Below are 72,089 nucleotides of genomic sequence, written 5' to 3' on the forward strand. Positions count from 1 at the left end.
CAGAGAAACGTTCTGAGCAACTGCTTTGTGATGTGTGTATTCATCTCATAGAGTCAAACCATTCTTTGGATTGAGCAGCTTGAAATCACTTTGTTTGTGTAATCTGAGGAAAGACATTCGGAAATGATCCTTAGATTATGGAGAAAGAAATATCCTCAGGAAAAATCCATTAAGAAGCTTTCTGTGAAACTGCTCTGTGTCATCTTAATTCCTCTCGTTCAGTTAAGCCTGTTTTCATTGAGCAGTTTTCTAACCCTGTGTGTGTTTAGTGTGTGATGGGATATTAGGGAGCACTTTGAGGCTTATGGTGAAAAAGGAAATATGTTCACAGCGAAACTGGAGAGAAGCTTTTGGAGGAACTGCTTTGTGACATGTGCATTCCAGTCACCATGTTATACCTCTCTTCTCATACAGTGTCGGCGAAACCCTTTGGGATAAACAGGTACCAAGTGATATTCGGGAGCATGTTGATGCTGAAGGTGGAAAGGGAAATACCCTCAGACAAAAACTGGAAGGATGCTTTCTAGGAAATTACACTGTGATCTCTGTAATCATCACGCATAGATAAAGCTTTCTTTGTATTACGCAGCTTGGAAATTCTCATGGACGCATCCACGAAGGTACCTTAGGGAGCACATTCAGGACAATTGGAAAAAGGAAATATCTTCAGATAAAAACTGGAAAGAAGCTTTCTGTGAATCTCCTTTTTGCTATGTTTATTCATCTCCGATAGATGAAGCTTTCTTTACATTGCAAAGCTTGGAAACTCCCTCGTGGATTGGTCCGCGAAGGGATATTTGGGATCACCTTTGGGCCTATGGTGAAATAGGTAACATAGCCAGATAAAAACTGGAAAGTAGCTTTCTGAGAAACTGCTTGGTGATGTGTACATTCCACTCAGGGAGTTATAACTTTCTTCTCATAAGGCACAGTTTAAGCACTGTTCCTGTAAAACCAAAACAGTGATATTCAGAGCACATTGAAAACTATGGCAAAAAGTGAAATGTCCAATAAAAAACAGAAGGAAGCACTCGAAGAAACTGCTCTCTGACATGTCCGTTCTTTTCACAGGGTTAAATCTTACTCTATATTTCCGAGTTTGAATGTCGAACGTTCAGGTTTCTGCGAAGGGATAGTAACTGGCAACCAGAGGCCTGTGTGAGGCAAGGAAATCTCTTAAATAGAAAATCGGAGGGAAGCTTTCTGCACAACTCTTTTGTGATGTTTGTATTCATCTCATGGAGTTAAAACATTCTTTAGATTGAGAAGTTTGAAATCACTGTTTCTGTGGAATCTAAGAAAGGACATTTGGAAAGGCTCTTTAGAATATCCTGAAAAAAAATAACCTCACGGAGAAACCAGAGGAAGCTTTCTGTGAAACTGCTCTGTGTCACGTGAATTCTGCTCACACAGTTAAGCTTCTCTTTTCATTGAGCTGTATCATAACACTGTTTTTGTTTAATCTATGAAGGGATACTCTGGAGGGTTTGAGGCTTACAGTGAGAAAGGAAACATCTTCACATAGAAAGTGGAGAGAAGCTTTCTGAGGAGCTATTTTGTTACGTGTGCATTCCACTCACAGAAATTACCTCTCTTTTCCTAGAGGATTAGGGAATTCCCTTTGGAGAAAAAGCTACCAAGAGATATTCGTGAGTATAGCGAAGACTATGGTGAAAAAGGAAATATCCTCAGCCAAAAACTGGAAAGATTTATGTGAAACTGCTTTGTGTTAGATATATTTATTAGTCTCGCATAGTTAAAACTTTAATTATATTATGCAGTTTGGAAACTCTATCATGCACAGATCCACGAAGGGACTTACTTGAGCACATTCAGGTTATGGTGAAAGAGGAGATATATTCAGATAAAAACTGGATGGAAGGTTTCTGAGAATGTACTTTGTGATGTATGAATTCCACTCAGGATGTTATACCTCTTTTCTCACAAGGCAGTGTTTGAACACTGTTCCTGTTAAACCGAAAATGTGATATTTTGGAATGCTTTGAGGACTATGGCGAGTAGTGAAATATACTGAAATGAAGTCGAGGAAGATGCGTTCCAAGAATCTGCTGTCTGATATGTGCGTTCACTTCACAGAGTTAATGCTTACTCTATCTTGCCCAGTTTCGAAACTCTGTCTTTGAGGAAAGTGTGAAGCGATATTTAGTGATGCTCGGAGACTTTTGATGAGCGAGTAATCTTCTTCTGATGAAACCTGCAGAGAAATGTTCTGAGCAATTGCTATGCGATGTGTGTATTTGTCGCCTAGAGTTAAACCATTCTTTGGATTGAGTAGCTTGAAATCACTGTTTTTGTGGAATCAGAGGAAGGACCTTTGGGAACAATCCTTAGATTACAGAGAAAGAAATATCCTCAGGAAAAATCCAGAAGGAAGCTTTCTGTGAAACCGCTTTGTGTCATCTTAATTCCTCTCACTCAGATAAGCCTCTCTTTTCATTGAGGCATTTACTAGCCCTGAGTATGTTTAGCATGTGATGGGATATTTCGGAGCACTTTGAGGCTTATGGTGAAAAAGGAAATATGTTCAGACCGAAACTGGAGAGAAGCTTTCGCAGGAACTGCTTTGTGACGTGTGCATTCCAGTCACAGTGTTATACATCTCTTCTCATACAGCATCGGGGAAACCCTTTTGGAGAAACAGGTACCAAGTGATATTTGGGAACATGTTGATGCCGAAGGTGAAAAGGGAAATAGCCGCAGCAAAAACTGGAAGGATGCTTTCTAGGAAACTACTCTGTGATATGTGTAATCACCTCACATAGATAAAGCTTTCTTTACATTACGCAGCTTGGAAATTCTCATGGATGAATCAACGAAGGGACCTTCGGGAGCACTTTCTGGAATAGAGTGAAAAAGGAAATATCTTCAGATAAAAACTAGAAAGAAGCTTTCTGTGAATCTGCTTTCTGCTATGTTTATTCATCTCACATAGATGAAGCTTTCTTTACATTACGCAGCTTGGAACCTCCCTCGTGGATGGATCCGCGAAGGGATATTTGGGATCACATTCGGGCCTATGGTGAAATAGGAAATGGAGTCATATAAAACTGGAGAGAAGCTTTCTGAGAAACAGCTGGATGAAGTGTGCATTCCACTCAGGGCGTTATAACTTTCTTCCCATAAGGCACAGTTTGAACACTGTTCTTGTAAAACCAAAAAAGTGATATTCGGAGCACATTGAAAACTATGGCAAAAAGTGAAATGTCATCCAATAAAAAACAGAAAGAAGCACTCGAAGAAAATGCTCTCTGACATGTCCATTCTCTTCACAGGGTTAATTTTTTTTTTTTTTTTTTGATACGGAGTCTCGCTCTGTTGCCCAGGCTGGAGTGCAGTGGCCGGATTTCAGCTCAATGCAAGCTCCACCTCCCATGTTAACGACATTCTCCTGCCTCAGCCTCACGAGTAGCTGGGACTACAGGCGCCCGCCACCTCGCCCGGCTAGTTTTTTGTATTTTTAGTAGAGACGGGTTTCACCATTTTAGCCAGGATGGTCTCAATCTCCTGACATCGTGATCCGCCCGTCTCGGCCTCCCAAAGTGCTGGGATTACAGGCTTGAGCCACCGCACCCGGCCTTCACAGGGTTAAAACTTACTCTACATTTCCCAGTTTGAAAGTCGGTCTTAGACGATTCTGTGAAGGTATAGTAACTGGAGACTGGAGGCCTGTGTGAGGCAAGGAAATGTCTTCCATCGAAAATCGGAGAGAAGCTTTCTGCGCAACTCTTTTGTGATGTTTGTATTCATCTCATAGAGTTAAATCTTTCTTTGTATTGAGCAGTTTGAAATCACTGTTCCAGAGGGGGCGGAGCAAGATGGCCGAATAGGAACAACTCCAGTCTCCAACTCCCAGCGCGAGCGACACAGAAGACCGGTGATTTCTGCATTTTCAACTGAGGTACTGGGGTCATCTCACTAGGGAGTGCCGGACAATCGGTGCTGGTCAGCTGCTGCAGCCTGACCAGCGAGAGCTGAAGCAGGGCGAGGCATCGCCTCACCTGGAAGCGCAAGGGGGAAGGGGATCCGTTTTCCTAGCCAGGGGAACTGAGACACACAACACCTGGAAAATCGGGTAACTCCCACCCCAATACTGCGCTGTAAGCATACAGGCATTCCAGGAGAATATATCCCACACCTGGCCGGGAGGGTCCCACGCCCACGAAGCCTCCCTCACTGCTAACACAGCAGTCTGCCGCGATCTATCCGCAAGGCAGCAGCGAGGCTGGGGGAGGGGCGCCCGCCATTGCTGAGGCTTAAGTAGGTAAACAAAGCCGCTGGGAAGCTCGAACTGGGTGGAGCTCACAGCAGCTCAAGGAAGCCTGCCTGTCTCTGTAGTCTCCACCTCTGGGGACAGCGCACAGCTGAAGACCAACAGGGGAAGTAGCGGGAGCCGGTGCAGACGCGAACGACTCTGTCTGACAGCTTTGGGGAGAGCCGCGGATCTCCCAACGCGGAGGTTGAGATCTGAGAACGGACAGACTGCCTGCTCAGGTGTGTCCCTGACCCCTGAGTAGCCTAGCTGGGAGAAATCCCCCACTAGGGGCAGTCTGACACCCCACACCTCACAGGGTGGAGTACACCCCTGAGAGGACACTTCCAAAGGAAGAATCAGACAGGTACACTCGCTGTTCAGCAATATTCTATCTTCGGCAACCTCTGCTGCTGATACCCAGGCAAACAGGGTCTGGAGTGGACCTCAAGCAATCTCCAACAGACCAACAGAGAGTCCTTCTGACTGTCAGAAGGAAAACTATCAAACAGGAAGGACACCTATACCAAAACCCCATCAGTTCGTCACCACCATCAAAGACCAGAGACAGATAAAACCACAAAGATGGGGAAGAAGCAGGGCAGAAAAGCTGGAAATTCAAAAAATAAGAGCGCATCTCCCCCTGCAAAGGAGCGCAGCCCATCACCAGCAACGGATCAAAGCTGGTCAGAGAATGACTTGGACGAGAGGAGAGAAGAAGGCTTCAGTCCATCAAACTTATCAGAGCTAAAGGAGGAATTACGTACCCAGCGCAAAGAAACTAAAAATCTTGAAAAAAGAGTGGAAGAATTGACAGCTAGACTCATTAATGCAGAGAAGATCATAAACGAAATGACAGAGATGAAAACCATGACACGAGAAATACGTGACAAATGCACAAGCTTCAGTAACCGACTCGATCAACTGGAAGAAAGAGTATCAGCGATTGAAGATCAAATGAATGAAATGAAGCGAGAAGAGAAACCAAAAGAAAAAAGAAGAAAAAGAAATGAGCAAAGCCTGCAAGAAGTATGGGATTACGTAAAAAGACCAAATCTACGTCTGATTGGGGTGCCTGAAAGTGAGGGGGAAAATGGAACCAAGTTGGAAAACACTCTTCAGGATATCATCCAGGAGAACTTCCCCAACCTAGTAGGGCAGGCCAACATTCAAATTCAGGAAATACAGAGAACGCCACAAAGATACTCCTCCAGAAGAGCAACTCCAAGACACATAATTGCCAGATTCACCAAAGTTGAAATGAAGGAAAAAATCTTAAGGGCAGCCAGAGAGAAAGGTCGGGTCACCCACAAAGGGAAGCCCATCAGGCTAACAGCAGATCTCTCGGCAGAAACTCTACAAGCCAGAAGAGAGTGGGGGCCAATATTCAACGTTCTTAAAGAAAAGAATTTTAAACCCAGAATTTCATATCCAGCCAAACTAAGTTTCATAAGTGAAGGAGAAATAAAATCCTTTACAGATAAGCAAATGCTTAGAGATTTTGTCACCACCAGGCCTGCCTTACAAGAGACCCTGAAGGAAGCCCTAAACATGGAAAGGAACAACCGGTACCAGCCATCGCAAAAACTTGGCAAAATGTAAAGACCATCGAGGCTAGGAAGAAACTGCATCAACTAACGAGCAAAATAACCAGTTAATATCATAATGGCAGGATCAAGTTCACACATAACAATATTAACCTTAAATGTTAATGGACTAAATGCTCCAATTAAAAGACACAGACTGGCAAACTGGATAAAGAGTCAAGACCCATCAGTCTGCTGTATTCAGGAGACCCATCTCACATGCAGAGACATACATAGGCTCAAAATAAAGGGATGGAGGAAGATCTACCAAGCAAATGGAGAACAAAAAAAAGCAGGGGTTGCAATCCTAGTCTCTGATAAAACAGACTTTAAACCATCAAAGATCAAAAGAGACAAAGAAGGCCATTACATAATGGTAAAGGGATCAATTCAACAGGAAGAGCTAACTCTCCTAAATATATATGCACCCAATACAGGAGCACCCAGATTCATAAAGCAAGTCCTTAGAGACTTACAAAGAGACTTAGACTCCCATACAATAATAATGGGGGACTTCAACACTCCGCTGTCAACATTAGACAGATCAACGAGACAGAAAGTTAACAAGGATATCCAGGAATTGAACTCATCTCTGCACCAAGCGGACCTAATAGACATCTATAGAACTCTCCACCCCAAATCAACAGAATATACATTCTTCTCAGCACCACATCGCACTTATTCCAAAATTGACCACATAATTGGAAGTAAAGTACTCCTCAGCAAATGTAAAAGAACAGAAATTATAACAAACTGTCTCTCAGACCACAGTGCAATCAAACTAGAACTCAGGACTAAGAAACTCAATCAAAACCGCTCTACTACATGGAAACTGAACAACCTGCTCCTGAATGACTACTGGGTACATAACGAAATGAAAGCGGAAATAAAGATGTTCTTTGAAACCAATGAGAACAAAGATACAACATACCAGAATCTCTGGGACACATTTAAAGCAGTGTGTAGAGGGAAATTTATAGCACTAAATGCCCACAAGAGAAAGCAGGAAAGATCTAAAATTGACACTCTAACATCACAATTAAAAGAACTAGAGAGGCAAGAGCAATCACATTCAAAAGCTAGCAGAAGGCAAGAAATAACTAAGATCAGAGCAGAACTGAAGGAGATAGAGACACAAAAAACCCTCCAAAAAATCAATGAATCCAGGAGTTGGTTTTTTGAAAAGATCAACAAAATTGACAGACCGCTAGCAAGGCTAATAAAGAAAAAAAGAGAGAGGAATCAAATAGATGCAATAAAAAATGATAAAGGGGATATCACCACTGACCCCACAGAAATACAAACTACCATCAGAGAATACTATAAACGCCTCTACGCAAATCAACTAGAAAATCTAGAAGAAATGGATAATTTCCTGGACACTTACACTCTCCCAAGGCTAAACCAGGAAGAAGTTGAATCCCTGAATAGACCAATAGCAGGCTCTGAAATTGAGGCAACAATTAATAGCCTACCCACCAAAAAAAGTCCAGGACCAGATGGATTCACAGCTGAATTCTACCAGAGGTACAAGGAGGAGCTGGTACCATTCCTTCTGAAACTATTCCAATCAATAGAAAAAGAGGGAATCCTCCCTAACTCATTTTATGAGGCCAACATCATCCTGATACCAAAGCCTGGCAGAGACACAACAAAAAAAGAGAATTTTAGACCAATATCCCTGATGAACATTGATGCAAAAATCCTCAATAAAATACTGGCAAACCGGATTCAGTAGCACATCAAAAAGCTTATCCACCATGATCAAGTGGGCTTCATCCCTGGGATGCAAGGCTGGTTCAACATTCGCAAATCAATAAACGTAATCCAGCATATAAACAGAACCAAAGACAAGAACCACATGATTGTCTCAATAGATGCAGAAAAGGCTTTTGACAAAATTCAACAGCCCTTCATGCTAAAAACGCTCAATAAATTCGGTATTGATGGAACGTACCTCAAAATAATAAGAGCTATTTATGACAAACCCACAGCCAATATCATACTGAATGGGCAAAAACTGGAAAAATTCCCTTTGAAAACTGGCACAAGACAGGGATGCCCTCTCTCACCACTCCTATTCAACATAGTGTTGGAAGTTCTGGCTAGGGCAATCAGGCAAGAGAAAGAAATCAAGGGTATCCAGTTAGGAAAAGAAGAAGTCAAATTGTCCCTGTTTGCAGATGACATGATTGTATATTTAGAAAACCCCATCGTCTCAGCCCAAAATCTCCTTAAGCTGATAAGCAACTTCAGCAAAGTCTCAGGACACAAAATTAATGTGCAAAAATCACAAGCATTCTTATACACCAGCAACAGACAAGCAGAGAGCCAAATCAGGAATGAACTTCCATTCACAATTGCTTCAAAGAGAATAAAATACCTAGGAATCCAGCTTACAAGGGATGTAAAGGACCTCTTCAAGGAGAACTACAAACCACTGCTCAGTGAAATCAAAGAGGACACAAACAAATGGAAGAACATACCATGCTCATGGATAGGAAGAATCAATATCGTGAAAATGGCCATACTCCCCAAGGTTATTTATAGATTCAATGCCATCCCCATCAAGCTACCAATGACTTTCTTCACGGAATTGGAAAAAACTGCTTTAAAGTTCATATGGAACCAAAAAAGAGCCCGCATTGCCAAGACAATCCTAAGTCAAAAGGACAAAGCTGGAGGCGTCACGCTACCTGACTTCAAACTATACTACAAGGCTACAGTAACCAAAACAGCATGGTACTGGTACCAAAACAGAGATATAGACCAATGGAACAGAACAGAGTCCTCAGAAATAATACCGCACATCTACAGCCATCTGATCTTTGACAAACCTGAGAGAAACAAGAAATGGGGAAAGGATTCCCTATTTAATAAATGGTGCTGGGAAAATTGGCTAGCCATAAGTAGAAAGCTGAAACTGGATCCTTTCCTTACCCCTTATACGAAGATTAATTCAAGATGGATTAGAGACTTAAATGTTAGACCTAATACCATAAAAACCCTAGAAGAAAATCTAGGTAGTACCATTCAGGACATAGGCATGGGCAAGGACTTCATGTCTAAAACACCAAAAGCAACGGCAGCAAAAGCCATAATTGACAAATGGGATCTAATTAAACTAAAGAGCTTTTGCACAGCAAAAGAAACTACCATCAGAGTGAACAGGCAACCTACAGAATGGGAGAAAATTTTTGCAACCTACTCATCTGACAAAGGGCTAATATCCAGAATCTACAAAGAACTCAAACAAATATACGAGAAAAAAACAAACAACCCCATCAAAAAGTGGGGAAAGGATATGAACAGACATTTCTCAAAAGAAGATATTCATACAGCCAACAGACACATGAAAAAATGCTCATCATCACTGGCCATCAGAGAAATGCAAATCAAAACCACAATGAGATACCATCTCACACCAGTTAGAATGGCAACCATTAAGAAGTCAGGAAACAACAGGTGTTGGAGAGGATGTGGAGAAATAGGAACACTTTTACACTGTTGGTGGGATTGTAAACTAGTTCAACCATTATGGAAAACAGTATGGCAATTCCTCAAGGATCTAGAACTAGATGTACCATATGACCCAGCCATCCCACTACTGGGTATATACCCAAAGGATTATAAATTAGTCTACTACAAAGACACATGTACACGTATGTTTATTGCGGCACTATTCACAATAGCAAAGACTTGGAATCAACCCAAATGTCCATCTGTGACAGACTGGATTAAGAAAATGTGGCACATATACACCATGGAATACTATGCAGCCATAAAAAAGGATGAGTTTGCGTCCTTTGTAGGGACATGGATGCAGCTGGAAACCATCATTCTTAGCAAACTATCACAAGAAGAGAAAACCAAACACCGCATGTTCTCACTCATAGGTGGGAACTGAACAATGAGATCACTTGGACTCGGGAAGGGGAACATCACACACTGGGGTCTATCATGGGGAGGGGGGAGGGGGGAGGAGGGAGGGATTGCATTGGGGAGTTATACATGATATAAATGATGAATTGATGGGTGCTGACGAGTTGATGGGTGCAGCACACCAACATGGCATAAGTATACATATGTAACAAACCTGCACGTTATGCACATGTACCCTAGAACTTAAAGTATAATAAAAAAAAAAAAAAAAAAAAAAAAGAAATCACTGTTCCAGTGGAATATCAGAAAGGACATTTGGAAATGCTCTATAGAATATCCTGAAAAATAAATAATCTCAGAGAAAAACCAGAAGGAAGCTGTCTGTGAAACTGTTCTGTGTCACGTGAATTCCGCTCACACAGTTAAGCTTCTCTATTCATTGAGTTGTATAATTACACTGTTCTTGTTTAGTCTGCGGAGGGATATTCTGCAGGGCTTTGAAGCCTACAGTGAGAAAGGAAACGTCTTTAGATAGAAACTGGAGAGAAGCTTTCTGAGGAGCTGCTTTGTGACGTGTGCATTCCACTCACAGAAATATACCTTTCTTCTCCTAGAGGATTCTGGAATCCCTTTTGGAGAAAAAGCTACCAAGAGATATTCGGAGCTATTGCGGCGACTATGGTGAAAAAGGAAATATCCTCACACAAAATCTGGAAAGAAGATTCCTGTGAAACTGCTTTGAGTTAGTTATATTTATTCATCTCACATAGATAGAATTTTAATTATATTACGCAGTTTGTAAACTCTGTCATGCACAGTTCCGCGAAGGGACATTCGGGAGCACATTCAGGCCTATGGTGAAAGAGGAGATATCTTCAGATAAAAACTGGATAGAAACTTTCTGAGAAACTACTTTTTGATGTATGCATTCCACTCAGGGAGTTATACCTCTTTTCTCACAAGGCACTGCTTGAACACTGATCCTCTGAAACCGAAAAAGTGATATTTCAGAACTCTTTGAGGACTATGGCGAATAGTGAAATATACTGAAATAAAATCAAGGAAGAAGCGTTCCAAGAATCTACTCTCTGATACGTGCCTTCACTTCACAGGGTTAATGCTTTCTCTATGTTGTCAGTTTAGAAACTCTGTCTTTGAAGGATCTGTGAAGGGATATTTAGTGACGCTCGGTGCCTTGTGGTGAGCGAGGAAACGTGTTCCAATGAAACCTGCAGAGAAACGTTCTGGGCAAGTGCTTTGTGATGTGTGTATTCGTCTCATAGCATTAAACCATTCTTTTTATTGAGTAGCTTGAAATCACTGTTTCTGTGGAATCTGAGGAAGGAAATTTGTGAATGATCCTTAGAATATGGAGAAAGAAATATCCTCAGGTAAAATCCAGCAGGAAGCTTTCTGTGAAACTCCTCTGTGCGGTCTTAATTCCTCTCACTCAGATAAGCCTCTCTTTTCATTGAGCAGTTTTCTAGCCCTTCGTATGTTTAGCGCGTGATGGGATATTTGGGAGCACTTTGAAGCTAACAGTGAAAAAGGAAATATGTTCAGACCAAAACTGGAGAGACACTTTCCGAGGAACTGCTTTGTGACGTGTGCATTCCAGTCACAGTGTTATACCTCTCTTCCCATACAACGTCAGGGAAACCCTTTTGGAGAAACAGGTACCAAGTGATATTTGGGAGCATGTTGATGCCGATGGTGAAAAGGGAAATAACCTCAGACAAAAACTGGAAAGAATCTCTCTAGGAAACTACTCTGTGATATGTGTAATCATCTCACATAGATAAAACTTTCTTTATATTACGCAGCTTGGAAACTGTCATGGATGGATCCATGAAGGGACCTTCGAGAGCACGTTGAGGACTATGGGGAAAATGGAAACATCCTCAGAAATAAACTGGAAAGAAGCTTTCTGTAAATCTGCTTTTGGCTATGTTCAATCATCCCACATACCTGAAGGTTTCTTTACATTGCACAGCTTGGAAACTCCCTCATGGATGTATCCGCGATCGGATATTTGGGATCACATTCGGGCCTACGTTGAACTAGGAAATATAGTCAGATAAAAACTGGAGAGAAGTTTTCTGAGAAACTGCTTGGTGATTTGTGCATTCCATTCAGGCAGCTATAACTTTCTTCTCATAAGGCACAGTTGGAACTCTATTCCTGTAAAACCAAAAGAGTGATATTCTGAGCACATTGTAGACTACGGCAAAAAGTCAAATGTCGCCCAATAAAAAAAGCTGTTCTCTGACATGTCCACTATTTTCACAGGGTTAAAGCTTCCTCTACATTCCCAGTTTGAAATACCATCTTTGAGGTTCTTACGAAGGGATAGTAAGTGGCAACCGGAATCCTGTGTTGAACAAGGAAATGTGTTCCATCGAAAATCGGAGAGAATCTTTCCGTGCAACCCTTTTGTGATGTTTGTGTTCATCTCATCGTGTTATATGATTCTTTGGATTGAGCAGTTTGAAATCACTTTTTCTGTGGAATCTCAGAAGGGACATCTGGAAACGCTCTTTAGAATATCCTGAAAAAGAAGTAACCTCAGAGAAAACCAGAAGGAAGCTTTCTGTGAAACTCCTCTGTGTCACGTGAATTCTGCTCACACAGTTAACCTTCTCTTTTTATAGAGCAGTATCATAACACTGTTTTTATTTAGACTGCAAAGGGTTATTCTGGAACACTTCGAGGCTTATGGTGAGAAAGGAAACGTCTTTAAATAGAAACTGGAGAGACGCTTTCTGAGGAACTGCTTTGTGACATGTGCGTTCCACTCACAGAAATATACCCTTCTTCTCATATAGGATTCCGGAATCCCTTTTGGAGAAAAAGCTACCAAGAGACATTCGCGAGTATAGGGAGGGCTATGGTGGAAAAGGAAATATCCTCAGAGAAAAACTGGAAAGAAAATTTCTGTGAAACCGCTTTGTGTTAGATATATTTATTCATCTTGCATAGTTAAAACTTTTCTTATGTTACACATTTTGGAAACTCCTTAAGGCACGGATCCCCGAAGGGACATTCGGGAGCACATTCAGGCCTATGGTGAAAGAGGAGATATCTTCAGATAAAAACTGGAAAGAAGCTTTCTGAGAAACTACTTTGTGATGTATGCATTCCACTGAGGGAGTGATACCTATTTTCTCACAAGGCAGTGTTTGAATGCTGTACTTGTGAAACCGAAAAAGTGATATTTCGGTTCACATTGAGGACTATGGCGAATAGTGAAATATACTGAAATAAAATCGAGGAAGAAGCATTCCAAGATTCTGCTTTATGATATGTGCTTTCACTTCACAGTGTTAATGCTTGCTCTATGATGCCGAGTTTTGAAAATCTGTCTTTGAAGAATCTGCAAAAGGATATTTAGTGACGCCCAGAAGCTTGTGGTGAGCAAAGTAACGTCTTCCGATAAAACTTGGAGAGAAACGTTATGAGCAACTGCTTTGCGATGTGTGTATTCATCTCATAGCGTTAAACCATTCTTTGGATTGAGCAGCTTGAAATCACTCTTTTTGTGGAATCTGAGGAAGGACATTTAGGAACGATCTTTAGAATATGGAGAAAGAAATATCTTCAGGTAAATCCAGAAGGAAGCTTTCTGTGAAACTGCTCTGTGTCATCTTATTTCCTCTCACTCAGATAAGCCTCTCTTTTCATTGAGCAGCTTTCTAGCCCTGTGTGTGTTAAGCGTGTGATGGGATATTTGGAAGCACTTTGAGGCTAACGATGAAAAAGGAAATATGTTCAGACGAAAACTGCAGAGAAGCTTTCTGAGGAACTGCTTTGTGACGTGTGAATTCCAGTCACAGTGTTGTACCTCTCTTCACATACAGCATTGGGGAAACCCTTTTGGAGAAACAGGTACGAAGTGATATTTGGGAGCATGTTGATGCCGATGGTGAAAAGGGAAATAGCCTCAGACAAAAAATGGAAAGAAGCTTTCTAGGAAACTACTCTGTGATATGTGTAATCATCTCTCATAGATAAAGCTTTCCTTACATTACTCAGTATGGAAACTGTCATGGACGGATCCATGAAGGGACCTTCTGGAGCACTTTCTGGACTATGGTGAGAAAGGAAATATCTTCAGATAAAAACTGAAAAGAAGCTTTCTGTGAATCGGCTATTTGCTATGTTTATTCATCTCAAATACATGAAGCTTTCTTTACATTACACAGCTTGGAAACTCCCTCATGGATGGATCCGTGAAAGGATATTTGAGAACACATTCAGGCCTATGGTGAAATAGGAAATATATTCAGATAAAAACTGGAGAGAAGTTTCTGAGAAACTGCTCCATGATGTGTGTATTCCACTCAGGGAGTTATAACTTTCTTCTCATTATGCACAGTTTGAACACTCTTCCTGTAAAACCAAAAGAGTAATATTCGGATCACCTTGAAGACTAGGGCAAAAAGTGAAATGTCGTCCATATAAAACAGAGAGAAGCACTCGAGAAAACTGCTCTCCTGCAGGTCCATACTTATCAGTGTTAAAACTTACTCTACATTTCCCAGTTTGAAAGTCGGTCTTTGAGGGTTCTGCAAAGGGATAGTAATTGGCGACCGGAGGCCTGTGTGAGGCAAGGAAATGTCTTCCATCAAAATTTGGAGAGAAGCTTTTTGCGCAACTCTCTTGTGATTTTTGTATTCATCTCATAACATTAAATCATTCTTTGGATTGAATAACCTCAGAGAGAACCAGAAGGAAGCTTTCTGTGAACCTGCTCTGTGTCACGTGAATTCCGCTCACACAGTTAAGCTTCTCTTTTCATTGAGCTGTATCATAACACTGTTTTTGCTTAGTCTGCGAAGGGATACTTGTTTGGACAAACGGAGGCAAGATGGCGCTGTTCCGGTTTCTTCACCGTCAACTTTCCTGTGCCCGGGAAAGACACGGGTCGACTGTGCAGGCGCAACCCGACCTCCGACGGGGAAGAACCGGAACCCGCCTAGCCACGCCTACCGACCCGCCCCCGACCCGCCTATGTCCCGCCCACTGACCTCCCACTCCCAGGCCCAGGACATAAAAGCCGCTCCCGGCGGGCGCACGGTGCGAACTTCCTCGGCCCCTCCTCGTGCGCGGGACCCAGGAACCTCATCCAAGAACGCCGGAGCGAACTTCCTTGGCCCCTCCTCATGTGCGGGACCCAGGAACCTAGCCTGAGAATGCCAGAGCAACTTCGTTGGCCTCCACCGCTGGAGACCTGTGAACCTCGCTCCCTCCTTCACATTGGCTTGTAAATAAAGTTTCTTTTGCCTTGCCTACTTGCCTTTTCTCTGACATTTGCTCTGGGGATCGCATTAATGCCAATCAGCTGGTGCCGAAACCCGGGAGGAGACCCCTCCTCAGGGCCCCCCAAAGTCCGAGGAGCCTCCTCCTTCCACGCCCCAGACGGACCAGGACCTGGACATCGCTTTCCCCACCTCCAAGTCTCTTAGGGGTGAGTACCTCCTGTCTCCCTCTCATATCACTTGGCCAGAAGTCCTGCGCAGGACCAAGGCTTTTTTTTTCCTGTCACCAGATGACCCAGGGAAGTTCCCAAAGGCAGAGACGTCTGCGCAAAGGAACTCCATTCCGTTCCGTGGGAGACCCGTCCAGGACGGAGACGTCTGCCTGGAGGTAATCTCCATTCCGTTCCGTGGGAGACCCTTCCAGGACAGAGACGTCCGCCTGGAGGTAATCTCCATTCCGCCTCCAGGAGCCTCTCACCGGTCTCTGGTGGCTCCAAAGGACGCTTTGTAGCCAGGTAGAGTTTGGTTTCCATTTCCGCCTATTGTCGAGAGGAAGGCAATGGGAAACCCCCAATCCAAAATACCTAGAGACTCCCCTTTAGGGTGTCTTCTAAAAAACCTCAAAACTTTGCAATTAGAACAAGATCTCAGGCGAAAGCGACTGGTGTTCCTCTCCACTGTAGCGTAGCCACAATATAATTTAGACAATCAGTCTCAATGGTCGCCTGAGGGCACTCTAGACTGTAACATTTTGACCGACCTCAGTAGTTTTTGTCAGCGCTTAGGCAAGCGGTCTGAAATTAATTATATACAAGGATTTTGGGCCTTGCGTTCTTGTCCGGACCTGTGTGGCCAGTATTCCTTGGCTCAAGTCATGTTGGCTAGGGACGCAGGCCTAACAAAGTCCGAAAAAGAGGAGTCATCTTTCCTGTCTGAGTTGCCCGAAGACCTTACTTCCCCTCCCTCCCTTCCACTCCCACCATATAGCCCACCTCCCCCTCCCGCTTCGGCCCCACCTCCTCTTTCAGCTTCACCTCCCCCTCCCGCTCTGGTGGCTGTTCCACCTCCCTCCTCAGCCCCTCCTACCATTGTTGAGGCTACACTTCCCTCCGACCCCTCGGCACTTCCGCCTGGTCATCTTAGTTCACCTATCTCTGCCCATACCCACTCTAAAGATTGCCTAACTGCCCCTGCTCCTACTCCCACCCTCTCCAACCCCCCTGCGGTCTTAGCACCCTTGCGTGAGGTGGCCGGAGCACAGGGCGTAGTTGGAGTTCATGTTCCCTTTTCATTAGCAGATCTTTCAAAGATTGAAGGACGCCTAGATTTTTCTGCCAAACCTACAATTTATACCAAAGAATTTAGATACCTTTGCCAGGCCTACGATTTAACCTGGCATGATCTCCAGGTTATTCTTACCTCTACTCTAAACCCTGAGGAGCAAGCGCGCATCCTAGTGGGCGCCAGGAAGCATGCCAACCAATTACACTTAACAGACCCTGCCTTCCCACTAGGGGAACAAGCAGTCCCCTCTGTAGATCCAGACTGGAACTATCAAGTAGGCCAGCCAGGCCACCGAAGACGAGATATGATGACTCAATGTCTTCTGGCTGGTATGCAGGCGGCCTCAAATAAGGTAGCAAATTTTAATAAACTAAAAGAAATTATTCAAGGTCCACATGAGAAGCCGGCCACATTTTTAAACAGGCTAACTGAGGCTTTAATTCAATACACTCGGTTAGACCCAGCTTCCCCAGCCAGGGCCACTATTCTAGCATCGTATTTTATTTCACAATCAGCCTCGGATATTCGGAGAAAACTCCAAAAGGCAGAGGATGGACCTCAAACTCCTATTCAATACCTAGTCAAGTCGGCCTTCAAGGTCTATAATTCAAGGGAGGAAATGGCTGAGGCCCAATGACAGGCCCCCCTAAAGCAGAAGGTACAGCTCCAGACTCAAGCCTTAGTTGCTGCTTTGCAGCCTAGCTTAACCCAAAACTGGAGAGCAAAACCCCTGGAGTCTCAAAGACAATAAAATGGGCTTGCTATAAATGTGGTAACCCAGGGCATTGGGCTAATAGATGTCCCCAGAGTCCCCAACTGCCTGAGCCAGTGCGGCCGTGCTACAAGTGCGGAGTAGCTGGACACTGGGCTAAAAAGTGTCCTAACCCTCGTCTGCCAACAACTCCTTGTCCAGCATGCCATGAAGAAGGGCACTGGAAGTCTGACTGCCCCACCCTGAAAACGGGCATGGTGCCTCAACGTGATGTCCCTTCTCAGGACCCTGGGTGCTCCTTCTAGCTCTTATATCTGGATGATGACTGAAGGTGCCGGGACTCGGGGACCCCCATCACCCTCTCCGAGCTGTGAGTAACTCTCCTGGTAGCGGGTAAGACAATTAATTTTTTAATCAACAGCGGGGTTTCCTACTCTGTTTTGCCATCTTTCGAAGGTCCTAGCCTTCCCTCCAATATTTCTGTTGTAGGAGTCAATGGCTCCCCATCCAGCCCGCGAAAAACCCCACCCCTTAATTGCTGCCTGGCCAACAACTATTTTGCACACTAGTTCCTCATTATCCCCTCATGCCCCACTCCCCTACTGGGCCGAGATGTTTTAAGTCAACTGAAAGCCTGTATCTCCATCCCTACTAGTGCCCCCCACCCTACCCGCCATCTGCTTCTAGTTTTGACTAACTCAAATGACTCCAACAATCCTACTAACCCTTTCCCCGATTTCCCCATTCCTATCGACCCCCAAGTGTGGGACACCTCCACTCCTGTCGTGGCGGACCATCATCCACCAATACTTATAAAACTTAAGAAACCATCTCAGTTTCCAACCCGCCCACAGTTCTCTCTCTCCAGAGCACTTACGAGGACTAAAACCAATCATTACTAGGTTACTCAGCCAACACATCCTCATCCCCATTCATTCTCCCTGTAAAACCCCAATCCTACCTGTAAAGAAGGCAGATGGAACTTTTCGGTTAGTGCAGGATCTTCGTCTTATCAACGAAGCTGTTTGTCCCACCCATCCTGTAGTTCCCAACCCTCTATACCCTTCTTTCTCTCATTCCACCTAATACAACACACTTTACTGTACTGGATCTAAAAGATGCATTTTTCACTATTCCCCTACACCCAGATTGTCCGTTTCTTTTTGCTTTTACATGGGAAGACCCAGACACCCATACCTCCACCCAACTGACATGGACAGTGCTTCCCCAAGGGTTCCGAGACAGCCCCCATTTCTTTTGGCAGACCCTAGCAAAAGACTTAGCCTCCTGTCCTCTTACCAATAGTAAAATTCTCCAATATGTAGATGACCTTTTACTCTGTAGTCCCATGGGACAGGACTCTCTTTTAGACACTGTGATCCTCCTTAATCATCTAGGATCCAAAGGTTACCGAATATCCAAACACAAAGCTCAACTCGCACAACAATGTGTCATATATTTAGGTATTGAGATCACTCCTATGATGCGCTCACTTATTACAAACCGCTTAACTCTAATACAAAATCTTTCTCCTCCTCAAGACGCTAAGGAAATTCAATCCTTCCTAGGCCTAGTAGGATTTTTCAGACACTGGATTCCTAATTTCGGAATCTTGGCTAAGCCTCTATATGCAGCTGTCAAGGAGACTCCCCAAGGACCTTTGTCTAACCCAAAGTTAATCTATAAACATTTCACTCACCTGAAAAACTGCCTTCTCTCACATCCTACTCTCTCACTCCCAGACTTCCAATGCCCCTTCCAGCTTTTCACAGATGAAAGACAAAAAGTTGCAGTGGGTCTTTTAGCCCAATCTATAGGCGCCACCTACCGCCCCGTGGCATATCTATCTAAATAATTAGACCCCACCGTACAAGGGTGGCAGCCCTGTCTTTGGGCCCTAGAAGCAGCAGTCTGTCTAACCCAAGAAGCAAAGAAACTCATTAGGGGTGGTAATCTAACAGTCTTCTCTACTCACTGCCTTCAAGATCTTATTGCCCACAGAAGTATTAGCCATCTAACCCCATCCAGACTCCAACTCTTTCACCTCTTATTCATAGAAGACTCCACCATTGCCCTAGGAGTCTGTTACTCTCTGAATCCAGCAACCCTACTTCCTGACCCTCTCAAGCAACCTAGTACTGAACATTCCTGTCCAGAAATTTTAGAGGCCCAACCACCTAGTCACTTACATTTACATGACCAGCCATTGGAAGGCTCACAGTTAACCCTATTTGTAGATGGCAGTTCTTTTATAAATTCTCTAGGAAACAGATAGGCAGGATACGCAGTAGTTACATCTTCTGCTCTCCTAGAAGCTAAGCCTTTAACATAAGGAACAACATCACAGCAGGCAGAACTTATCGCACTAACCAGGGCTCTCCTCCTATCCAGAGGAAAAGCGGTAAACATATACACAGACTCCAAATATGCCTTCTTGATTGCACACACGCACTCTGTCATTTGGAAAGAGAGAGGGTTCCTAACCACCAGTGGTACCCATATAGTCAACAAAAAACAGATACTCAAACTGCTAGAAGCTTTATCAGTGCCTTCCAGAGCAGCCATCATGCACTGTAAAGGTCATCAGACTCCATCTAACTCGGTGGCGGCTGGCAATAACTTTGCCGACACCACTGGCAAGTCGGAAGCCGGATTCTCCACTCCCACGCTTCCCTCTATTTGTTTTCTCTCTCCTCAATATACCCCTATTTATACCCAAGAGGAAAAGACCAAACTATTACAAGATTCAACAGCCAAACTAGCCGCAGACAATTGGATTTACCTCAGTAATAAATTAGTTATTCCTGAAACTCAACTCCACACCATTCTAAAAGACATACATAATTCCCTACACATAAGACCCAAAGCTTTATATAACCTCCTAAGCCCCCTCATTCACTGCCCCACACTCATGAAACACCTAATTATAATCAACTGACAGTGTTCCACATGTCTCAAGTCAAACCCTCAAGGCGCATTGCGCAACCCCCATCCGAGCCATCAACTCAGAGGGCACCAACCAGGCGAAGATTGGCAAATTGACTTTAACCACATGCCAAGGCATAAAAAATTCAAATATCTCTTAACCCTCGTTGATACTTTTTCGGGATGTATAGAAGCCTATCCTACTTCAGGAGAAACTGCCAATATACTTGCCTCCATACTCACTGAACACATTATTCCTAGGTTTGGCCTCCCGCTCACTCTTCAGTCTGACAACGGCCCAGCATTCATCTCCAAGGTAGTCCAACAGGTGGCAGCCCTCCTACACATCACCTGGAAACTCCACATCCCTTAAAGACCTCAGTCTTCTGGTAAAGTAGAGAAGGCCAACGGGCTCATTAAGCAGCAACTCACCAAACTCTCACTCGAGACTCAACAATCGTGGGTAACTCTCCTTCCCCTGGCCCTAACCCGGCTGCGAACAGCCCCATGGAGTCCAACAGGCCTCACTCCATTTGAATTAGTTTACGGCCGGCCCCTCACCCTCCAGCAGTTACCCACCCTTTCTTCCCCGCTGGCAACTTATCTCCCATACCTCACCCTCTTGAGACAACTCCTGAGACAACATGCAGAACTAGCACACCCCTCTCCAACAGACACCTATAGCCCACATCTCTCTCTCAGCCCAGGAGACCAAGTATACTTAAAAGATATCCAAGCCAAAGATCTTCAGCCTAGGTGGAAAGGCCCCTATACTGTCCTCCTATCCACATACACAGCAGCCTTCCCCTAGTCATCGGAGTCTCCCTGGCCGCCTCCTTAGTGGCTTCAGGGCTTGGAACTGGGGCACTTGCCCACTCGGTACAGTCTACCTGATCTCCAGCAGCTCAAATCCGAGAGGCCATAGAGGCTTCAGCTGAAAGCCTGGCCTCTCTGCAGCATCAAATTACCTCAGTGGCCCAGGTAGCAGCACAAAATAGGTGAGCATTAGATTTACTTACTGCCGAAAAAGGAGGAACATGTCTCTTCTTAGGAGAAGAATGCTGCTATTACGTAAACGAGTCAGGCCTAGTAGACATTAACATCCAAACCCTAAACTGGATTAAAGCAGAATTAAAAACCTACAATACCCCCTTCACCCCCGGACCACTGGTATGGCTGCTGCCCATAATACAGCAGATGCTCCCGTTCCTAATTCCCATACTAATCCTCTGTTTTGTCTTATGTCTCGCTCCTGTTTTAATCAAATTTCTCCAAGCCAAAGTTCAAGAGATCACGCATGTCACCTTCAACCAGATGCTTCTTCAACCGTATGTCCAAATACCAACCGTAGACCCCAACCTCAACGACGTCCCTTAACAGCAGGAAGTAGCCAGACAGACCACGGCGCCCCTTATCACTATTATCAATAAAAGGTTGGACTGTTTGGACAAACGGAGGCAAGATGGCACAGTTCCGGGTACTTCACTGTCAACTTTCCCGCGCCCGGAAAAGACACGGGTCGACTGCGCAGGCGCAACCCGACCTCAGACAGGGAAGAACCGGAACCCGCCTAGCCACGCCTACCCACCCACCCCCGACTCGCCTATGTCCCGCCCATAGCACTCCCACTCCCAGGCCCAGGACATAAAAGCCACTCCCGGCTGGCGCACGGTGTGGACTTCCTCGGCCCCTCCTCGTGCACAGGACCCAGGAACCTCGTCCGAGAATGCCGGAGCAAACTTCCTCGGCCCCTCCTCGTACGTGGGACACAGGAATCTCGTCCGAGAATGCTGGAGCGAACTTCCTTGACCCCTTCTCGTATGTGGGACCCAGGAACCTCGTCCGAGAATGCTGGAGCGAACTTCCTTGGCCCCTCCTCGTATGCCGGACCCAAGAACCTAGCCCGAGAACGCCGGAGAGACTTCGTCTGCCTCCACCGCTGGAGACCAGTGAACCTCGCTCCCTCCTTCAATTTGGCTTGTAAATAAAGTTTCTTTTGCCTTGCCTACTTGCCTTTTCTCTGACATTTGCTCTGGGGGTCGCATTAAAGCCAATCAATACTTTCGAGGGTTTTGAGGCTTATGGTGAGAAAGGAAACGTCTTCATATAGAAACTGGAGAGAAGCTATCTGAGAAGCTGCCTTGTGACATGTGCATTCGACTCACAGAAATATACCTTTCTTCTGGTGTTTTAGACATGAAGTCCTTGCCCATGCCTATGTCCTGAATGATACTACCTAGGTTTTCTTCTAGGGTATTTATGCTATTAGGTCTAACATTTAAATGTCTAATCCATCTTGAATTAATTATCGTATAAGGAGTAAAGAAAGGATCCATATTCAGCTTTCTACTTATGACTAGCCAATTTTCCCAGCACCATTTCTTAAATAGCAAATCCTCTCCCCATTTCTTGTTTCTCTCAGGTTTATCAAAGATCAGATGGCTGTAGATGTGTGGTATTATTTCTGAGGACTCTGTTCTGTCCCAATGGTCTATATCTCTGTTTTGGTACCAGTACCATGCTGTTTTGCTTACTGTAGCCTTGTAGTATAGTTTGAAGTCTGGTAGCGTGATGCATCCGGCCTTGTTCTAAATCATGCTGCTATAAAGACACATGCACACGTATGTTTATTGTGGCACTATTCACAATAGCAAAGACTTAAAATCAACCCAAATGTCCATCAGTGACAGACTGAATTAGGAAAATGTGGAACATATACATCATGGAACACTACGCAGCCATAAAAAGGATGAGTTTGCATCCTTTGTAGGGACATGGATGCAGCTGGGTACAATCATTCTTAGCAAACTATCACAAGAACAGAAAACCAAACACCGCATGTTCTCACTCATAGGTGGGAACTGAACAATGAGATCACTTGGACTCGGGAAGGGGAACATCACACATTGGGGCCTATCATGGGGAGGGGGGTGGGGGGAGGGATTGCATTGGGAGTTATACCTGATATAAATGACAAATTGATGGGTGCTGACTAGTTGATGGTTGAAACAACAACGTGGCACAGGTATACATATGTAACCAACCTGCGCATTGTGCACATGTGCCCTAGAACTTAAGGTACAATAATAATAAAAAAGAAAAAAAGAAATATACCTTTCTTCTTCTAAAGGATTCCAGAATCCCTTTTGGAGAAAAAGCTACCAAGAGATATTCGGGAGTATAGCGATGACTATGGTGAAAAAGGAAATATCTTCAGAAAAAACCTGAAAAGAAGATTTCCGTGAAACTGCTTTGTGTTAGATATATTTATTCGTCTTGCATAGTTAAAACTTTAATTATATTATGCAGTTTGGAAACTCCAACATGCACAGATCCGCAAAGGGACATTCAGGAGCACGTTCAGGCCTACGGTGAAAGAGGAAATATTTTCAGATAAAAATTGGATAGAAGCTTTCTGAGAAACTACTTTGTGATGTATGCATTCCACTCAGGGAGTTATACCTCTTTTCTCACACGGGAGTGTTTGAACTCTGTTCCTGTGAAACCGAAAAAGTGATATTTCAGAATGCATTGAGGACTATGGTGAATAGTGAAATATACTGAAATAAAATCGAGGAAGAAGCTTTCCAAGAATCTGCTCTCTGATATGTGAATTCACTTCACAGAGTTAATGTTTAGTCTATGTTGCCCACTTTCAAAACTCTGTCTTTCAAGGATCTGGGAAGGGATATTTAGTGAAGCCTGGAGGCTTGTGGTGAGCAAGGAAACCTCTTCCGATGAAACTTGCAGAGAAACGTTCTGAGCAACTGATTTGCAATGTGTGTATTCGTCTCATAGAGATAAAGCATTCTTTGGATCGAGCAGCTTGAACTCACTGTTTTTGTGGAATCTGAGGAAGGACATTTGGGAACGATCCTTAGAATATGGAGAAAGAAATATCCTGAGGTAAAATCCAGAAGGAAGCTTTCTGTGAAAATGCTCTGTTTCGTCTTAATTCCTCTCACTCAGTTAAGCCTCTGTTTTCTTTGAGCCATTTTCTAACCCTGTATATGTTTAGCATGTGATGGGATATTCGGTAGCACTTTGAGGCTTATGGTGACAAAGGAAATGTGTTCAAAGCAAAACTGGAGAGAAGCTTTCCGAGGAACTGCTTTGTGACGTGTGCATTCCAGTCACTGTGTTATATCTCTCTTCTTCTCATTCAGCGTCGGGGAAACCCTTTTGGAGAAACAGGTACCAGGTTATATTCGGGAGCATGTTGAGGCCGATGGTGAAAAGGGAAATAGCCTCAAACAAAAACTGGAAGGATGCTTTCTAGGAAACTACTCTGTGATATGTGTAATCATCTCACATAGATAAAGCTTTCTTTACGCAGCTTGGAAATTCACATGGACAGAGCCACGAAGGGACCTTTGGAGCACATTCGGGACTATGGTGAAAAAGAAAATATCTTCAGATAAATACTGGAAAGAAGCTTTCTGTGAATCTGCTTTTTGCTATGTTTATTCATCTCAGATAGATGAAGCTTTCTTTACATTACACAGCTTCGAAACTCCCTCGTAGATGGATCCATGAAGGGATATTGGTATCACATTCTGGCCCAGGGTGAAATAGGAAATATAGTCAGATAAGCACTGGAGAGAAGCTTTCTGTGAAACTGCTTGGTGATGTGAGCATTCCGCACAGGGGGTTGTACCTTTCTTCTCAGAAGGCACAGTTTAAACACAGTTCCTGTAAAACCAAAACAGTGATATTCAGAGCACATTGAAGACTATGGCAAAAAGTGAAATGTTGTCTAATGCTAAAAAGAAAGAAGCACTCGAAGAAACTGCTCTCTGACATGTCGATTCCATTCACAGGGTTAAAGCTTACTCTACATTTCCCAGTTTGAAAGTCGGTCTTTGAGGTTTCTGTGAAGGGATAGTAAGTGTCGACCGGAGGCCTGTGTGAGGCAAGGAAATGTCTTAAATCGAAAATTGGGGAGAAGCTTTCTTCGCAACTCTTTTGTGATGTTTGTATTCATCTCATAGAGTCAAAACATTGTTTGGATTGAGCAGTCTGAAATCATTATTTCCCTGGAATCTGAGAAAGGATATTTGGAAATGCTCTTTAGAATATCCTGAAAAAGAAATAACCTCAGATAGAAACCAGAAGGAAGCTTTGTGTGAAACTGCTCTGTGTCACGTGAATTCCGCTCACGCCTTTAAGCTTCTCTTTTCATTGAGCTGCATCATAAAACTGTTTTTGTTTAGTCTGCGAAGGAATATTCTGGAGGGCTTTTAAGCTTATGGTGATAAAGGAAACGTCTTCAGATAGAAACTGGAGAGAAGCTTTCTGAGGAGCTTCTTTGTGGCGTGTGCATTTCACTCACAGAAATATACCTTTCTTCTCATAGAGGATTCTGGAAACCTCTGTGTCGTCTTAATTCTTCTCCCTCAGTTATGTCTCCCTTTTCATTCAGCAGTTTTCTATCATGGACAGTTCCATGAAGGGACCTTCAGGAGCACCTTCAGGACTATGGTGAAAAAGGAAATATCTTCAGATAAACACTTGAAAGAAGCTTTCTGTGAATCTGCATTTTCCTATATTCATTCAACTCACATATTGGAAGCTTTCTTTACACTACGTGGTTTGGAAGTCCCTCGTGGATGGATCCGCGAAGGGATATTAGGGATCACATTCAGGCCTATGGTGAAACTGCATTGTGACCTGTGAATACAACTCATAGAGTTCCACTTTCCTTTTCATTGATCCGTTTGCTAACTCTCTTTTCTTGAAATCTGCATTGGCAAATTTCTTAGTGCAATGAAGCTGACGGAGACAAAGGAGATTTCCTCAAATAAAAACTAGAAAGTAGCTTTCTGAGAAACTTCTTTGTGATATGTGAATTCATCTCACCGAGTTACAACTTTGTCTTCACGAAGCAGTTTGCTAACACTGTTGTCGTGGAATCTGCAAAGTGATATTTAGGGGTGTATTGAGGCCCATGGTGAAAACGGAAGTGTTCTCAGATAAAAACTAGAAAAAATCTTTCTGAGAAATTGCTTTCTGATGTGTGAGTTAATCACAAAAATATTCACCGTTGCCTTCTTGCAGCAGTTTGTTAAAACTCTTCTTGTGGAATGTGCAAAGTGATATTTGGGAGCTCATTGAGGGCTATGGTGTAAAAGGAAATATCCACAGATAAAAACTGGAACAAAGCGTTCTGAGAAAGTGCATTGTGACATGTGGATGCAACTCACATAGTTACACTTTCCTTTTCAATGATCCGTTTGCTGACACTCTTGTCCTGAAATCTGCATTGGGATATTTCTTAGCACAATGAAGCTGATGGTGACAAAGGAAATTTCCTCAAATAAAAACTAGAAAGTAGCTTTCTGAGAAACTTCTTTGTGACCTGGGAATTCATCTCACCGAGTTACAACTTGGTCTTCACAAAGCAGTTTGCAAACACTGTTGTGTTGGAATCTGTAAAGTGATATTTGGGAGAGCACTGAGGCCCATGGTGAAAACGGAAATATCCTCAGGTGAAAACTAGAAAGAAATTTCCTGAGAAATTGCCTTCTGATATGTGAATTCATCACACGGAGATTCACCTTTCTCTTCTTGTAGCTGTGTGCTAACACTGTTTTCGTGGATTCTGTAAAGCAATATTTGGGAGCTCATTGAGGGCTATGGTGAAAAAGGAAATATCCTACGAGAAAAACCGGAATGTAGCTTTCTGAGAAACTGCTTTGTGATGTGTGAATTCATTTCAAAGTGTTACACCACTCTTTCATGGAGGAGTCTGCTAACACTGACTTTGTGGAAGCTCAGAAGTGATGTCTTGGATATCGTTGAATCCCATGGTGAATAATGAAATATCCTCAGACAAATCTGCAGAGAAGTCTTCTCAGAAACTTCTCTGTTGTGGGTGAATTCAGCTGACAGTGTTAGATGATTGTTTTCATTCAAAAGCCTCCTAACAGAGTTTTCGCAGAAACTGCAATAAGACACACAGTGGCTCTCCAAGACCACAAATAACCTCAGCTCAAACAAGAAAGAAGCTTTCTGAGAAACTGCTCTGTGATGTGTGAATTCAACTCACTGAGTTACTCCTGTGTTTCGTGGAGCCGTTGCCTAGCACTGTTTTTGGGGAATCTGAGAACAGATATTTTGGATCCCTTTGAAGACTATAGGGCCAAAGGAAATATCCTCCATTAAACACGAGAAAGAAGCTTTCTGAAACACTTCAATGTGATCTGTGTATTCACCTCACTGAGTTACACCTTTCTCCTCATGAAGCCATTCGCTGAGACTGTTCTCATGAAATTTACAAGATGATATTAGGGAGCCCAGGGAGGGTTGTGTTGAAAAAGGAAATTTCCTCAGATAAAAACGGGAACGAAGCGGTCTGAGAAACTGCATTGTGACCTGTGAATACAACTCACAGAGTTACACTTTCCTTTTCATTGATCCCTTTGCTAACACTCTTTTCTTGAAATCTGCATTGGGATATTTCTTAGCGCAATGAAGCTGATGAAGACAAAGGAAATATCCCGCCCCCCCCCAAAAAAAAACTAGAAAGTACCTTTCTGAGAAACTTCTTGGTGACATGTGAATTCATCTCACCGAGTTACAACTTTGTTCTCACGAAGCAGTTTGCTAACACTGTTGTCGTGGGATCTGCAAAGTGATATTTGGGAGCGCATGGAGGCCCATGGTGGAAACCGAAATATCTTCAGATATAATCGAGAAAGAAGATTTCTGAGAGATTGCTTTGTGATTTGTGAATTCAACACAAAGACATTCACCTTTCCATTCTTGTAGCAGTTTGCTAAGAGTGTTTTCGGGGAATCTGTAAAGTGATATTTGGGAGCGCATTGAGGCCTATGGTGAAAACGGAAATATCCTCAGATAATAACTAGAAAAAAGCTTTCTTAGACATTTCTTTGTGATGTGTCAATTCATTTCACAGAGTTACACTTACGTTTCATGGAGCAGTCGATTAACACTGTCTTTGAGGATCCTGAGAAGTGCTACCTTGGATCGCATTGAGGCCTATGCTGTTACAGGAAATATCCTCAATTAAAAACGTGAAAGAAGCTTTGGGACAAACTTCTTTGGGATATGTGAATTCATCTCACAGAGTAACAACTTTGTCTTCATGAAGCAGTTTGCTAACAGTGTTTTTGTGGAATCTGCAAAGTGATATTTGGGAGCGCATTGAGGCCTATGATGAAAATGGAAATATCCTCAGATAATAACTAGAAAGAAGCTTTCTCAGAAGTTGCTTTCTGATGTGTGAATTCATAACACAGGGATTCACTTTCCGTTCTTGCAGCAGGTTCCTAACACTGTTGTCGTGGATTCTGCCAAGTCATAATGGGGAGCTCATTGAGGGCTATGGTGAAAAAGGAAATATCCTCAGATAAAAACTGAAAAGAAGCATTCTTAGAAACTGCCTCATAACATGTGGATGCAACTCACAGAGTTACACTTTCCTTTTCATTGATCCATTGCTAAGACTCTTTTCTTACAATCTGCATTGGGATATCTCTCAGTGCGATGAAGCTGACGGTGAGAAAGGAAATATCCTCAAAGAAAAACTAGAAAGTAGCTTTCTGAGAAACTTTTTTGTGACATGTGAATTCATGTCACCGAGTTACAACTTTGTCTTCAGGAAGCAGTTTGCTAACAATGTTGTCATGGAATCTGCAAAGTGATATTTGGTGGCTCGTTGTGGGCTATGGTGAAAAAGGGAATATCCTCAGATAAAAACTGGAAAGAAGCGTTATGAGAAACTGCCTTGTGACTTGTGGATGAAACTGACAATGTTACACTTTCCATTTCATTGATCCCCTGCAAAGAATCTTTTCTTGAAATGTGCATTGGGATATCTCAGCGCAATGAAGCTGAGGGGGACAAATGAAATATCCTCAGAAAAAACTAGAAAGTAGCTTTCTCAGAAACACCGTTGTGACGTGAATTCATCTTACCAAGTTACAACTTTGTTTTCACGAAGCAGATTGCTAACACTGTTGTGGAATCTCCAAAGTGATATTTGGGAGCCCATTGGGGCCCGTGGTGAAAAGGAAATATCCTCAGATAATAACTAGAGAGAAGCTTTCTGAGAGATTGCTTTCTGATGTGTGACTTCATCACACAGAGTTCCACCCATCCCGTCTTGGAACAGTTTGCTAACACTCTTGTCGTGGATTCTGCAAAGTGACGTTTGGGAGTTCTTTGAGGCCAATGGTGAAAAAGGAAGTATCCTCAGATAAAAACTGGAAAGAAGACTTCTGAAAATCTGCATTGCGATGTGTGAATGCAACGCACATAGTTACACGTTTCTCTTCAGTTATCAGTCTGCTAACACAGTTTCCTTGAAATCTGCAATGGGATACTTCTTAGTGCAACGAAGCTTACGGTGACAAAGGAAATATCCTCAGATGAAAAAAGGAAAGAAGCTTTCTTAGAAACTTCTTGGTGATGTGTGAATTCATCTCAGAGAGTTACACTTATGTTTCATGGAGCAGTCCATTATCACTGTCTTTGAGAAACCTGAGAAGGGCTTCTTTGAATCACATAGAGGCCTACACTGATAAAGGAAATATCTTCAGTTAAAAACATGAAAGAAGCTTTCTGAGACACTTCTTTGTGAACTGTGAATTCATCTCACAGAGTTACAACTTACTCCTCAGGAAGCAGTTCGCTAACACTCTTTTCGTGGAATCTGCAAAGTGATATTTGGGTGCCCATTGGGGCACATGGCGAAAAAGGAAATATCCTCAGATAATAACTAGAGAAAAGCTTTCTGAGAGATTTCTTTCTGATGTGTGACTTCATCACACAGAGTTCCACCATTCCCTACTTGGAACAGTTTGCTAACACTGCTTTCATGGATTCCACAAAGTGATATTTGATAACTCAATGAGGGCTATGGTGAAAAAGGAAATATCCTCAGATCAAAATTGGAAAGAAGCCTTCTAAGAAACTGCATTGTGATGTGTGAATGCAACTCACAGAGTTACACGTTTCTCTCCAGTGATCAGTTTGCTAAAATAGTTTTCTTGAAATCTGCAATGGGATACTTCTTAGCGCAATGAAGCTTATGGTGACAAGGGAAATATCCTCAGATGAAAACTAGAAAGAAGCTTTCTTAGAAACTTCTTCATGATGTGTGAATTCATCTCACTGAGTTACCCTTATGTATCGTGGAGCAGTCCATTAAAAATGTCTTTGAGGACCCTGAGAAGGGCTACTTTGGATCTCATTGAGGCTTACCTTGGTAAAGGAAATATCATCAGTTCAAAACGTGAAATAAGGTTTCTGAGAAATTTCTTTGTGATCTGTGAATTCATCTCACAGTGTTACAACTTAGTCCTCAGGAAGCAGTTTGCAAACACTCTTTTCATGGAAATTGCAAAGTGATATTTGGGACCCCATTGGGGCCCATGCTGAAAAGGGAAATGTCCTCAGATAATGGCTAGAGAGAAGCTTTCTGAGAGATTGCTTCCTGATGTGTGACTTCATCACACAGAGTTCCACACTTCCCTTCTTGGAACAGTTTGCTAACACTGTTTTCATGGATTCTGCAAAGTTATATTTGGGAGCTCATTGAGGGCTATGGTGAAAAAGGAAATATCCTCAGACAAAAACTGGAGGAAGCCTCCTGAGAAACTGCACTGTGATGTGTGAATGCTACTCACAGAGTTACACATTTCTCTTCAGTGATCAGTTTGCTAACACAGTTTTCCTGAAATCTGCAATGGGATACTTCTTAGTGCAATGAAGCTTACATTGACAAAGAAAATATCCTCAGATGAAAACTAGAAAGAAACTTTCTTAGAAACTTCTTGGTGATGTGTGAATTCATCTCACAGAGTTACACATATGTTTCATGGAGCAGTCCATTAACACTGTCTTTGAGGAACGTGAGAAGGGCTAATTTGGATAGCTTTGAGGCCTATGTTGATAAAGAAATTATCATCAGTTCAAAACGTGAAAGAAGCTTTCTGAGAAACTTCTTTGTGATCTGTGAATTCATCTCACAGGGTTACAAATTTGCCCTCAGGAAGTAGTTTGCTAACACTCTTTTCGTGGAAACTGCGAAGTGATATTTGGGAGCCCTTAGGGGCCCATCATCAAAAAGGAAATATCCTCAGATAATAACTAGGGAGAAGCTTTCTGAGACATTGCTTTCTGATGTGTGACTTCATCACACAGAGTTCCACCATTCTCTTCTTGGAACAATTTGCTAACACTGTTGTCGTGGATTCTGCAAAGTGATATTTGGGAGCTCATTGAGGGCTATGGTGAAAAAGAAAATATCCTCAGATAAAAACTTGAAAGAAGCCTTCTGAGAAACTGCATTGCGATGTGTGAATGCAACTCACAGAGTTACACGTTTCTCTTCAGTGATCAGTTTGCTAACAGAGTTTTCTCTGAGCAAGGAAACATCTTCTGATTTCTGTGAGCATGGTGAGTTTCATCTTCCGATGAAACCTGCAGAGTAACTTTCTGAGCAACTGTTTTGTGATGTGTGTATTTGTCTCCTAGATTTAAACAGTTCTTTGGATTGTGCAGATTGAAGTCACAGTTTTTGTGGAATCTGTGGAAGGACATTTGGGAGCGATCCTTAGAACATGGAGAAAGAAATATCCTCAGGTAAAATCCAGAAGGAAGCTTTCTGTGAAACTAATCTGTGTCATCTTAATTCCCCTCACTTATTTAAGTCTCTCCTTACGTTTTATAAGCCTGTGTATGTTTAGCGTGTGATGGGACATTCGGGATCACTTTGAGGCTTAAGTTGAAAAAGGATATATGTTCCAAACGAACCTTGAGAGAAGGTTTCCGATGAACTGCTTTGTGACGTGTGCATTCCACTCACGGTGTTATACCTCTCTTCTCATACAGCGTCAGGGAAACCCTCTTTGAGAAACAGGTACCAAATGATATTCGGGAGCATGTTGATGCCGCTGATGAAAAGGGAAATAGCCTCCGACAAAACCTGGAAAAAAGCTTTCTTTTAAACTACTCTGTGATATGTGTAATCATCTCACAGAGATAAACGTTTCTTTACATTACACAACTTTAAAACTGTCATGTACGGATCCACGAAGGGACTTTCAGGAGCACACTCAGGACTATGGTGAAAAAGGAAATATCTTCAGAGAAAAACTGGAAAGAAGCTTTCTGTGAATCTGATTTTTGCTATGTTTATTCCTCTCACATAGATGAAGCTTTCTTTACATTACACAGCTTGGAAACTCCCTCATGGATGGATCCATGAAGGGATATTTGGGATCACATTTGGTCCTATGTTCAAATAGGAAATAGAGTCAGACAAAAACTGGAGAGAAGCTTTCTGAGAAACTGCTTCGTGATGTGTGCATTCCACTCAGGGAGTTTTAATGTTCTTCTCATAACACACAGTTTTAACACTGTTCCTGTAAAACCAAAAGAGTGATATTTGGAGCACACTGAAGACTATGGCAAAAAGTGAAATGTCACCCAATAAAAAACAGAAAGAAGCACTCGAAGAAATTGCTCTCTGACATGCCCATTCTTTTCACAGGGTTAAAGCTTACTCTACATTTCCCAGTTTGAAAGTCGGCCTCTTAGGGTTCTGTGAAGGGATAGTAAGTGGCAACCGGAGGCCTCTGTCGAGTCAGGAAATATCTCCCACCAAAAATTGGATAGAATCATTCTGCGCAACTCTTTTGTGATGTTTGTATTCACCTCAAAGGGTTAAATTATTTTTTGTCATGAGCAGTTTGAAATGACAGTTTCTGTGGAATCTGAGAAAGGACATTTGGAGATGCTCTTTAGAATATCCTGAAAAAAAAAATAACCTCAGAAAGAAACCAGAAGGAAGCTTTCTGTGAAACTGCTCTGTGTCACGTGACTTCTGCAGACACAATTAAGTTTATCTTTTCACTGAGCGGTATCATAACACTATTTTTGTTTAGACAGCGAAGGGATATTCAGGAGTGATTTGAGAGTTACGGTGAGAAAGGAAAAGTCTTCAGATAGAAACTGGATAGAAGCTGTCTTAGGAGCTCCTTTGTGATGTGCATATTCCATTCACAGAAATATACCTTTCTTCTCCAAGAGGATTTCGGAATCCCTTTTGGAGAAAAAGCTACCAAGAGACGTTCGGGAGTGTAGGGATGGCTATGGTGAAAAAGGAAATATCCTCAGAGAAAACCGGAAAGAAGTTTTCTGTGAAACTGCTTCATGTTAGATATATCTATTCATCTCGCATAGTTCAAACCTTTCTTATATTACACAGTTTGGAAACTCCAACATGCACGAATGTGCGAAGGGACATTTGGGAGCACATTCAGGCCTATGGTGAAAGAGGACTTATCTTCAGATAAAACCTGGATAGATGCTTTCTGAGAAACTACTTGTGATGTATGCATTCCACTCAGGGAGTTATACCTCTTTTCTCACAAGGCAGTGTTTAAACACTGTTCCTGTGTAATCGAAAAATTGATATTTCACAGCGCACTGAGGACTATGGCAAATAGTGAAATAAACTGAAATAAAATCGAGAAAGAAGCCTTCCAAATTCTGCTCTCTGATACATGCAATCACTTCACAGAATTTATGCTTACTCTACGTTGCCCAGTTTCGAAATTCTGTCTTTGAAGTACCTGTGAAGGGATATTTAGTGACACCTGGAAGCTTCTGGTGAGCAAGGAAACATCTCCCGATGAAACCTGCAGAGTAATTTTCTGAGCAACTGCTTTGCGATGTGTGTATTCGTAGATTTAAACCATTCTTTGTATTGAGCAGATTGAAATCACTGTTTTTGTGGAATCTGAGGAAGGACATTTGGGAACGATCCTTAGAAAATGGAGAAAGAAATATCCTCAGGTAAAATCCGGAAGGGAGCTTTCTGTGAAACTACTCTGTGCTGTCTTAATTCCTCTTGCTTACTTATGCCTCTCCTTACATTGAGTAGCTTAATAACCCTGTGTATGTTTAGCGTGTGATGGGACATTCGGGAGCATTTTGAGGCTTATGGTGAAAAAGGAAATATGTTCAGACTGAAACTGGAGAGAAGCTTTCTGAGGAACTGCTTTGTGATGTGTGCATTCCGCTCACAATATAATACCTCTCTTCTCATACAGCGTCGAGGAAACCCTTTTGGAGAAACAGGTACCAAGTGATATTCGGGAGCATGTTGATGCCGATGATGAAAAGGGAAATAGCCCCAGAAAAAACCTGGAAAGAAGCTTTCTAGGAAACTACTCGGTGATATGTGTAATTATCTCACATCGATAAAGGTTTCCTTCCATTACACAGCTTGAAAACTGTCATGGACGGATGATGCACGAAGGGACTTTCAGGAGCACACTCAGGACTATGGTGAAAAAGGAAATATCTTCAGAAAAAAAGTGGAAAGAAGCTTCCTATGAATCTGCTTTTTTCTATGTTTATTCTTCTCATGTAGATGAAGCTTTCTTTACATTACGCAGCTTGGAAACTCCGTCGTGGATGGATCCATGAAAAGATATTTGGGATCACATTTGGTCCTATGGTCAAATAGGAAATAGAGTCAGATAAAAACTGGAGAGAAGCTTTCTGAGAAACTGCTTGGTGATGTGTGCATTCCACTCAGGGTTTTTAATGCTCTTCTCATAAAGCACAGTTTGAGCACTGTTCCTGTAAAACCAAAATATTGATATTCGGAGCACAATGAAGACAATGGCAAAAAGTGAAATGTTATCCAATAAAAAACAGAAAGAAGCACTCGAAGAAACTGCTCTCTGACATTCCCATTCTTTTCACAGGATTATAGCTTACTCTACATTTCCCAGTTTGAAAGTCGGCCTGTGATGTTCTGCGAAGAGATAATAAGGGGCAACCGGAGTCCTGCGTAGAGCAAGGAAATGTCTCCCATCGAAAATTGGAGAGAAGCTTTCTGAGCAAGTCTTTTGTGATGTTTGTATTCGTCTCAAAGAGTTAAATCATTCTCTGGAGTGAGCAGTTTGAAATCACTGTTTCTGTGGAATCTGAGTAAGGACATTTGGAGACGGTTTTAGAATATCCTGAAAAAGAAATAACTTCAGACAGAAACCAGAAGGAAGCTTTCTGTGAATCTGCTCTGTATCACGTGAATTCTGCTCTCACCGTTAAGCTTCCCTTTTCATTGAGAGGTATCATAGCACTGTTTTTGTTTAGACTGCGAAGGGATATTCAGGAGAGATTTGAGTGATACGGTGAGAAAGGAATCATCTTAAGATAGAAATTGGAGAGAAGCATTCCGAGGAGCTGCTTTGTGACGTGCGCATTCCACTCGCAGAAATATACCTTTCTTCTCCTAGAGTATTACGGAATCCCTTTTGGTGAAAAAGCTACCAAGAGACATTCGGGAGTATAGGGATGGCTATGGTGAAAAAGGAATTATCCTCAGACAAACCTGGAAAGAAGATTTCTGTGAAACTACTTTGTGCTGGAGATATCTATTCATCTCACATAGTTAAAACTTTTCTTATGTTACGCGGTTTGGAAACTTCATCATGCACGAATCTGCGAAGGGACTTTGGGGAGCACATTCAGGCCTAACGGTGAAAGAGAAGATATCATCAGATAAAAATTCGAAAGAAGCCTTCTGAGAAACTACTTTGTGATGTATGCTTTCCACTCAGAGAGTTTTACCTCTTTTCTCACAAGGCAGGGTTTGAACACTGTTCTTGTGAAACCGAAAAATTGATATTTTGGAGCTCGTGAGGACTATGGCGAATAGTGAAATATACTGAAATAAAAATCGAGGAAGAAGCATTCCAAGAATCTGCTCTCTGATATGTGCATTCACTTCACAGAATTTATGCTTACTCTATGTTGCCCAATTTCAAAATTCTGTCTTTGAAGAATCTGTGAAGGTACATTAAGTGACACCCGGAGGCTTGTGGTGAGCAAGGAAACATCTTCCAATGAAACCTGCAGAGTAACCTTCTGAGCAACTGCTTTGCAATGTGTGTATTTGTCTCCTAGATTTAAACTGTTCTTTGCATTGGAGCAGCTTGAAATCACTGTTTTTGTGGAATCTGAGGAAGGACATTTGAGAACGGTCCTTAGAACATGAAGAAAGAAATATCCTCAGGTAAAATCCTCAAGGAAGCTTTCTGTGAAACTACTCTGTGTCGTCTTAATTCTTCTCACTTAGTTAAGCGACTCCTTACGTTGAGTAGTTTTCTAACCCTGTGTATGTTTAGCGTGTGATGACACATTCAGGAGCACTTTGAGGCTTATGGTGAGAAAGGAAATATGTTCAAACCGAAACTGGCGATCAGCTTTTTGAGAAACTGCTTTGTGACGTGTGCATTCCACTCACAGAAATATACCTTTCTTCCACTAGAGGATTCCAGAATCTCTTTTGGAGAAAAAGCTACCAAGAGACATTCAGGAGTACAGGGTCGGCTATGGTGAAAAAGGAAATATCCTCAGAGAAAACAGGACAGAAGATTTATGTGAAACTGATTCTTGTTACATATATCTATTCATCTCGCATAATGCAGACCTTTCTTTTATTAAGCAGCTTGGAATCTCCTTCATGCACGAATCTGCAAAGGGACATTTGGGAGCACTGTCAGGCCTATGGTGAAAGAGGAGATATCTTCAGATATAACCTGGATGGAAGCTATCTGAGAAACTACTTGTGGTGTATGCATTCCGCTCAGGAAGTTATACCTCTTTTCTCACAAGGCAGTGTTTAAACACTGTTCCTGTGTAATCGAAAAAGTGATATTTCGGAGTGCATTGACGACTATGGCAAATATTGAAATATACTGCAATAAAATCGAGAAAGAAGAGTTTCAAGAATCTGTTCTCTGATATGTGCATTCACCTCACAGAATTTATGCTTACTTTATGTTGCCCAGTTTCGAAATTCTGTCTTTGAAGAATTGGTAAAGGTAAATTTAGTGACGCCCGGAGGCCTGTGGTGAGCAATGAAACATCTTCCAATGAAACGTGCAGAGTAACTTTCTGAACGACTGCTTTGAGATTTGTGTATTCGTCTCCTAGATTTAAACCGTTCTTTGGATTGGAGCAGCTTGAAATCACTTTTTGTGGAATCTGAGGAAGGACATATGGGAACAATCCTTAGAACATGGAGAAAGAAATATCCTCAGGTAAAATCCTCAAGGAAGCTTTCTGTGAAACTACTCTGTGTCGTCTTAATTCCTCTCACTTAGTTAAGCCACTCCTTACGTTGAGTAGTTTTCTAACCCTGTGTATGTTTAGCGTGTGATGGCACATTCGGGAGCACTTTGAGGCTTACGATGAGAAAGGACATATGTTCAAACCGAAACTGGAGAGCAGCTTTTTGAGAAACAGCTTTGTGACGTGTGCATTCCACTCACAGAAATATACCTTTCTTCCCCTAGAGGATTCCAGAATCCCTTTTGGAGAAAAAGCTACCAAGAGACATTCGGGAGTACAGGGTCAGCTATGGTGGAAAAGGAAATATCCTCAGAGAAAACAGGACAGAAGATTTATGTGAAACTGCGTCTTGTTACATATATCTATTCATCTCGCATAATGCAGACCTTTCTTTTATTAAGCAGCTTGGAAACTCCTTCATGCACAAATCTGCGAAGGGACATTTGGGAGCACTGTCAGGCCTATGGTGAAAGAGGAGATATCTTCAGATATAACCTGGATGGAAGCTATCTGAGAAACTACTTGTGGTGTATGCATTCCGCTCAGTAAGTTATACCTCTTTTCTCACAAGGCAGTGTTTAAACACTGTTCCTGTGTAATCGAAAATGTGATATTTCGGAGTGCATTGACGACTATGGCAAATATTGAAATATACTGCATAAAATCGAGAAAGAAGAGTTCCAAGAATCTGTTCTCTGATATGTGCATTCACTTCACAGAATTTATGCTTACTCTATGTTGCCCAGTTTCGAAATTCTGTCTTTGAAGAATCGGTAAAGGTAAATTTAGTGACGCCCGGAGGCCTGTGGTGAGCAAGGAAACATCTTCCAATGAAACCTGCAGAGTAACTTTCTGAGCGACTGCTTTGCGATGTGTGTATTCATCTCCTAGATTTAAACCGTTTTTTTGATTGAGCAGATTGAAATCACTGTTTTTGTGGAATCTGAGGAAGGACATTTGGGAACAATCCTTAGAACATGGAGAAAGAAATATCCTCAGGTAAAATCCAGAAGGAAGCTTTCTGTGAAACTACTCTGTGTCGTCTTAATTTCTCTCACTTAGTTAAGCCTCTCCTTATGTTGAATAGTTTTATAACCCTGTGTATGTTTAGCATGTGATGGGACATTCCGGAGCACTTTGATGCTTCTGGTGAAAAAGGACATATGTTCAGAACGAAACTGGAGAGAAGCTTTCAGAGGAACTGCTTCTTTGACATGTCCATTTCACTCACAGTGTTATACCTCTCTTCTCATACAGCGTCGGGGAAACCCTTTTGAAGAAACAGGTACCAAGTGATATTCTGGAGCATCTTGATGCCGAAGGTGAAAAGGGAAATAGCCTCAGACAAAAATTGGAAGGATGCTTTCTGGAAACTACTCTGTGATATGTGTAATCCTCTCACATAGATTCAGCTTTCTTTACATTACGCAGCTTGGAAATTCTCATGGACGGATCCACGAAGGGACCTTCGGGAGCACATACGGGACTACGGTTAAAAAGGAAATATCCAATTTTTTTTTCCCCAGCACCGTTCATTAAATAGGGAATCCTTTCCCCATTTCTTGTTTCTGTCAGGTTTGTCAAAGATCAGATGGCTGTAGATGTGTGGTATTATTTCTGAGGACTCTGTTCTGTTCCATTGGTCTATAGCTCTGTTTTGGTACCAGTACCATGCTGTTTTGGTTACTGTAGCCTTGTAGTATAGTTTGAAGTCAGGTAGCGTGACGCCTCCAGCTTTGTCCTTTTGACTTAGGATTGTCTTGGCAATGCGGGCTCTTTTTTGGTTCCATATGAACTTTAAAGCAGTTTTTTCCAATTCTGTGAAGAAAGTCATTGGTAGCTTGATGGGGATGGCATTGAATCTAGAAATAACCTTGGGGAGTATGGCCATTTTCACGATATTGATTCTTCCTATCCATGAGCATGGTATGTTCTTCCATTTGTTTGTGTCCTCTTTGATTTCACTGAGCAGTGATTTGTAGTTCTCCTTGAAGAGGTCCTTTACATCCCTTGTAAGTTGGATTCCTAGGTATTTTATTCTTTTTGAAGCAATTGTGAATGGAAGTTCATTCCTGATTTGGCTCTCTGCTTGTCTGTTACTGGTGTATAAGAATGCTTGTGATTTTTGCACATTAATGTTGTATCCTGAGACTTTGCTGAAGTTGCTTATCAGCTTAAGGAGATTTTGGGCTGAGACAATGGGGTTTTCTAAATATACAATCATGTCATCTGCAAACAGGGACAATTTGATTTCTTCTTTTCCTAACTGAATACCCTTGATTTCTTTCTCTTGCCTGATTGCCCTAGCCAGAACTTCCAACACTGTTAAATAGGAGTGGTGAGAGAGGGAATCCCTGTCTTGTACCAGTTTTCAAAGGGAATTTTTCCAGTTTTTGCCCATTCAGTATGATATTAGCTGTGGGTTTGTCATAAGTAGCTCTTACTATTTTGAGGTACATTCCATCAGTACAGAATTTATTGAGCGTTTTTAGCATGAAGGGCTGTTGAATTCTGTCAAAAGTCTTTTCTGCATCTATTGAGATAATCATGTTGTTCTTGACTTTGGTTCTGTTTATATGCTGGATTATGTTTATTGATTTGCGAATGTTGAACCAGCCTTGCATCCCAGGGATGAAGCCCACTTGATCATGGTGGATAAGCTTTCTCATGTGCTGCTGAATCCAGTTTGCCAGTATTTATAAGTAGAAAGCTGAAACTGGATCCTTTCCTTACTACTTATACGAAGATTAATTCAAGATGGATTAGAGACTTAAATGTTAGACCTAATACCATAAAACCCCTAGAAGAAAATCTAGGTAGTACCATTCAGGACATAGGCATGTGCAAGGAATTCATGTCTAAAACACCAAAAGCAACGGCAGCAAAAGCCAAAATTGACAACTGGGAGCTAATTAAACTAAAGAGCTTCTGCACAGCAAAATAAACTACCATCAGAGTGAACAGGCAACCTACAGAATGGGAGAAAATGTTTGCTATCTACTCATCTGACAAAGGGCTAATATCCAGAATCTACAAAGAACTCAAACAAATATACAAGAAAAAAACAAACAACCCCATCAAAAAGTGGACAAAGGATATGAACAGACATTTCTCAAAAGAAGACATTCATACAGCCAACAGACACATGAAAAAATGCTCATCATCACTCGCCATCAGAGAAATGCAAATCAAAACCACAATGAGTTACCATCTCACACCAGTTAGAGTGGCAATCATTTAAAAATCAGGAAACAACAGTTGTTGGAGAGGATGTGGAGAAATAGGAACACTTTTACACTGCTGGTGGGATAGTAAACTAGTTCAACCATTATGGAAAACAGTATGGTGATTCCTCAAGGATCTAGAACTAGATGCACCATATGACCCAGCCATCCCACTACTGGGTATATACCCAAAGGATTATAAATTAGTCTACTACAAAGACACATGCACACGTATGTTTATTGCGGCACTATTCACAATAGCAAAGACTTGGAATCAACCCAAATGTCCGTCTGTGACGGACTGGATTAAGAAAATGTGGCACATATACACCATGGAATACTATGCAGCCATAAAGAAGGATGAGTTTGCGTCCTTTGTAGGGACATGGATGCAGCTGGAAACCATCATTCTTAGCAACCTATCACAAGAAGAGAAAACCAAACACTGCATGTTCTCACTCATAGGTGGGAACTGAACAATGAGATCACTTGGACTCGGGAAGGGGAACATCACACACTGGGGCCTATCATGGGGAGGGGGGAGGGGGGAGGGATTGCATTGGGGAGTTATACTTGATATGAATGATGAATTGATGGGTGCTGACGAGTTGATGGGTGCAGCACATCAACATTGCAGAAATATACATATGTAAGAAACCTGCACGTTATGCACATGTACCATAGAACTTAAAGTATAAGAAAAAATTTAAAAAAAAGGATATATCTTCAGATAAAAACTGGGTAGAGGCTTTCTGTGAATCTGCTTTTTGCTATGTTAATTCATCTCACATAGATGAAGCTTTCTTTACATTACGCAGCTTGGAAACTCCCTTGTGGTTGGATCCACAAAGGGATATTTGGGATCACATTCGGGCCTAGGGTGAAATAGGAAATATAGGCAGATAAACACTGGAGAGAAGCTTTCTGTGAAACTGCTTGATGTGAGCATTTTAATCAGGGAGTTTTAACTTTCTTCTCATAAGACACAGTTTAAACACTGTTCGTGTACAACCAAAACAGTGATATTCAGAGCACATTGAAGACTATGGCAAAAAGTGAAACCTCGTCTAATGCTAAACAGAAAGAAGCACTCGAAGAAACTATCTCTGACATGTCGATACTTTTCACAGGGTTAACCTTTACATTTCCCATTTTGAAAGTCGGTCTTTGAGGGTTCTGCGTAGGGATAGTAAGTGGCGACCAGAGGCCTGTGTTAGGCAAGGAAATGTCTTCCATCAAAAATCGGAGAGAAGCTTCCTGTGCAACTCTTTTGAGATGTTTGTATTCATCTCATATAGTTAAATCATTCTTTGGATTGAGCAGTTGGAAATCACTGTTTGTGTGGAATCTGAGAAAGGACATTTGGAAACACTCTTCAGAATATCCTCAAAAAGAAATAACCTCAGAGAGAAAGCAGAAGGAAGCTTTCTGTTAAACTGCTCTGTATCACATGTATTTTGCTCACACAGTTAAGCTTCTCTTTTCATTGACCTGTGTCATAACACTGTTTTTGTTTTGTCTGCAAAGGGATATTCAGGAGTGCTTTGAGGCTTACAGTGAGATAGGAAACAACCTCAGAGAGAAACTGGAGAGAAGCTATCTGAGGAGCTGCTTTGTGACGTGTGCATTCCACTCAGAGAAATATACCTTTCTTCTTTTAGAGGATTCCGGAATCCCTTTTGGAGAAAAACTACCAAGAGATATTCGGGAGTATATCGATGACTATGGTGAAAAAGGAATTATCCTCAGAGTAAAACTGGAAAGAGGAATTCTGTGAAACTACTTTGTGTTAGATATATTCATTTGTCTCGCATAGTAAAAACTTTAACTGTATTACGCAGTTTGGAAACTCTGTCAGACACAGATCCACGAAGGGAAATTCGGGAGCACATTCAGGCCTATGGTGAAAGAGGAGATATCTTCAGATAAAAACTCGATAGAAGCTTTCTGAGAAACTACTTTGTGATGTATGCATTCCACTGAGGGAATTATACCTCGTTTCTCACAAGGCAGTGTTTAAACAGTTCTTGTGAAACCGAAAAAGTGATATTTCTGAACGCCTTGAGGAATATATCGAATAGTGCAATATACTGAAATAAAATCGAGGAAGAAGCATTCCAGGAATCTGCTTCCTGATATTTGCATTCACTCCACAGAGTTAATGCTTACTCTATGTTACCCAGTTTCGAAATTCTGTCTTTGAAGTATCTGTGAAGGGATATTTAGTGATGCCTGGAGGCTTGTGGTGAGCAAGGAAACATCTTCCGATGAAACCTGCAGAGTAACATTCTGAGAAACTGCTTTGCAATGTGTGTATTCGTCTCCTAGATTTAAACCGTTCTTTGGATTGAGCAGATTTAAGTCACTGTTTTTGTGGAATCCGCGAAAGGACATCTGTGAACGATCCTTAGAATATGGAGAAAGAAATATCCTCAGGTAAAATCCAGAAGGAAGCTTTCTGTGAAACTACTCTGTGTCGTCTTAATTCCTCTAACGTAGTTAAGCCTCTCCTTAAGTTGAGTAGTTTTATAACCCTGTGTATATTTAGCGTGTGATGGCACATTCGGGAGTACTTTGAGGCTTACAGTGAAAAAGTAAATATGTTCAGACCGAAACTGGAGAAAAGCTTTCTGAGGAACTGCTTTGTGACGTGTGCATTCCACTGACAGTGTTATACCTCTCCTCTCATAAAGTGTCGGGGAAACCGTTTTGGAGAAACAGGTACCAAGTGATATTCGGGACCGTGTTGATGCCAATGATGAAAAGGGAAATAGCCTCAGACAAAACCTGGAAAGAAGGTTTCAAGGAAACTAATCTGTGATATGTGTAATCATCTCACAGAGATAAAGGATTCCTTACATTACACAGCTTGAAAACTGTCATGGAGAGATCCACGAAGGGACTTTCAGGAACACACTCAAGACTATGGTGAAAAAGGAAATACCTTCAGATAAAAACTGGAAAGAAGCTTTCTGTGAATCTGCTTTTTTCTTTGTTTATTCTTCTCACATAGTTGAAGCTTTCTTTACATTACACAATTTGGAAACTCCCTCGTGGATGGATCCACGAAGGGATATTTGGGATCACATTCGGGTCTATGGTCAAATAGGGAATATAGTCAGATAAAAACTGGAGAGAAGCTTTCTGAGAATCTGCTTCGTGATGTGTGCATTCCACTCAGGGAGTTTTAACGTTCTTCTCATAAGGCGCAGTTTGAACACTGTTCCTGTAAAACCAAAATAGTGATATTCGGATCACATTGAGGACTAAGGCAAAAAGTGAAATCCCGTCCAGTAAAAAACAGAAAGAATCACTCAAGGAATCTGGTCTCTGACATGCCCATTCTCTTCCCAGGGTTAATGATTACTGTATATTTCCCTGTTTGAAAGTCGGCCTCTGAGGGTTCTGCGAAGGAATATTAAGCGGCAACCGGAGGCCTGAGTCTAGCAAGGAAATGTCTCCCATCGAATATTGGAGAGAAGCTTTCTGCACAACCATTTTGTGATGTTTGTGTTCATCTCGAAGAGTTAAAACATTCTTTGGATTGAGCAGTTTGAAATCACTGCTTCTGTGGAATCTGAGAAAGGACATTTGGAGACGCTCCGTAGAATATCCTGAAAAAGACATAACCTCAGAGAGAAAGCAGAAGGAAGCTTTCTGGGAAATTGCTCTGTGTCACGTGAATTCCGCTCACACAGTTGAGCTTCTCTTTTCATTGAGTTGTATCAACACTGTTCTTGTTCAGTCTGTGAAGGGATATTCTGCAGGGCTTTGAGGCTTATGGTGACAAAGGAAACGTTTTCAGATAGTAACTGGAGAGAAGCATTCTGAGGAGCTGCTTTGTGACGTGTGCATTCCACTCACAGAAATGTACCTTTCTTCTCCTAGAGGATTCCACAAGCCATTTTGAAGAAAAAGTGACCAAGAGATATTCAGGAGTACAGCGACGACTATGGTGAAAAAGGAAATATCCTCAGAAAAACCTGGAAAGAATATTTCTGTGAAAATGCTTCGTGTTAGATATATTTATTCATTTTGCATAGTTCAAACTATAATTATATAACGAAGTTTGGAAACTCTATTCTGCACAGATCCATGAAGGGACATTCAGGAGCACATTCAGGCCTACAGTGAAAGAGCAGATATCTTCAGATAAAAACTGGATGGAAGTTTTCTAAGAAATTACTTTGTGATGCATGCATTCCACTCAGGGAGTTATACCTCTTTTCTCACAAGGCAGTGTTTGAACACTGTTCCTGTGAAACCAGAAAAGTGATATTTCAGAACGCATTGAGGACTATGGCGAATAGTGAAATATACTGAAATAAAATCGCAGAAGAAGCGTTCCAAGAATGTGCTCTCTGATACGTGCATTCACTTCACAGAGTTGATGCTAACTCTATGTTGCCCAGTTTCGAAACTCTGTCTTTGAAGAATCTGTGAAGGGATATTTAGTGACGCCTGGAGGCTTGTGGGTGAGGAATCGTTTTCTGATGAAACCTACAGAGAATCGTTCTGACCAACTGCTTTGCAGTGTGTGTATTCGACTCCTAGAGTTAAACCATTCTTTGGATTGAGTTGCTTGAAATCACTGTTTTTGTGGAATCTGAGGAAGGACATCTTTAGAATACAGGGAAAGAAATATCCTGAGGTAAAATGCAGAAGGAAGCTTTCTGTGAAACTGCTTTGTGTGATCTTAATTCCTCTTACTAAGATAAGCCTCTCCTTTCATTGAGCAGTTTTCTAGCCCTGTGTATGTTTAGTGTGTGATGGGATATTTAGAAGCACTTTCAGGCTATCGGTGAAAAAGGAAATATGTTCAGACGGAAACTGGAGAGAAGTTTTCAGAGGAACTCCTTTGTGACGTGTGCATTCCAGCCACAGTGTTATACCTCTCCTTTCATACAGCGTGGGAGAAACCATTTTGGAGAAACAGGTACCAAATGATACTCGGGAGCGTGTTGATTCCGATGATGAAAAGGGAAAGAGCCTCAGACAAAAACTGGAAAGAAGCTTTCTAGGAAACTACTCTGTGATATGTGCAATCAGCTCACGTAGATAAAGCTTTCTTTACATTATGAAGCTTGGAAACTGTCATGGACGGATCCACGAAGGAGCCTTCGGGAGCACATTCTGCACTACGGTGAAAAAGGAAATATCTTCAGATAAAAACTGAAAAGAAGCTTTCTGTGATTCTGCTTCTTGCTGTGTTTATTCATCTCTCATAGATGAAGCTTTCTTTACATTACACAGCTTGGAAACTCCCTCGTGTTTGGATCCATGAATGGATATTTTGGATCACCTTCGGGCCTATGGTGAAAGAGGAAATAGAGTCAGATAAAAACTGGAGAGAAGCTTTCTGAGAAACTGCTTGGTGATGTGTGCATTCCACTCAGGGAGTTATAAATTTCTTCTCATAAGGCACAGTTTGAACACTGTTCCTGTAAAATCAAAAGAGTGATATTCGGAGCCCATTGAAAACTATGGCAGAAAGTGAAATGTCGTCCAATAAAAAACAGAAAGAATCACTCGAAGAAACTGCTCCCTGACAGGTCCATACTTTTCACAGGGTTAAAGCTTACTCTACATTTCCCAGTTTGCAAGTTGCTGTTTGAGGGTTCTGCGAAGGGATAGTAACTGGCAACTGGAGGCCTGTTAGAGGCAAGGAAATGTTTTCCATCGAAAATCGGAGAGAAGCTTACTGCACAACTCTTTTGTGATGTTTGTGTTCATCTCATAGAGTTAAATCATTCTTTGGATTGAGCAGTTTGAAATTACTCTTTCTGTGGAATCAGAGAAAGGACATTTGGAAACGCTGTTTAGAATATCCTGAAAAGAAATTACCTCAAATAGAAACCAGAAGGAATGTTTCTGTGAGCCTGGGCTGTGTCACGGGAATTCCGCTCAAACAGTTAAGCTCCTCTTCTCATTGAGCTGTATCATAACACTTTTTTTGCTTAGTCTGCGAAGGGATATTCTGTAGGGCTTTGAGGCTTATGGTGAGAAAGGAAACATCTTCAGATAGGAACTGGAGCTAAGGTTTCCAAGGAGTTACTTTTTGACGTGTGCATTCCATTCACAGAAATATACCTTTCTTCTCCTAGAGGATTCTGGAATCTCTTTTGGAGAAAAAGCTTCAAAACAGATATTCGGGTGTATAGGGTAGCCTATGGTGAAAAAGGAAATATCCTCAGACAAAAACGGGAAAGAAGATTTGTGTGAAACTGCTTTGTGTTAGATATATTTATCCATCTTGCATAGTTGAAACTGTAATTATATTATGCAGTTTGAAAACTCCGTCATGCACACATCTGCGAAGGGACATTCGGGAGCACATTCAGGCCTACGGTGAAAGAGGAGATATCTTCATATAAAAACTGGATAGAAGCATTCTGGGAAAATACTTTGCGATGTATGCATTCCACTCAGGGAGTTATACCTCTTTTCTCACAAGGCAGTGTTTCAACACTATTCCTGTGAAACCGAAAATGTGATATTTCGTAACGCATTGAGGTCTATGGCGAATAGTGAAATATACTGAAAGAAAATCGACGAAGGAACGTTCCAAGAATCTGCTCTCTGATATGTGCATTCACTTCACAGAGTTAATGCTTCCTCTATGTTGCCCAGTTTCTAAACTCTCTCTTCGATGTATCTGTGAAGGGATATTTAGTGATGCCCGGAGGCTTGTGGTGAGCAAGGAAACGTCTTCCGATGAAACCTGCAGAGAAACGTTCTGAGCAACTGCTTTGCAATGTGTGTATTCATCTCCAAGAGTTAACCCATTCTTTGGATTGAGCAGCTTGAAATCACTGTTTTTGTGGAACCTGAGGAAGGACATTTGGGAACAAGACTTAGAATTTGGAGAAAGAAATATCCTGAGGTAAAATCCAGAAGGAAGCTTTCTGTGAAACTGCTCTGTGTCGTCTTAATTCCTCTCACTCAGATAAGCTTCTCTTTTCATTGAGCAGTTTTCTAGCCCTGTGCATGTTTCGCAAGTGATGGGATTTTCGGGAGCACTTTGAGGCTAACTGTGAAAAAGGAAATATGATCAGACTGAAACTGGAGGGAAGCTTTCCGAGGAACTGCTTTGTGACATGTGGATTCCTGTCCCTGTGTTATACCTCTCTTCTCATACAGCGTCACGGAAACCCTTTTGGAGAAACGGGTACCAAGCGATATTCGGGAGCCTGTTGATGCCGATGGTGAAAAGGGAAATAGCCTCAGACAAAAACTGGAAAGAAGCTGTCTAGGAAACTACTCCATGTTATGTGTAATTATCTCACATAGATAAAGCTTTCTTTACGCAGCTTGGAAACTGTCATGGACGGATCCACGAAGGGACCTTCTGGAGCATATTCTGGACCATGGTGAGAAAGGAAATATCTTCAGATAAAATTACAAAGGAGCTTTCTGTGAATCTGCTTTTTGCTATGTTCATTCATCTCACATAGATGAAGCTTTCTTTACATTACGCAGCTTGGAAACTCCCTCATGGATGGATCCACCAAGGGATATTTGGGATCACATTCATACCTATGGTGAAATAGGAACTATAGTCAGAAAAAAACTGGAGAAAAGCTTTCTGAGAAACTGCTTAGTGCTGTGTGCCTTCCACTCAGGGAGGTATAACTTCCTTCTCATAAGGCACAGTTTGAACACTGTTCCTGTAAAACCAAAACAGTGATATTCAGAGCACATTGAAGCCTATGGCAAAAAGTGAAATATCGTCCAATAAAAAACAAAAAGAAGCACTCAAAGAAACTGCTCTCTGACATGTGCATTCTTTTCACAGGGTTAAAACTTACTCTACATTTCCCAGATTAAAAGTCGGTCTTTGAGGGTTCTTCGAAGGGAGAGTAAGCGGCCACAGGAGGCCTGTGTGAGGCAAGGAAATATCTTAACTCGAAAATCGGAGAGAAGCTTTTTGTGCAACTGTTTTGTGATGTTTGTATTCATCTCACAGAGTTAAATCATTCTTTATATTGAGCAGTTTGAAATCACTGTTTCTGTGGAATCTGAGAAAGGACATTTGGAAACGCTCCTTAGAATATCCTGAAAAAGAAATAACCTCAGAAAGAAACCAGACGGAAGCTTTCTGTGAAACCACTCTGTGTCTCGTGAATTTGCTCACACAGTTAAGCTTGTCTTTTCATTGTGCTGTATCTTAACACTGTTTTTGTTTTTTCTGCGAAGGGATATTCTGGAGGGCTTTGAGGCTTACGGTGAGAAAGGGAACGTCTTCAGATAGAAACTGGAGAGAAGCTTTCTGAGGAGCAGCTTTGTGACGTATGAATTCCACTCACAGAAATATACCTTTCTTCTCCTAGTGGATTACGGATTCCCTTTTGGAGAAAAAGCTACCAAGAGATATTCGGGAGTATAGCGATGACTATGGTGAAAAAGGGGATATCCTCAGACAAAAACTGGAAAGAACATTTCTGTGAAACTGCTTTGTGTTAGATATATTTATTCATCTCGCATAGTTAAAACTTTAATTATATTACGCAGTTTGGAAACTCCGTTCTGCACAGATCTGCGAAGGGATGTTCAGGAGCACATTCAGACCTATGGTAAAAGAGGAGATATCTTCATATAAAAACTGGATAGAAGCTTTCTGAGAAACTACTTTGTGATATATGCATTACACTCAGGGAATTATACCTCTTTTCTCACAAGACAATGTTTGAACACAGTTCCTGTGAAACCGAAAAAGTGATATTTCGGAACGCATTGAGGACTATGGCGAATAGTGAAATATACTGAAATAAAATTGAGGAAGAAGCGTTCCAGGAATCTGCTCTCTGATATGTATATTCAATTCACAGAGTTAATGCTTGCCCTATGTTGCCCAGTTTCGAAATTCTGTCTTTGAAGAATCTGTGAAGGGATATTTAGTGACGTCCAGTGGCTTGTGGTGAGCCAGGAAACGCTTTCCAATGAAAGCTGCAGAAAATGTTCTGAGATACTGCTTTGCGATGTGTGTATTCATATTAAATAGTTATACCATTCTTCGGATTGAGCAGCTTGAAATCACTGTTCTTGTGGAATCTGAGGAAGGACATTTGGGAACGATCCTTAGAATATGGAGAAAGAAATATCCTGAGGTAATATCCAGAGGGAAGCTTTCTGTGAAACTACTCTGTGTCATCTTATTTCCTCTCACTCAGATAAGCCTCTCTTTTCATTGAGCAGTTTTCTAGCCCTGTATATGTTTAGCGTGTGATGGGATATTCAGGCGCACTTTGAGGCTAACGGTGAAAAAGGAAATGCGTTCAGACCGAAATTGGAGAGAAGCTTTCCAAGGAACGGCTTTGTGACCTGTGCATTCCAGTCACAGCGTTATACCTCTCTTCTCATACAGTGTCGGGGAAACCCTTTTGGAGAAACCGCTACCAAGTGATGTTCAGGAGCCTGTTGATGCCAATGGTGAAAAGGGAAATAGCCTCAGACAAAAACTTGACAGAAACTTTCTAGGAAGCTACTCTGTGATATGTGTAATCATCTCTCATAGATAAAGCTTTCTTTACCTTATGCAGCTTGGAAACTGTCATGGACGGATCCACGAGGACCTTCAGGAGCACATTCTGGACTATGGTGAAAAAGGAAATATCTTCAGATAAAAACTGGAAACAAGCTTTCTGTGAATCTGCTTTTTGCTATGTTTATTCATCTCACATAGATGAAGCTTTCTTTACATTACGCAGCTTGGAAACTCCCTCGTGGATGGATCCGCAAAGGGATATTTGGGATCACAATTGGGACTATGGTGAAAGAGGAAATAGAGTCAGATAAAAACTGGAGAGAAGCTTTCTGAGAAACTGCTTGGTGATGCGTGCATTCCACTCAGGGAGTTATAACTTTCTTCTCCTAAGGCACAATTTGAATACTGTTCCTGTAAAACCAAAACACTGATATTCAGAGCACATTGAAGACTAGGGCAGAAAGTGAAATGTCATCCAAAAAAAAAAAAAAAAGAAAGAAGCACTCGAAGAAGCTGCTCTCTGATATGTCCATTCTTTTCACAGGGTTAAAATTTACTCTATATTTCCCAGTTTGAAAGTACACTTTGAGGGTTCTTCAAAGGGATAGTAAGTGGTGACCGGATGCCTGTGTGAGGCAAGGAAATGTCTTCCATCGAAAATCCGACAGAAGTTTTCTGTGCACCTTTTTTGTGATGTTTCTATTCATCCCATAGAGTTAAATCATTCCTTGGATTGAGCAGTTTCAAATCACTGTTTCTGTGGAATCTGAGAAAGGACATTTGGAAACGCACTTAGAATATCCTGAAAAGGAAATAACCTCAGAGAAAACCAAAAGGAAGCTGTCTGTGAAACTGCTCTGTGTCACGTGAATTCCGCTCACACAGTTAAGCTTCTCTTTTCATTGTGCTGTATCATAACACTGTTTTTGTTTACTCTGCAAAGGGATATTCTGGAGGGCTTTGAGGCATTCGGTGAGAATGGAAACGTCTTCAGATAGAAACTGGAGAGAAGCTTTCTTAGTTACTGCTTTGTGACGTGTGCATTCCACTCAGAAATATACCTTTCTTCTCCTAGAGGATTCCGGTTTCTCTTTTGGAGGAAAAGCTACAAACAGACATTTGGGAGTATAGGTAAGTCTATGGTGAAAAAGGAAATGTCCTCAGACAAAAACTGGAAAGAAGATTTCTGTGAAACTGCTTTGTTTTAGATATATTTATTCGTCTCACGTAGTTAATACTTTAATTATATTATGCAGTTTGGAGACTCCGTCATGCATAGATCCGTGAAGGGACGTTCGGGAGCACATTCAGGCTGACTGTGAAAGAGGAGTTATCTTCAGGTAAAAACTGAATAGAAGCTTTTTGAGAAACTACTTTGTGATGTGTGCATTCCACTGAGGGAGTTATACCTGTTTTCTCACAAGGCAGTGTTTGAACACTGTTCCTGTGAAACGGAAAAGGTGATATTTCCGAATGCTTTGAGGACTATGGCAAATAGTGAAATATACTGAAATAAAATCGAGGAAGAAGCGTTCCAAAAATCTGCTCTCTGATATGTGCATTCACTTCACAGAGTTAATGCTTACTCTATGTTGCCCAGTTTCAAATCTCTGTTATTGAAGAATCTGTGAAGGGATATTTAGTGATGCCCGGAGGCTTGTGGTGAGTGAGGAAACGTCTTCCAATGAAACCTGCAGAGAAACGTTCTGAGCAACTGCTTTGCGATGTGTGTATTTGTATCCTAGAGTTAAACCATTCTTTTGATTGAGCAGCTTGAAACCACTGTTTTAGAGGAATCTGAGGAGGGACATTTGTGAACGTTCCTTAGAATATGGAGAAAGAAATATCCTCAGGTAAAACCCAGAAGGAAACTTTCTGTGAAACAGCTCTGTGTCATCTTAATTCCTCTCACTGAGATAAGCCTCTCTTTTCATTGAGCAGTTTTCTAGCCCTGTGTATGTTTAGCGTGTGATGGGATATTCTGGAAAACTTTGAGGCTTACGGTGAAAAAAGAAATATGTTCAGACCAAACCTGGAGAGAAGCTTTCCGAGGAACTGCTTTGTGATGCGTGCATTTCAGTCACAGTGTTATACCTCTCTTCTCATATAGTGTCAGGGAAACCCTTTTAGAGAAACAGGTACCAGGTGATATTCACGAGCATGTTGATGCCGATAGTGAAAAGGGAAATAGCCTCAGACAAAAACTGGAAGGATGCTTTCTAGGAAACTACTCTGTAATTTGTGTAATCATCTCACATAGATAAAGCTTTCTTTACATTACGCAGCTTGGAAATTCTCAAGGACGAATCCACGAAGGGACCTTCGGGAGCACATTCAGGACTATGGTGAAAAAAGAAATATCATCAGATAAAAACTGGAAAGAAGCTTTCTGTGAATCTGCTTTTGGGTATGTTTTTTCATCTCACATAGAAGAAGCGTTCTTTACATTACGCAGCTTGGAAACACCCTCGTGGATGGATCTGTGAAAAGATATTTGGGATCACATTGGGCCTATGGTGAAATAGGAAATATAGTCAGATAAATATTGGAGAGAAGTTTTCTATGAAACTGCTTGGTGATGTGAGCATTTTAATCAGGGAGTTTTCACTTTCTTCTCATAAGGCACAGTTTAAACACTGTTCCTGTAAAACCAAAACAGTGATATTCAGAGCACATTGAAATCTATGCCAAAAAGTGTTATGTCGTCTAATACAAAACAGAAAGAGGTACTCGAAGAAACTGCTCTCTGTCATGTGCATTCTTTTCACATGGTTAAAGCTTACTCTACATTTCCCAGTTTGAAACTCGGTATTGGAGCGTTCTGCAAAGGGATAGTAAGTGGCGACCGGAGGCCTGTGTGAGGCAAGGAAATATCTTCCGTCGAAAATCAGAGTGAAGCTTTCTTCACAACATTTTGAGATGTTTGTATTCATCTCATAGCGTTAAATCATTCTTTGGATTGAGCAGTTTGAAATCACTGTTTCTGTGGAATCTAAGAAAGGACATTTGGAATCACTCTTTAGTATATCCTGAAAAAGAAATAACTTCAGAGAGAAACCAGAAGGAAGCTTTCTGTGAAACTGCTCTGTTTCACGTGAGTTGCGCTAACAGTTAAGCTTCTCTTTTCATTGAGCTGTATCATAACACTGTTTTTCTTTAGTCTGCGAAGGGATTCTCTGGAGGGCTTTGAGGCTGACAGTGAGGAATGAAACGTCTTAAGATAGAAACTGGAGAGAAGCTTTCTGAGGAGGTCCTTTGTGACATGTGCACTCCAATCACAGAAATATACCTTTCTTCTCCTAGAAGATTCTGAAGTCTCTTTTGGAGAAAAAACTACCAAGAAATATTCGGAAGTATAGCGATGACTATGGTGAAAAAGGAAATATCCTCATAGAAAAACTGGAAACAAGATTTATGTGAAACTGCTTTGTGTTAGATATACTTTTACGTCTCGCACAGTAAAAACTTTAATTACATTATGCAGTTTGGAAACTCCGTCGTGCACAGATCCGTGAAGGTACATTCGGGAGCACATTAAGGCCTACGGTGAAAGAGGAGATATCTTCAGATAAAAACTGCATAGAAGCTTTCTGAGAAACTACTTTGTGAAGTAAGCATTCCACTCAGGGAGTTATACCTCTTTTCTCACTAGACAGTGTTTGAACACTGTTCCTGTGAAACCGAAAAAGCGATATTTCGGACAGCATTGTGGACTACTGCGAATAGTGAAATAAAGTGAAATAAAATCGAGAAGAAGCGTTCCAGGAATCTACTCTCTGATATATGCATTCACTTCACAGAGTTAATGCTTACTGTATGTTGCAGAGTTTCTAAACTCTGACTTGGAGAATCTGTGAAGTGATATTTAGTGATGCATGGAGGCTTGTGGTGAGCTAGGAAACGCCTTCTGATGAAACCTGCAGATAAACGTTCTCAACAACTGCTTTGCGATGTTTGTATTCGTCTCCTAGAGTTAAACCATTCATTGGACTGAGATGCTTGAAATCACTGTTTTTGTGGAATCTGAGGAAGGACATTTGGGAATGATCCTAGTAATATGGAGAAAGAAATATTCTCAGGTAAAATCCGGAAGGAAGATTTCTGTGAAACTGCTCTGTGTCATCTTAATACCTCTCACTCAGATAAGCCTCCCTTTTCATTGAGCAGTTTTCTAGCCCTGTGTATGATTAGCGTCTGATGGGATATTCAGGAGTACATTGAGGCTAATGGTGAAAAAGGAAATATGTTCAGACCGAAACTGGAGAGAAGCTTTCCAAGGAACTGCATTGTGATGTGTGCATTCCAGTCACAGTGTTATACCTCTCTTCTCATACAGCGCCAAGGAAACCCTTTGGAAGAAGTAGGTACCAAGTAATATTCGGGAGCATGTTGATTCCGAAGGTGAAAAGGGAAATAGCCTCAAACAAAACGTGGAAATACGATTTGTAGGAAACTGCTCTGTGATATGTGTAATCATCTCACATAGTAAAGCTTTCTTTACATTACGCACCTTGGAAACTGTTATGGACGGATCCACGAAGGGACCTTCGGGAGCACATTCTGGACTATGGTGAAAAAGAAAATATCTTCAGATAAAAACTGGAAAGAAGCTTACTGTAAATCTGTTTTTTGCTATGTTTATTCATCTCACAGAGATGAAGCTTTCTTTACATTACGCAGCTTGGAAACTCCCTCATGGATGGATCCGTGAAAGGATATTTGGAATCCATTCGGGCCTACGGTGAAATACGAAATATAGTGAGATAAAAATTGGAGAGAAGCTTTCTCTGAAACTGCTTCATGATGTGAGCATTCCACTCAGGGAGTCCTAACTTTCTTCTCATAAAGCACAGTTTGAACACTGTTCCTGTAAAACCAAAACAGTGATATTCAGAGCACTTTGTAGACTACGGCAAAAAGTGACATGTCGTCCAATAAAAAAAAAAAAAAAAAAAAAAAAAAAAAAAAAAAAAAAAAAAACACACTAGAAGAAACTGCTCTCTGACATGTCCATTGCTTTCACAGGGTTAAATCTTCCTCTACATTTCCCAGTTTGAAAGTCAGTCTTTGAGGGTTCTGCGAAGAGATACTAAGTGGCAACCAGAGGCCTGTGTCGAGCAAGGAAATTTCTTCCATCGAAAATTGGAGAGAAGCTTTCTGCGCACCTATTTTGTGATGTTTGTATTATCTCATAGAGATAATCATTCTTTGGAATGAGGAGTTTCAAATCACTGTTTCTGTGGAATCTGAGAAAGGACATTTGGAAACGCTCTTTTAATATATCCTGAGAAAGAAATAACCTCAGAATGAAACCAGAAGGAAGCTTTCTGTGAAACTGCTCTGTGTCACGTGAATTCTGCTCACAAAGTTAAGCTACTCTTTTCATTGAGCAGTATTATAAGAATGTTTTTGTTTAGTCTGCGAAGGCATATTCAGGAGTGTTTTGAGGCTTACGGTGAGAAAGGAACCGTCTTCAGATAGAAACTGGAGGGATGCTTTCTGAGGAGCTGCTTTGTGACGTGTCCATTCCAGTCTCTGAAATATACCTTTTCTCTCCTAGAGGATTCCAGAATCCCTTTTGGGGAAAGAACTACCAAAAGACGTTCGGGAGTATAGGGAGGGCTATGGTGAAAAATGAAATATCCTCAGACAAAAACGGGAAAGAAGATTTCTGAGAAACTGCTTTGTGTTAGGTATATTTCTTCGTCTTGCATAGTTAAAACTTTTCTTATGTTATGCTCTTTGTAAACTCCATCATGCACGGATCCGTGAAGGGACATTCGGGAGCACATTCAGGCGTATGGTGAAAGAGGAGATATCTTCAGATAACAATTGGATAGAAGCTTTCTGAGAAACTACTTTGTGACGTATGCATTCCACTCAGGGAGTTACACCTGTTTTCTCACAAGGCAGTTTGAAAACTGTTCCTGTACAAATGGAAATGTGATATTTTGGAAGGCATTGAGGTCTATGGCAAATAGTGAAATATACTGAAATAAAATTGAGGAAGAAGCATTCCAAGAATCTGCTCTCCGACATGTGCATTCACTTCACAGAGTTAATGCTTACTCTATATTGCCCAGTTTCGAAACTCTGTCTTTGAAGAATCTGTGAAGGGATATTTAGCAAAGCCCAGAGGCTTTTGGTGAGCGAGGAAACGTCTTCTGATGAAACCTGCAGAGAAACGTTCTGAGCAACTGCTTTGTGACGTGTGCATTCGTCTCACAGAGTTAAACCATTCTTTGGATTAAGCAGCTAGAAATCACTGTTTTTGTGGAATCTGAGGAAGGACATTTGGGAAAGATCCTTAGAATATGGAGAAAGAAATATCCTCAGGTAAAATCCAGAAGAAAGCTTTCTGTGAAACTGCTCTGTGTCGTCTTAATTACTCTCACTCAGATAAGCCTCTCTTTTCATTGAGAAGTTTTCTAGCCCTGTATATGTTAAGCGTGTGATGGGATATTTCAGAGCACTTTGAGGCTAAGGGTGAAAAAGGAAATATGTTCAGTCTGAAACTGGAGAGAAGCTTTCCGACAAACTGCTTTGTGACGTGTGCATTCCAGTCACAGTGTTATACCACTCTTCTCACACAGCGTCGGGGAATCCCTTTTGGAGAAACAGGTACCAAGTGATATTCAGTAGCATGTTGATGCTGATGGTGAAAAGGGAAATAGCCTCAGATAAAAACTTTAAAGAAGCTGTCTAGGATACTACTCTGTGATATGTGTAATCATCTCACATAGATAAAGCTTTCTTTATATTAGGCAGCTTGGAAACTGTCATGGATAGATCCACAAAGGGACTTTTGGGAGCACATTCTGGACTATGGTGAAAAAGGAAATATCTTCAGATAGAAACTGGAAAGAAGCTTTCTGTGAACCTGCTTTTTGCTATGTTTATTCATCTCACATAGATGAAGCTTACTTTACATTACGCAGCCTGGAAACTCCCTCGTGGTTGGATCTGCGAAGGGATATATGGGATCACATTCGCGCCTATGCTGAAATAGGAAATACAGTCAGATAAAAACGGGAAAGATGCTTTCTGAGAAACTGCTTGGTGATGCGTGCATTCCACTCAGGGAGTTGTAACTTTATTCTCATAAGGAACAGTTTGAACACTGTTCCTGTAAATCCAAAAGAGTGATATTTGGAGCACATTGAAGTCTGCGGCAAAAAGTGAAATGTCGTCCAATAAAAAGCAGAAAGAAGCACTCCAAGAAACTGCTCTCTGATATGTCCATTCTTTTCACAGGGTTAAAGCTTACTCTACATTTCCCAGGTTGAAAATCGGTCTTTGAGGGTTCTGTGAAGAGATAGTAAGTGGCGACCGGAGGCCTGTGTGAGGCAAGGAAATGTCTTCAATCGAAAATTGGAGAGAAGATTTCTGCGCACCTCTTTGTGATGTTTGTATTCAACTCATAGAGTTAAATCATTCTTTGGATTGAGCAGTTTGAAATCACTGTTTCTGTTGGATCTGAGAAAGGACATTTGGAAACTCTCTTTAGAATATCCTGAAAAAGAAATGACCTCAGACAGAAACCAGAAGGAAGCTGTCTGTGAAACTGTTCTGTGTCACATGAATTCCGCTCACACAGTTAAGCTTCACTATTCATTGAGCTGTATCATAACACTGTTCTTGTTTAGTCTGCGAAGGGATATTCTGCACGGCTTTGAAGCCTATGGTGAGAAAGGAAACGTCTTCAGATAGAAACTGGAGAGAAGCTTTCTGAGGAGCTGCTTTGTGACGTGTGCATACCACTCACAGAAATATAGTTTTCTTCTCCTAGAGGATTCCAAAATCCCTTTTGGAGAAAAAGCTACCAAGAGATATTCGGGAGTATAGCAACAACTATGGTGAAAAAGGAAAGATCCTCAGACAAAAACTGGAAAGAAGATTTATGTGAATCTACTCTGTATTAGATATATTTTTTCGTCTTCCATAGTTAAAATTTTAATTATATTATGCGGTTTGGAAACTCTGTCATGCACTGCTCCATGAAGGTACATTCGGGAGCACATTCAGGCCTATGGTGAAAGAGGAAATATCTTCAGATAAAAGCTGGATAGAAGCTTTCTGAGAAACTACTTTGTGGTGTATGCATTCCACTCAGGGAGTTATACCTCGCTTCTCACTAGGCAGTGTTTGAACACTGTTCCTGTGAAACCGAAAAAGTCATATTTTGGAACGCATGGAGGGCTATGGCGAATAGTGAAATATACTGAAATAAAATCGAGGAAGAAGCGTTCCAGGAATCTGCTCTCTGTTATGTGCATTCACTTCACAAAGTAAATGCTTACCGTATGTTGTCCAGTTTCGAAACTCTGTCTTTGAAGTATCTGTGAAGGGATATTTAGTGATGCCTGGAGGCTGGTGGTGAGTGAGAAATCACCTTCTGATGAAACCTGCAGAGAAACGTTGTGAGCAACTGCTTTGCGATGTGTGCATTCATCTCACAGGATTAAACCATTCTTGGATGGAGCAGCTTTAAATCACTGTTTTCGTGGAATTGGAGGAAGGACATTTGGGGGCGATCCTTGGAAGATGGAGAAAGAAATATCCTCAGGTAAAATCCAGAAGGAAGCTTTCTGTGAAACTGCTCTGTGTCATCTTAATTCCTCTCACTCAGATAAGCCTTTCTTTTCATTGATCAGTTTTCTAGCCCTGTGTGTGTTTAGCGTGTGATGGGATATTCGGAAGCACTTTGAGGCTAACAGTGAAAAAGGAAATATGTTCACATCAAACCTGGAGAGAAGCTTTCTGAGGAACTGCTTTGTGACGTGTGAATTCCAGTCAGAGTGTTATCCCTCTCTTCTCATACAGCGTCGGGGAAACCCTTTTGGAGAAACAGGTAGCAAGTGATATTCGGGAGCATGTTGATGCCGATGATGAAAAGGGAAATAGCCTCAGACAAAAACTGGAAAGAAGGTCTCCAGGAAACTACTCTGTGATATGTGTAATCATCTCACATAGAAAAAGGTTTCCTTACATTATGCAGCTTAGAAACTGTCATGGACGGATCCACGAATTGACCTTCTGGAGCACTTTCTGGACTATGGTGGGAAAGGAAATATCTTCAGATAAAAACTGGAAAGAAGCTTTCTGTGAAGCTGCTATTTGCTATGTTTATTCATCTCACATAGATGAAGCTTTCTTTCCATTACGCAGCTTGGAAACTCCCTTGTGGATGGATCCGCGAAAGGATATTTGAGAACACATTCAGGCCTATGGTGAAATAGGAAATATAGTCAGAGAAAAACTGGAGAGAAGCTTTCTGAGAAACTGCTCTATGATGTGTGTATTCCACTCAGGAAGTTATAACTTTCTTCTCATAAGGCACAGTTTGAACACTCTTCCTGTAGAACCAAAAGAGTAATATTCGGAGCACATTGAAGACTAGGGCAAAGAGTGAAATGTCGTCCAATGAAAAACAGAGAGAAGCACTCGAAAAAACTGCTCTCTGGCAGGTCCATACTTTTCACAGTGTTAAAGATTACTCTACATTTCCCAGTTTGAAAGTCGGTCCTTCAGGGTTCTGCGAAGGGATAGTAAGTGGCGACCGGAGGCCTGTATGAGGCAAGGAAATGTCTTCCATTGAAAATCGGAGAGAAGCTTACTGCGCAACTCTTTTGTGATGTTTGTGTTCATCTCATAGAGTTAAATCATTCTTTGGATTGAGCAGTTTGAAATCACTGTTTCTGTGGAATCTGAGAAAGGACATTTGGAAACGCTCTTTAGAATATCCTGAAAAAGACATAACCTCAGAGAGAACCAGAAGGAAGCTTTCTGTGAACCTGCACTGTGTCACGTGAATTCCGCTCACACAGTTAAGCTTCTCTTTTCATTGAACTGTATCATGACATTGTTTTTGCTTAGTCTGCAAAGGGATACTTTCCAGGGCTTTGAGGCTTATGGTGAGAAAGGAAATGTCTTCATATGGAAACTGGAGAGAAGCTTTCTGAGGAGCTTCTTCGTGACGTGTGCATTCCACTCACAGAAATAAACCTTTCTTCTCATGTTTTAGACATGAAGTCCGTGTCCATGCCTATGTCCCAAATGATACTACCTAGATTTTATTCTAGGGTTTTTATGGTATTAGGTCTAACAATTAATTGTTGAATCTATCCTGAATTAATTTTTGTATAAGGAGTAAGGAAAGGATCCAGTTTCAACTTTCTACTTATGGCTAGCCAAGTTTCCCAGCACTATTTATTAAATAGGGAATCCTTTCCCCATTTCTGGTTTCTCTCAGGTTTATCAAAGATCAGATGGCTGTAGATGTGTGGTATTATTTCTGAGGACTCTGTTCTGTTCCATTGGTCTATATCTCTGTTTTGGTACCAGAACCATGCTGTTTTGGTTACTGTAGCCTTGTAGTATAGTTTGAAGTCAGGTAGCGTGATGCCTCCGGCCTTGTTCTAAATCATGCTGCTATAAAGACACATGCACACGTATGTTTATCGCGACACTATTCACAATAGCAAAGACTTGGAATCAACCCAAATGTCCATCTGTGACAGACTGGATTAGGAAAATGTGGGACAAATACACCATGGAATACTGTGCAGGCATAAAAAGGATGAGTTTGCATCCTTTGTAGGGACATGGATGCAGCTGGAAACCATCATTCTTAGCAAACTATCACAAGGTCAGAAGACCAAACACGGCATGTTCTCACTCATAGGTGTGAACTGAACAATGAGATCACTTGGACTCGGGAAGGGGAACATCTCACATCGGGGCCTGTCATGGGGAGAAGGGTAGGGGGAGAGATTGCATTGGGAGTTATACCTGATATAAATGACAAATTAATGGGTGCTGACGAGTTGATGTGTGAAGCACAACAACGTGCCACAGGTATACATATGTAACAAAGCTGCACATTGTGCACAGGGAATATTCCTTTCTTCTTCTAAAATATTCTGATATCCCTTTTGGAGAAAAAGCTACCAAGAGATATTCGGGAGTATAGCAATGGCTATTGTGAAAAAGGAAATATGAAAGAAGCTTTCTAGGAAACTACTCTGTGACATGTGTAATCATCTCACTTAGATAAAGCTTTCTTTACATTACGCAGCTTGAAAACTGTCATGGACGGATCCACGAAGTTTTTTCTCATAAAGCACAGTTTGAACACTGTTCCTATAAAACCAAAACAGTGATATTTGGAGCGCATTGAAGACTATGGCAAAAACTGAAATGTCGCCCAATAAAAAAAGGAAAGAAGCACTCGAAGAAACTGCTCTCTCACATGTCCATTCTTTTCACAGGGTTAAAGCATACTCTACATTTTCCAGTTTGAAAGTCATTCTTTGAGGTTTCTTCGCAGGGATAGTAAGTGGCTACCGGAGGCCTGTGTGAGGCTAGGAAATGTCTTCCATCCAAAATCAGAGAGAAACTTTCTGCACAACTCTTTTTTTTTTTTTTTCTCTTTTTATGTTTTATTGAAGTCATTAGTACAAATAATTATAAAGCTTGAGTCACTATTTAATATCATGTCATAAGCATAATTCATGCCCTTGCACAGTCTTTATAACCATTATTTTTAAAAGGCTTGACAATATTTGAGTGGATGCTCTATAATTTCATTATTCACTTTCCTATTGTTGGCACTGTAGGTATTTTCCAATATTTTACTGTTATGAATAACGATTCGAGGTACTCCTTCATGCATATACTTTTTCCATATTTTTGGAATATTTGGTTAGTCTATAGTTTCATAAATTGAGAGTAAAGATATGTAAAAGGTATGAACCTTTGTACTGCTTTCGATTCATATTGTTTAATTGCTTTCAGAAGGCCTAGGACAATTACAATCCCGTTAGTAATTGGTAATATCCTTGCTAACTTTGATTGTCCAGCTTGGACTGAGTTGTACATTCACCTGACTGTGATGAAGCAGCTGGTCCTGCAGCTCGAGCAGGGGGGTCTCTGAGTCTATGGAGTTTTTCTTGTTGATTCTCAGTTCATGGTGGAGTCATTCAAGTATATTTCTGGCATCTTGGCAGTCCTAAGTGCCATGCTCTCTCTAGAAATTCTACAAGTTAACATCGTGATCAAAATGTAGCTGCAGAGTAAAAAAGCTAAAAAGGAAACTATGTAGGGAAATGGTAAGATACAGATGGGCAGTGGTCTTACCTATATCCTTCCAGATATTTCCCTCTGGATAGACATGTATATTTTGTTACAACAATTTCTGCTCCTCAGAAACAATACAAACAGTAAAAATAAGGTTGTACTAGCCTTATTAACTGTTGCACAGCTAATTTATATACAAATCTATGTGCATTCATTTCAATTTTGACTTTTAAATTTAAATTGATGCTCTCAAAATAATACTACAAGTTTCCACATTAAGCAGCAACAGTTTCAGAATAATTCAAAACTTGATTCAGGCATCCTACTGATAAAAAAAATGTACTTTTTATTTCATTAAAATATGTAGCTTTCTACTACTGCATCCTTCGAAGAGAAGAATATTCTGCTGGTTTGGCCACAGGCTCTTCACGTATGGACAGTTACTCCCTAGTAAACTCTTCATTCATCCTGGTGTTCTTGAAAATATTCATCAAACATACAAGACTTATTCTCATGTTGCTTTGGTTATTTAAATTTTGAATCTTCTCCACATTGAATGGCAAAATCAATATGCTATAATACAATGTTCATACTTTCTTCATCTGACTGATCATGAGGTAAGAAGAGAACGATGCTGCAGTCATCAGTCCACATACAGCTTTAGTTACTTTTTTGAATTTTTTGCTTCTTAAGTCATTTGTAGAATAATCGAATAAGGAATCCATGTCTGGATTGAGAAACTCTCAGTTTCCTTTTTAGCTTTTTTTACTCTGCACAACTCTTTTGTGAAGTTTGTATTCATCTCACAGCGTTAAATCATTCTTTGGATTGAGCACTTTGAAATCACTCTTTCTATATAATCTGAGAAAGGACATTTGAAAACGCTTTTTAAAATATCTGGAAAAAGAAATAACCTCAGAGAGAAACCAGAAGGAAGCTTTCTGTGAAACTGCTCTGTGTCTCGTGAAGTCCGCTCACACAGTTAAGCTTCACTTTTCATTGACCTGTATCATAACACTGTTTTTGTTTAGTCTGTGAAAGGATATTCTGGAGGGCTTTGAGGCTGATGGTGAGAAAGGAAACATCTTCAAATAGAAACTGGAGAGAAGCTTTCTGAGGAGCTGCTTTGTGACGTGTGCATTCCACTCACAGAAATATACCTTTCTTCTCCTAGAAGATTCCGGAATCTCTTTCGGAGAAAAAGCTACCAAGAGATATTCCGGAGTTGACTAAGATGAAAAATTAAATATCCTCAGACAAAAACTGGAAAGATTTCTGTGAAACTGCTTTGTGTTAGATATATTTATTCCTCTCGCATAGTTAAAACTTTAATTATGATACGCAGTTTGTAAACTCCGTCAGGCACAGACCCGCAAATGGACATTCGGGAGCACATTCAGGCCTATGGTGAAAGAGGAGATATCTTGAGATAAAAATTGGATAGAAGAATTCTGAGAAAAAAACTTGGTATGTATGCATTCCACTCAGGGAGTTATACCTCTTTTCTCACAAGGCAGTGTTTGAACACTGTTCCTGTGAAACTGAAAAAGTGAAATTTCGGAATGCATTGACGTCTATGGCGAATAGTGAAATATATTGAAAATAAACCGATTAAGAAGCATTCCAAGAATCTGCTCCCTGATATGTGCATTCACTTCACAGAGTTAATGCTTACTCTATATGGCTCAGTTTCGAAACTCTGTCTTTGAAAAATCTGGGAAGGGATATTTAGTGATGCCCGGATGCTTGTAGTGAGCGAGGAAACGCGTTCCATTGAAACCTGCAGAGAAACGTTCTGAGCAACTGCTTTGAGATGTGTCTATTCATCTCATTGAGTTAAACCATTCTTTGGATCGAGCAGCTTGAAATCACTGTTTTTGTGGAATCGGAGGAAGGACTTTTGGGAACAATCCTTAGAATATGGAGAAATAAAAATACTCAGGTAAAATCCAGAAGGAAGCTTTCTGTGAAACTGCTCTGTGTCATCTTAATTCCTCTCACTCAGATAAGCCTCGCTTTTCATTGAGCAGTTTTCTAGCCCTGTGTATGTTCAGCTTTTGATGGGATATCCCGAAGCACTTTGAGGCTAATGGTGAGAAAGGAATTATGTTCAGACCGAAACTGGAGAGAAGCTTTCTGAGGAACTGCTTTGTGATGTGTGGATTCCTGTCACTGTGTTATACCTCTCTTCTCATACAGCGTCGGGGAAACCCTTTTGGAGAAGCAGGTACCAAGTGACATTCGGGAGCATGTTGATGCCAATGGTCAAAAGGGAAATAGCCTCAGACAGAAAATGGAAAGAAGCTTTCTAGGAAACTACTCTGTGATCTGTGTAATCATCTCACATAGATAAAGCTAACCTTACATTATGCAGCTTGGAAACTGTCATGGACGGATCCACAAAGGGACCTTCAGGAGCACATTCTGGACTATGGTGAAAAAGGAAATATCTTCAGATAAAAACTGGAAACAAGCTTTCTGTGAATCTGCTTTTTGCTGTGTTTATTCATCTCACATACATGAAGCTTTCCTTACATTACGCAGTTTGGAAACTCCCTCATGGATGGCTCCACTAAGGGATATTTGGAATCACCTTCAGGCCTATGGTGAAATAGGAAATATAGTCAGATAAAAAGTGGAGAGAAGCTTTCTGAGAAACTGCTTGGTGATGTGTGCATTCCTCTCAGGGCTTTATAACTTTCTTCTCATAAGCCACAGTTTGAACACTGTTTCTGTAAAACCAAAAGAGTGATATTTGGAGCACATTGAAGACTAGGGCAAAAAGTGAAATGTCGTCCAATAAACAACAGAAAGAAGCACTCGAAGAAACTGCTCTCTGACATATCCATTCTTTTCACAGGGTTAAAACTTACTCTACATTTCCCAGTTTGAAAGTCGGTCTTTGATGGTTCTGCAAAGGGATAGTAAATGGCGACCGAAGGCCTGTGTGAGGCAAGGAAATGTCTTCCATTGAAAATTGGAGAGAAGCTTTCTGCACAACTCTTTTGTGATGTTTGTATTCATCTCATAGCATTAAATCATACTTTGGAATAGCAGTTTGAAGTCACTCTTTCTGTGGAATCTGAGAAAGGAGATTCAAAAAGCTCTTTAGAATATCCTGAAAAAGAAATAACCTCAGAGAGAAACCAGAAGAAACTTTTCTATGAAACTGCTCTTTGTCACATGAACTCTGCTCATACAGTTAAGCTTCTCTCTTCATTGAACTGTATCATAAAACTGTTTTTGTTTAGTCTGCGAAGGGATATTTTGGAGGGGTTTGAGGCTTATGGTGAGAAAGGAAACGTCTTCAGAAAGAAACTGGAGAGAAGCTTTCTGTGGTGCTGCTTTGTGACGTGTGCCTTCCACTTAGAGAAATAGAACTTTATTCTCCTAGAGGATTCCAGAATCTCTTTTGGAGAAAAAGCTACAAACAGACATTCGGGAGTACAGGTAAGGCTATGGTGAAAAGGGAAATATCCTCAGACAATAATTGGAAAGAAGATTTCCGTGAAACTGCTTTGTGTTTGATATATTTATTCGTCTTACGTAGTTAATACTTTAATTATATTATGCAGTTTGGAAACTCTGTCATGCACAGATCCGCGAAGAAATACTCGGGAGCACATTCAGGATGACGGAGGTAAAAACTGGATAGAAGCTTTCTGAGAAACTACTTTGTGATGTATACATTGCACTGAGGGAGTTATACCTCTTTTCTCACAAGGCAGTTTTTGAACACTTTTCCAGTAAAACAGGAAAAGTGATATTTCGGAACGCATTGAGGACTATGGCGAATAGTGAAGTATACTGAAATAAAATCAAGAAAGAAGCGTTCCAATAATCTGCTATCTGATAGGTGCATTCACTTCAGAGTTAATGCTTACTCTATGTTGCCCAGTTTCGAAACTCTGTCTTTGAAGAATCTGTGAAGGGATATATAGTGACGCCTGGAGGCTTGTGGTGTGTGATGAATCATTTTCCGATGAAACCTGCAGAGAACCGTTCTGAGCAACTGCTTTGCGATATGTGTATCTGTCTCCTAGAGTTAAACCATTCTTTGTATTGAGTAGCCTGAAATCACTGTTTTTGTGGAATCTGAGGAAGGACATTTGGGAACCATCCTTAGAATATGGAGAAAGAAATATCCTCAGGTAAAATCCAGAAGGAAGCTTTCTGTGAAACTGCTCTGTGTCGTCTTAATTCCTCTCACTCAGATAAGCCACTCTTTTCATTGAGCAGTTATCTAGCCCTGTGTATGTTTAGAGTGTGATGGGATATTTGGGAGCACTTTGAGCCTAACAGGGAAGAAGGAAATATGTTCAGACCGAAACTGGAGAGAAACTTTCCTAGTTACTGCTTTGTGACGTGTGCTTTCCAGTCACAGTGTTATACCTCTCTTCTCATACAGTGTCGGGGAAACCATTTTGGAAAAACAGGTACCAAGTTATATTGGGAGCATGTTGAGGCCAATGGTGAAAAGGGAAATAGCCTTAGACAAAAACTGGAAAGAACATTTCTAGGAAACTACTCTGTGATATGTGTAATCATCTCACATATATAAAGCTTTCGTTACATTACGCAGCTTGGAAAGTGTCACGGACGGATCCACGAAGGGACCTTCGGGAACACTTTCTGGACTATGATGAAAAAGGAAATATCTTCAGATAAAAACTGGAAAGAAGCTTTCTGTGAATCTGCTTTTTGCTGTGTTTATTCATCTCATTAAGATGAAGCTTTCATTACACTACACAGCTTGGAAACTCCCCCATGGATGGATCCGTGAAGGGATATTTCGGATCACATTCGGGCCTATCTAGAAATAGGAAATATAGTCAGATAAAAACTGGAGCAAAGCTTTCCGAGGAGCTGCTTTGTGACGTGTGCATTCCAGTCACAGTGTTATACCTCTCTTCTCATACAGCATCGGGGAAACCGTTTTGGAGAAACAGGTAACAAGTGATATTCGGAAGCATGTTGAAGCCAATGGTGAAAAGGGAAATAACCTCAGACAAAAAGTGGAAAGAATGTTTCTAGGAAAATAGTCTGTTATATGTGTAATCATCTCACATAGATAAAGCTTTCTTTACATTACACAGCTTGGATACTGTCATGGAAGGATCCAAGAAGGGACTTTCGGGAGCACATTCTGGACTATGTTTACGAAGGAAATATCTTCAGATAAATACTGGAAAGAAGCTTTCTGTGGATCTGCTTTTTGCTATGTTTATTCATCTCACATAGATGAAGCTTTCTTTATATTATGCAGCTTGGAGACTCCCTCGTGGATGTCTGGGATCATATTCGGGCCTATGGTGAAATAGGAAATATAGTCAGACAAAAAGTGGAGAGAAGCTTTCTGAGAAACTGCTTGGTGATGTGTGCATTCCACTCAGGGAGTTACAACTTTCTTCTCATATGGCACACTTTGAACACAGTTATTGTAAAACCAAAAGAGTGATATTCGGAGCACATTGAAGACTATGGCAAAAAGTGAAATGCCGTCCAATAAAAAGCAGAAAGAAGCACTCGAAGAAACTGCTCTCTGACAAGTCCATTTTTTTCATAGGGTAAAAATTCACACTACATTTACCAGTTTGAAAGTCGGTCTATGAGGGTTCTGTGAAGGGATAGTAGGTAGCGACCGGAGGCCTGTGTGAGACAAGGAAATGTCTTCCAACGAAAATCGGAGAGAAACTTTCTGTGCTTCTCTTTTGTGATGTTTGTATTCATCTCATAGAGTTAAATAATTCTTTGGAATGAGCAGTTTGAAATCACTGTTTCTGTGGAATCTGAGAAAGGACATTTGGAAACGCTCTTTAGAATATCCTGAAAAGCTAATAACCTCAGAGAGAAACCAGAAGGAAGCTTTCTGTGAAACCGCTCAGTGTCACGTGAATTCCACTCACACAGTTAAGCTTTTCTTTTCATTGAGCTGTAACATAACACTGAAATGCTTAGTCTGCGAAAGTGTATTCTGGAGAGCTTTGAGGCTTACGGTGTGATAAGAAACATCTTCAGATAGAACCTGAAGAAAAGCGTTCTGAGGAGCTGCTTTGTGACGTGTGCATTCCACTCACAGAAATATACGTTTCTTCTCCTAGAGGATTCCGGAATCTCTTTTGGAGACAACGCTACAAAACAGACATTAGGGAATACAGGGAAGGCTATTGTGAAAAAAGAAATATCCTCAGACAAAATCTGGAAAGAAAATTTCAGTGAAACTGCTTTGTGTTAGATATATTTATTCATCTCGCATAGTTAAAACTTTAATTACATTACGCAGTTTGGAAACTCATTCATGCACAGATCCGCGAAGGGACATTCGGGAGCACATCCAGACCTATGGTGAAAGAGGACATATCTTCAGATAAAACCTGGATAGAAGCTTTCTGAGAAACTACTTTGTGATGTATGCAGTACACTCAGGGAGTTATACCTCTATTCTCACAAAGCAGTGTTTGCACACTCTTCCTGTGAAACCGAAAAACTGATATTTTGGAACACATTGAGGACTATGGCGAATAGTGAAATATAGTGAAATAAAATTGAAGAAGAACCATTCCAAGAATCTCTTCTCTGATATGAGCATTCACTTCACAGACTTAATGTTTACTCTATGTTGACCTGTTTTGAAACTGTCTTTGACGTATCTGTGAAAGGATATTTAGTGATACCCACAGGATTGTGGTGAGCGAGGAAACGTCTTTCGTTGAAACCTCCAAAATTACGTTCTGAGCAACTGCTTTGCGATGTGTGTATTCGTCTCCTAGAGTTAAACCATTCTTTGGATTGAGCAGCTTGAAATCACTGTTTTTGTGGAATCTGAGGAAGGACATTTGGGAAGGATCCTTAGAATATGGAGAAAGAAATATCCTCAGGTAAAATCCAGCAGGAAGCTTTCTGTGAAACTGTTCTGTGTTGTCTTAATTCCTCTCACTCAAATAAGCCTCTCTTTTCATTGAGGAGTTTTCTATCCCTGTGTATGTTTAGCATGTGATGGGATATTCGGAAGCCACTTGAGGCTAACAATGAAAAAGGAATTATGTTCAGACGGAAACTGGAGAGAAGCTTTCCGAAGAACTACTTTGTGACGTGTGCATTCCAGTCACAGTGTTATACCTCTCTTCTCATACAGCGTTGGGGAAACCCTTTTGGAGAAACAGGTACCAAGTGATATTCGCAAGCATGTTGATGCCGATGGTGAAAAGGGAAATAGCCTCAGAAAAAAATTCAATAGAAGCGTTCTAGGAAACTACTCTGTAATATGTGTAATCATCTCACATAGATAAAATTTTCTTTACATTATGCAGCGTGGAAACTGTCATGGACGGATCCACGAAGGGACCTTCAGGAGCACAATCTGGAGTACAGTGAAAAAGGAAATATCTTCAGATAAAAAGTGGAAAGAAGCTTTCTGTGAATCTGCTTTTTGCTATGTTTATTCATCTCATATTGATTAAGCTTTCTTTACATTACACAGCTTGGATACTCCTTCATTGATGGATCCGTGAAGGGATATTTGGGATCACATACAGGCCTATGGTGAAAGAGGAAATATAGTCAGATAAAAACTGGAGAGAAGCTTTTTTAGAAACTGCTTGGTGATGTGTGCATTTCACTCAGGTAGTTATAACTTTCTTCTCATAAGGCACAGTTGAACACTGTTCCGGAAGATCAAAAGAGTGACATTCGGAGCACATTGAAGACTATGGCAAAAAGGGAAATGTCGTCCAACAGAATACAGAACAAAGCACTCGAAGAAACTGATCTATGACATGCTCATTCTTTTCACAGCGTTAAAGCTTACTCTACATTTCCCAGTTTGAATGTCCGTCTTTGAGGGTTCTGCGAAGGGATAGTAAGTGGCAACCGGAGGCCTGTGTGAGGCAAAGAAATGTCTTCCTTCGAAAACTGGAGAGAAGCTTTCTTGCAACTCTTTTCTGATGTTGGTATTCATCTGATAGCGTTAAATCATTCTTTGGATTGAGTAGTTTGAAATCACTGTTTCTATGGAATCTGAGAAAGGACATTTGGAAACGCTCTTTAGAATATCCTGAAAAAGAAATAACCTCAGAGTGAAACCAGAAGGAAGCTTTCTGTGAAACTGCTCTGAGTCACGTGATTCTGCTCACACAGTTTAGCTTGTCTTTTCATTGAGCTGTATCATAACCCTGTTTTTGTTTAGTCTGTGAGTGATATTCTTGAGGTCCTTGAGGCTTACGTTGAGAAAGGAAACGTCTTCAGATAGAAACTGAAAGGAGATTTCTGGGGAGCTGCTTTGTGATGTGTGCATTCCACTGACAGTAATATACCTTTATTCTCCTAGAGGATTGGGGAATCCCTTTTGGAGAAAAAGCTACCAAGATATATTCGGGAGTCAACTATGCTGGAAAAGGAAATATCCTCAGACAAAACTGGAAAGAAGGTTTCTGTGAAACTGCTTTGTGTTAGATATATTTAGTAGTCTCACGTAGTTAAAACTTTAATTATATTACACAGTTTGGAAACTCGGTCAGGCACAGATCCGCGAGAGACATTCAGGAGCCCAATCAGGCCTACGGTTAAAGAGGAGATATCTTCAGATAAAAACTGGATAGAATCTTTCTGAGTAACAACTTTGTGAAGTATGCATTCCACTCAGGGAGTTATACCTCCTTTCTCACAAGACAATGTTTGAACACAGTTCCTGTGAAACCGAAAAAGTGATATTTCAGAACGCATTGAGGACTATGGTGAATAGTGAAATATACGGAAATAAAATCGAGGAAGAAGCGTTCCAAGAATCTGCTCTCTGATATTCGCATTCACTTCACAGAGTTAATTTTTACTCTATGTTGCCCAGTTTCGAAACTCTGTCTTTACAGAATCTGGAAAGGGATATTTAGTGAAGCCCGGAGCCTTGTGGTGAGCAAGGAAACGTCTTCCGATGAAACATGCAGAGAAACGTTCTGAGCAACTGCTTTGTGATGTGTATATTTGTCTCATAGAGTTAAACCATTCTTTGGATTGAGCAGCTTCAAATCAGTGTTTTTGTGGAATGTGAGGATGTACATCCAAAGAATATGGAGAAAGAAATATCCTCAGGTAAAATCGAGAAGGAAGCTTTTTGTGAAACTGCTCTGTGTCGTCTTAATTCCTCTCACTCAGATAAGTCTATCTTTTCATTGAGCAGTTTTCTAGCCCTGTGTATGTTTATTGTGTGATGGGATATTCGGGAGCACTTTGAGGCTAACGGTGAAAAAGGAAATATGTTCAGACCGAAAGTGGAGAGATGCTTTCTGAGGAACTGCTTCGTGACGTGTGCATTCCACTCACCGTGTTATACCTCTCTTCTCATACAGCATCAGGGAAACCCTTTTGGAGAAACACGTACCAAGTGATATTCAGGAGCATGTAGATGCTGATGGTGAAAAGGGAAATAGCCTCAGACAAAAACTGGAAAGAAGCTTTCTAGGAAACTACTCTGTGATATGTGTAATCACCTCACATAGTAAAGATTTCTTTACGTTACACACCTTGGAAAATGTAATGGACAGATCCATGAAGGGACCGTTGGGAGCACATTCAGGACTATGGTGAAAAAGGAAATATCTTCAGATAAACCTGGAAAGAAGCTTTCTGTAAATCTGCTTTTTTCCATGTTTATTCATCTCACAGAGTTGAAGCTTTCTTTACACTAGGCAGCTTGGAAACTCCCTCATGAATGGGTCCATGAAAGGATATTTGGGATCACATTCGGGTCTATGGTGAAATAGGAAATATATTGAAATAAAAACTGGAGAGAAGCTTTCTGAGAAACTGCTTCATGATGTGAGCATTCCTCTCTCGGAGTTATAATCTTCTTCTCATAAGGCACAGTTTGAACACTGTTCCTGTAAAACCAAAAGAGTGGTATTCAGAGCACATTGAAGACTACCGCAAAAAGTGAAATGTTGTCCAATAAAAAACAGAAAGAAGTACTCGAAGAAACTGCTCTCTGACATGTCCATTCTTTTCACATGGTTAAAGCTTACTCTACCTTTCCCAGTTTGAAAGTCGGTCTTTCAGGGTTCTGCGAAGAGATAGTAAGTGGCAACCGGAGGCCTGTGTCAAGCAAGGAAATGTCTTCCATCGAAAGTTGGAAACTTTCTGCACAAGTCTTTTGTGATGTTTCTATTCATCTCATAGAGTTAAATCATTCTTTGGATTGAGCAGTTTCAAATCACTGTTTCTGTGATATCTGAGAAAGGACAATTGGAAACGCTCTTTTGAATATCCTGAAAAAC

This window comes from Rhinopithecus roxellana, chromosome 3, assembly GCF_007565055.1.
Source record: "Rhinopithecus roxellana isolate Shanxi Qingling chromosome 3, ASM756505v1, whole genome shotgun sequence".
NCBI classification, from domain to species: domain Eukaryota; kingdom Metazoa; phylum Chordata; class Mammalia; order Primates; family Cercopithecidae; genus Rhinopithecus; species Rhinopithecus roxellana.